This window comes from Musca domestica, unplaced genomic scaffold (genome assembly GCF_030504385.1).
Source record: "Musca domestica strain aabys unplaced genomic scaffold, Musca_domestica.polishedcontigs.V.1.1 11, whole genome shotgun sequence".
Lineage (NCBI taxonomy): Eukaryota > Metazoa > Arthropoda > Insecta > Diptera > Muscidae > Musca > Musca domestica.
In genome coordinates, this window is record NW_026712133.1 from 7,858,825 (window position 1) to 7,930,913 (window position 72,089).

Genomic DNA, 72,089 nt, shown 5'->3' on the forward strand with positions numbered 1-72,089 from the left:
GGACCTTTCTCTCTAGATCGTGCAGGTCCTTCCTGACACGCCTGGGTGGAGGAGTTCTATCCACCATATGGTGGTTAGGGTGACTCCCGCGATAACACCCAAGCAGGTACTGCAACGAAAGCATATGATTATGCTGACGTAAGGGAAGAACCTTCGTCTCCTCATGTAAGTGGTCCACAGGCGTCATGAGGAGGCACCCTGTTGCAGTTCTCAGGGCGGCATTCTGGCAGGTCTGAATACATTTCCACTGCGTTGCACTTGTATTCACCGACCACACTGGAGCCGCATAGCTAACCACAGACCGACCTATCGCTTTATAAGAGGTCAACAAGGTTTCCTTATCCGCACCCCAAGTGCTGCCGGCTAACGCCTTGAGGACCTTGTTCCTACTTTTCATTTTATCGCAAATAGCTGTGGCTTGCGCGGAAGACTTGAACATGCTATCGAATGTGACCCCAAGAATTTTGGGGTAGTTGGTGGTCGGAATTATATGCCCCTCGACCTGCACATTCAGCTGTGTTCTCATCTCCGCAGTCCATGTGGTAAATAGTGTGGCCGTCGATTTAGTGGCGGATATTTTCATATTCCTCGCGTGGAAGAAGGCGGCAAGCTCCGCAAGATAGTTATTCACCCTGACACATATGTCATCAACTACAGGACCCGACGCCACGATCGTACAATCATCCGCATAAGTTACGATCTCGATGCCGTCTGGAGGGCGCGGAATTCCGGAAAGGTAGAGGTTAAACAGTTCCGGAGATATGACCCCACCTTGGGGAACTCCCTGTTTCACTCTACGAGGAACTTCTTATTCCGGAATTCCACGTAGGATTGGCGTCCACACATATAGTTGACTATCCAACGTTTCAAACTTGGCCGGAGGGTAGTGTTCTCAACGTCCTCGAACAGCGTGGCATGGTTGACCGTATCAAAGGCCTTTGATAGGTCGAGAGCCACCGCTACTGTTCTGTAGCACGGCCTGTTCTGGTTGAGTCCTCGACTGATATGTGTGGATATGGCGAGCAATGCTGTTGTAGTGCTATGTAGTGGACGGAAACCGTGTTGATGGTTAGCAACTGAATAGCTTCCTCTGATACTGGGGAGGAGTAAGGCCTCGAGAGTCTTTGCTACTGGCGACAAAAGCGAAATTGGCCTGTATGATTCGCCTTTGCTGGCATCCTTGACAGGCTTCAGTAGCGGGACCACCCTGCCCATTTTCCAGGCTTCGGGAACTATGTGGGTGGCTAACGACTTTGGTTAAATACTCAACTCTCGGCGTATCCAGTTGCTTCAACATTACCATTGATATTCCGTCCGGGCCCAACGCTTTAGATGACTTTGCGTTTCGGATGACATTCGCAACATCACCCATCGTAAACTGTGGAGGTACATCCTCGGCGGGAAGAGCTCTTATACGACGTAGTACTCTTCGCCTCGTCCTATCACTCTCGGGGTGCTCGACAAATTGGCGGTTAAAACAGCCAGCGCACCTCTTCGGATCAGTCACAGTTACGTCGTTAAATGTGACTGCTGTCCTATCATCCTTTTTTCGAGAGTGACTTTACCGTTACCCACAGTTTACTCAAATCGGTTCCGATGTTGCAACACTTCAGATAGTCTAGCCACTTTTTCCGCTTATGCTCCTGTACCAACCGGTTGACTTCCACTGTCAGTTCACTGACTCTGGGATCAGTAGGGTCGGAGCTCATCACGCTCATTCGCTAATCCCGCTGCCTCTGCTGGGAAATTTGGTCTTACTTCGGGTATTCGACCAGCAGGTATATAGCGAGCGGCTGCAGCTTTGATGATGTCCCGGAAAATACTTTCAGCTACCCGAACATCAGAAGGATTGGGCAGTCAAGAGAAATGACGGGTTGCCAAGTCACGTCATTTATCAGACCGGGTGACACGATGGATAAATCTGGCGAACTGTGACACTCTCCTCTTATTCGGGTGGGGGCATCCTCGTTTACCGTGCAAAATGTGGAGCAGTCAATCTGCTCTGCCAACGCTGATCCCCTCTGGTCATTACCTAGGACGGAATGCCACAACTCATGGTGGGCATTGAAGTCCCCTAGTACCAGGCGGTTATTGCCTTCCAAAAGTGGGCTTATATTAGGCAAGTAACGCGGTTCACAACTATTAACCGGCGGGATATACACATTAAGCACCTCTACCTCGGCAGTACCACACTTGACTGCTACCCCCATACACTCTATGTACGGGTCACTAGAGACTAGCTCAAGCGAGATAGGTCTGTATTGAACAGAATGGTGTATCAGGAACGCTAATCCCCCACCTCCACTTCTGGTGCGATCTTTCCTCAATACGTTGTAACCATTGCAACGTTGTAAGCTACAATTTTCATTGAGCTTGGTTTCCTGCACCGCTGCGATCTTAATATTCCTCCGATTCATAAAATCCACTATCTCATCAATTTTACCTCGAAGTCCGTTGCAATTGAACTGCAAGAACGATGCATTGTCCGGAATTGGAACAGCAACATGTGGCGTTAAGTGCTGCGGTAAAGGTTGCTGTTCTGGAGACTGCGGGGGAGTTCCATACTCCGACGACGACTCGGAAGTTGACGACGAGGTCGTGGACTCACTGGGGACTACGTTGGTGCAGCACGAAGCAACATAGTCCCTATCGCTATACTCTCGCAACCGGGTTAAACCGGAACAATTTCTAAAATGCACCCATCCTCTGCATCCATACATCGCACCGAGACTGATCTATGGTGGATGGTGTTTTGGCAAACCGTACAGAACCATGGTCCGGGGTTTTCCTCAAGCCCGGCACGGACCAAAAGAATCCGGAGCAAGCATTCCGGGATGTGCTGCTCCCAAAACAGAAAAATAAACAAACACGAACATGTATACACTGGGTTGGCAGCCGCTGGCCGAAACTGGAGTGTTGTTGTTTCGGGTCAATCCGGTGTCGTAGAACCCGCTGCCGTGGGATTGAACGCCTTCTTTTATTTTAATTGGTACCACAACAGTAATGTTCAAACGTTATCAGACATTAGGGGAGTGAGTAACACACTTTCAAATGCTTGCGGGGCTGCTACTGCGTAGCCCTGTCGACGGTCGCTGAACCTAACACTCCACGCACCACAGTGTCTTATATTCCTCAGATAGAATAAAGTCTAAACCAAGGTAGACCACAAAAGTTGCTTTGTTGTAGCAATTTGCCGATGCGGTTACCTGTTAGATCTACCTTGGTCTAAACTATCGCTGTTTATCCGATGAAGGTCACGAAAAGGGATCTGCACACGCGACGCCTTCTTTTATTTTCCTTGGTGCCACAAGTGAAGTTTTGTCATGGTAATGTTCAAACTATCAGACATTTATCACACAAGAAGCGTCGAATAAGAAACTTATATGCATTTCTTATATAAAAGGAATTCATACAAGAAAAACACGCATACGAAAAAAATCGATTTTAAATGAATGTCTTACATGCGTGGTCTATTGTACAATATAGTACTGTATTGCAGGTTTTGAAACAAAATTGTTCCAAACAAGAAATAGATCATCTACGTAAAATATTAGGTTTATTATACCCCTGGTAATATTGCTTACTTTGACGTACAGACAATTATCACATTTCGACTCCAAAACTTAGGAGCTTGCTAAGACAACATAGGGATTTCAATAATTTACAGCACATAGCATCATTCTTTTTACACCTTCAAGAATTTCCATAAATGCATCTTGATCTAGATTGCCATAAAACATAGTTTTTACATTTAGTTATTCAAACATATTTAACATAGTTATTCAAACATTATTTAATAGTTTTATTTAATAGTTTATCAGTGCGTAGACAGAGTACAAACTCTTCTTTCCCCTCGCAATCAGTTGTTTCTTACTCAGCACATTGAATTTAAGAAGGGCTGAAAATGTCATCTAACTGATCTAATAATTGAGCCATTAATTCATATACGGATTTTTATATATAATCAGGAAAGTGATGTTTCAACGTGTAAAAGCCTTTTCGATGTATAATGTGTGTACAATAGTTTATTCTGTTGGTCTTTACTCTCACATAGCAGCTTTGGCTGAACTTATCCTAGCATGTTTCTTTGTTAATTTCTTGTATTTTTTTTAAAGAAATAATGTATATAAGACATTTTTCTTTCCTTCTTTGTTGCAGGAGCAAACAGAAATATGTATGTAGTTGTTGAGTAGTCGCTTTGGCGTAATGTTATGTTATATTTCTTATAAATTGCTAACTACACTAAGTTGGTAAATAATGTTTTGTTTATTTAAATAATCTTCTATAAGAGTTTATTTTAAGTGTAGTCGCTCATCATAGTGCCCTGAATGCATGTTTTTTAAAGCAAAGTTTATTCTTAATGTTATTCAGACAATAATATATTGGAATAGCTTCCTGCCCATTGAGCTTTTTATTGCAAAACAAACACACATATAAATATATACAAATGTTTCAATTTAAATGTTGTATATGTTCGAGCTTTTTGTTCAGAAAAATACTTGAATAGTAAGTAAGCACCCCATATTTATGTGTGTCCTCTTTATTTTATCTTATAGTTTTGCTTGTTGTATCACTTTGCCACCCGTGGATTGTTCTATGTTTACTTAGGTCTTCAGCTAGAACTTGAAATTGATGTACTTCTTTATGTTTTGATCCTTTTCAGCAGTATTTCCTTATACAAAAAAAAAACTTGGATTAAATAATGAAAATTGTGATTTTATTTTTTTAACTATGAATACGACAAACTCTTATTTGATATATTAAATAAATATGTATTTTATTACTTATATACAATGAAATAAATAATGGGATGTATATTAAGAGAGCTTAAACAATATCAATCAAAGTGAACGTTGCTGAGTTTAAAGATTTTAAATTATTTTCTTACAATCAACGAATTTAAGTTATAGGTTAAATGATATTTCCCGTATGTTTGCTTATATTTTATAATATATTGTATGCATCGATAATTTTTTAAGTGCCTGCAGTTGGTTCTTGTCGAATTTCCGATTTAAGCTTTACAAACTCTTTAGCGACTTCATCGTTATTGCGCTGTGAGAGTATGCGTAAAATGGTCCAACCAGTCTCATCCATATGGATTCTTCTCTGTAACGGCAGCCAACTGGAAAGAGAACCCTTCTCCAGAATATCTTTAAGCGGTATAACTGCCACACCAACTAAGCGATCATCTCTGGCAAAGCAATAATCTTTGACGCAAATATGCAATTCGAAAAAATCAAGTTGTTCCTCAGTACCAATAGTAAAATTAAATGATTCGTTGTATTTTGGCGACCAGTTATTGGACTTAGATTTTGTTGCGAATTTGCGTTTTTTATCCTGTAAATTTGGACCGATTAAATTTATTTCAACAAAAGGTCGAAACATTCCGGATGGTATATTCCATTTGAGATCATTAGCGGCCACAACTTTTACGTTCACTTTGAATTCACCGGTACCTGGATGGGAATACAAATCAATTTGTACTGATATTTCTCCAACGCTCTCTTCTTCCGGGTCAGGATCTAGAATTTGACATGATATAAACGTTTTAATTAAAGTGTCTGTCATTTGTGTATAAAGGCTCAATGCATAGCGCAGACTTTGTAATTCAGGAGACTTTTCGAGGAATGTTTTCTTTAGACCGTTTCCACCTGCATGGAAATACTGTTTAATTGTGTCTAAGGCCACGTCAAGTACTGCGCATTGTTTCGGTGAGAGATTTTTTTCAACTTCTTTTGAAATATCCATGACTCCGCTCAAAGCACTTTTTACGTCTTGTTTCCCAGCCATATGCGATTTGAACAGGCGGCCCATATCTTCAATTTTGGCATTAGAAGCGAGGTTTTTGGCATTATCTGTCAGATGTTTAAACATCATTGTTTTGTCCGTCATTGGCGGCAAAACAATTGTTTTTTCCAAAGTTCGCATCACAATTTTCCATAATTCCTTTAAGAGTCGTTTCAAAACTGTTTTTTCGCAAGACTGGGCATAAAGTGTTAATGATCCATCTAAAAGATCCATTAGTGGGCGAAGAACTTCATCGGCCTCCACAGCAACTACATTGCTATTGATTTTATCGCCTGTAGAATTTCCTTTTACAGCGAGTAACAAATCTCCAAGTTCTCGTAATGACTGCGTAATGCGAGGCTCCAAACTAATAGCGAACTGTGACGCCAATTCATCGAGAGCGGAGTTAAGGTTTTGTTGCAACTCCTTAAGAATGTTGGCAGCATCTTCTTCTAACTTATCACCACCCATAGATTCAAACATTTTTTCCAATTGTACACGAAGCTGCTGAATATTATTCATGAGAATACATGCAACTCTTTCATCCTTTGTGTGTTCGGGAAATTCTTTTTTAACAATATCAGCATAAGCAATTAACACCTTCACGATAGTTTTAGCGAAGCGTCTCATGTAACGTTTCCATATTTCAGGATCAGGACACTCGAGCTTGCTAACAACATCGAAGCATTGTGTTAGTTGTGTGAAAACGTCTACTACCGAATTTGAAAAAAGAGAATGCTCGCTACTTCTTTGGAATCCGTCTTTTTTATCGCGATTGAAGGCACCGTGAAGATATTCAAGCGACACATCGTCATTTTCATTAAGCCATTGCATAACAAATGGTTCAAACCAAGCTGGGTATTCTGGTACTGCACCTTTATGTGGAGGAACTTCTTTAACGTAGTTGCTATACAACCACTTTACGCGAAAATGCAAATTCATATAGGCAGAAGATTTGCATAGTCTATGCTGTTCATGTTCCTCCAGTGCATATTTCATATCAACGGCAAACAAACTCCACATGGTGGCAGCAGACAGTTGTCCTATATTAAGTTCTTGCGGAAATTGATTCAGAACGGCGCCGTAGCTATTCTTATCTTCATCAATCACAGAGACTATCAAGGCGATTAGTTTGTGCCAAAAATCAACACTATCCAATTTTGGTCCATGGTCGTCAGATTCACGCTTCGCCTCGTTTGGATCCACCTGAAATTCCCTGTTGTATAATACGTAGCAGTTTTCGAAAAGAAATTGATAAGTGGATCTAAGACAAGCTTTAACGCAATCTTTAACGACTGTGCTAGCTCGTGGTGGACTTGAAAGTTCCTGCACCTTCATTCGGAAAAATGTAATACTTGTTAACAAGTCGACAGTAGATTTCAGATCCATTAGTTTTTCAGGGCTGGAAGCTGGGAAGTTATTACGATACATGGACAAGTCAATTCGTAAAGAGTTATGCAACTGATCGAGAAGTTTGACGAATTTCTCTTTTCCAAAATTGCTTGCTGCAAAGCGGTCACTAGCAGATACGGCGGATGAAGCAGTCGTATGAGCGTAATATGCATTTATATTCGCCAAAAGCGTACTCATAACTGCTGGCACACCAGGACATAAATATTTGGCTGACAGGCAATGAAAGTGCGTCATAGCTTGGTATATATTTTCTATGCCGTAACGCATAGCAAACTCGTCTACAATTTCCTCAGGTATCTCATCAAAATACAATTTCCAAGCATCGTCACCCTTTTGCTGTGGCAATTTTACCATGCCATTATTTTGCTCACAGAGATAGTGGAACAGATTTTCATGTAGGCATGTGTATTGCACGTGGTAAGGGGCAACTTTTTCTTCGCCTTTTATTTCAACTGATATGTGCAGACGAATAGCTCCGGAAACTGCGGATTTGTCAGTGCGCTTTTCTAAATTATACCACACGTCCATCTCACCTGATAATGTACGGACTTCAATAATTGTTTGACCTAAGAAATCATCGGACTCCCTGGTAAGTTTTTGTCTTAATTTTGATTTAAGATCATTGTCTTCATCCCAAACACGGACTTTTATTCGATCAGATGAATTGTGACACTCAAAGTGGAATTTTTCATTCCAAACTGGGTTTAGTTCTTGTGGCATTGTACGTGTGCGTTTTTTAACCTTACTGACTTGAACGGTCACGTAGGGATCACTGGTACCGCTTTTATCCTTCGCTATTAAGCCTTGAGCACATATCACTGTAATGGCTATTTTGGCGGACCATTTACTGGTACCATCTAATACGCTTTGTTTCATTGCTTTCATATGACCTGTATGACTCTTTTCCTCTATATTGAAGACAGCACGTATTAGTTCAAATATCTCGGGTTTCTCTTCTTCGCGTTGTTTCATTCGCTCTTTCATGGCAGTTATTATAGAATGTGCCTTGTCTTCTGCTCCGTGTTTCGAACTTTTCTCTGCGGCTCTTTGTAGACAATCGGCATTTAAGAGATCTTTACATTTCTCATGACACTTAACCCCACATTCAGTGCAACGAACGCCCTGTCGAGCTATTCCCCATAACAACCCTTCACATTCATAACAGTATGTAGGAGAAGTTGCTGTCCAAAGAACAAAATTATGAGGAGTTGTTGAAGAAATGGGGTAGATTAACGCCTGTAAAGCCTTCTTGTATACATGCATTTTCAATTCTTCATCGTTTAAAGTGGCTCTTGGAACAGCTGAGGTAAGGCCAGCATTACGTTTTATAGCGGCCATTGTTATTTCAGACACGAGTGGTATAGATTTTCGGCGTGGTCTTATATCTGGCATACTATCAATATTACTGTAGAAGGGATTATCTCCGGGGTGCCCATTGATTCTCATTCCCACCGAACCAGGACCACTTCCGTTGTTAAGCTGCATTATAATTTTGTTATAAGCCCAGTGCCAACGTTTAATAGCCGTTATTTCAGGCTTTCTCTTCGATATTTGCATATGACCACTTACTACTTCTTCTGTCTCACCGCGCATTAATTTCTTTTTTCCTGACATATTCTTTGTGGTAATTTGCATGTCGTTCATTGGGAACTCATCATCTTCGTCATTCATAACGACATTACTAGATTTTCGACTTAGTGACTTCGAAGGGGAACCAACTGTATCATGCAACCCTAGTGAAGATAACTCATCTTCTTCATCCTCCTCCAATATTATACTATCTTGTTTCTTCATATGTTGATGTGCATACTGCTGATTAGACATAGTTGTTTTTGGTTCCAATGTATCACTTATGTGTGGCGGAAGTGGATTTGTTGTCAGTTGTTGATTATTGACAGAACTTTTAGCACTATCGTTTGAGCTTTCTTCATAATTGCCACTGCCATCACTAGGACATAAATCGTCAATGTAGTTCTCAGTATTTTCGTTTGGCTGATGATATTCAGGTTCCTCTGGCACATGTGGTAAAGATTTTCTTTTAGTTGGAGCTATTTTATGTGATTCTTGGTTTTCCGAAATTTCCATTGATTTATATTCATCATCTGCCTCAAAATAATCATCTTGGTAATCATAACCTCCATTTGCGTGTTCATAATAAGCATTTGTAGACACATGTATTGTCGACGATTGTGCTGAGTGCTGGACATCCATATAGTAATCATCCTGTCCATTATCGATGTCGTAACTCGGCGTACGCTTTAACTGAAGAGATTTGCTGGTAATAACTTCTTCGCTGTCATCGTAAATCTCTGCAGGTTGTTTTATTAAAACTCCCGATTTACCATTGATGATGGGCAGTTTTTTGCCAGTGGATCCAGCTGTTGGCACAGTCGGCAATAGTTTAACTTGCTGATTAATTGGTTTCGGGGGCTGATTACCGTTTGCATATTGAATATTGTCGCCATCGCAAATATTCATTTCTTGTTGCGATGTAATTTCTTGTTGGGTGGTATAACCATTAACATAATTATTTTCATTGAGATTTGTTGCTGATGAAGATGAATATGTTGTTGTAGAAGATGAATATATTTGGCTTGGTTGTGATTGTTGCTTAATATCTCTCGAGTTTGATGATGTTACATTTACTTCTTGTGCAGTTGGAGCACCTGTTGACTGTAAATTCTTTTGGACCTTTGTACTAGCTATAGTTGCACCCTGGTTGAGCACTTGAGTTGCTGTCTGCATTGCTACTGCAGCTTTTCCAAAAAGAGAACCAAACATTCCGCCGCCTCCACCACTTGATTTGGTAGTTGTAGTAGTTGGAGCGGGTTTTGATACATGTGAAGTAATGCTTGTCAGAGATGGGAGAATTGAACTACTCGAACTTTTAACGCTGGCACTGGATGTCATACTGCTGGCTATATTCTCCGATTTAAGCGTCGATGAACTAGTAACGAATTTAGATTCGTTACCAAAACTTCCCGGTGCAGTAACATAATCGTACTCATTATATCCATTTCCTCCAGTACAATGAGTACTGTCCGCAAATGTTGAATATTCACTACTGTATGCATTGTCAACTGAATTCGTCATGTTTATCTCATCGTGAACGTAATCATAACTATTTGTCACCTGACAATATTCATTATCTTGACTGGTTATATGTGGTTCGTCATATGATGAAACTATATCCCTAGTAACAGGCGTATTCATAGTCGAAATGACATTAAATGCATTTGCTTCTTCCGTATAATTATTGTTTAAGATGAAGCCATTGGTAACGTTATTATTGTAGATTTCCTCATTACATGTGGTCTCGGTTATAAAGGATGCTGTATTGTAATTCTCTTTTGTAATAAGATGATCGTAAGAATCAACCTGTAAAGATTTGGAAGATATATCACTTTGCATAGTGATAGATGATGATACGGTATTGCTATTAGTAGATTGGGTTGATGTTGTAGGGGAGGCGGTCGATTTTGTTGCTGCTGCTAGTAAACTGCCAACATTAGGCACCAGTTTGGAAGCTAATCCAAAACCGAAGCCCTTCTTTGAAGAAGTAGGCTGCTGCGAATCGTTGTTACTGCCGGCATCTGCCGCCAGTACGTTATCTAAACCCCCCTTCAAGCTTTGTGATAGACCACCAAGCATACTGGAAGCTTTACTAACTGCCGAAGCAGTAGTAGCATTCGATGTTACAGAATTCAAAGTCGGCGGTTTATAATAGCCACTAAGAGCTGATTCACTGTTACCAATAGAACTCGTACTGTAAAGAGATTTTTTGGTATCTTCTGCGTCATTTGTTGATGTTAGACCAGCATTAGATGAAAATGAAGCCACTTGGGAGCTCTCTACATTAAAACAACTAGTGGTAGCCGTGGTGGAAACGATGATATTACTGTTGGTATTTGTGGTGGTTAGTCCCGCTTTGGATTCACTGATTGAGCTAGCAGTAGATGATGTATCCACTATCAATGATGTAAGATCGACATTAAAACTATTATAGAAACTGTCGTCAAAATCGACCTTTGGTAGCAACGTATCTGTAGAGTATGAAAAGGTAGATGATGTAGAATAGGCATCGTTGTGTTCCGATATTGTTACTGATGTTGCAGTTGTTAATGTTTCAGTTGCCGGAGGAACATCGTTCTCAATTTTTGTATATTCTGGAGACATTGCGGTCTCTATAAACATCGTCTTTTTATCCTCTGAATTTGCCAAGGTAAATGTGCTAAAATAATCCTCAACGTCGTTTTTATTAACTAAATCTTTCTCAGCAATATTTACATCGACAGTCGCAATGGTTTCGGTATCAGTTATTTTATATGTGTTGAAGTAATCATTTGTATCACTTAAGGACGACGTAAACAGAAAATCTGTTATATAAGCGGGTAATTCTTTTGTGTCCGTTATTGTTGAATCAAATGATATAGCTGGAGAGATTGTAGAAATTTTCAAGCTCTCCGTTTCCGCTTTAGTGGATATGGTTCCCGTATTGGGCAATGTGGTGATGGAGTGGGAGGATGTCGGAGGGAAAGTTGGTACATCGGCAGGTGTTTTAACTAAATCATCTTGATTCGACGAAGAGGTTTTCGTCTCTTCGTCATTGCTATCGGATTTCGCCAAAAAATTGGAACTTTTGAGTGGCGAATAAGTTATTGACAATGGCGAGTCCAAATATAGTGGCTTTGTATAGTCAGCTGTTGCGGTGACTGCAGTTGTGGTCAAACTATACTCCTTCGTCGAATTTAAATACTCTTCAAAATTGTCGCTGTAAAGCTTTAAATATGAAGGTGGCTCCCAAGGGCGTGCTTCTAATATGCTAGCAATATTGGTTTTTGTAGAATTAAAATAATCTGAAGATGGCAACGCATTACATTTAATGGATGATGATACAGTTGTCGTTGTAAGGCTTGACAATGTGGTGGACGAACACGTGTAAGAGGCATGGTCTACGACGCTACAACTAGGACTATCACCTTGAAATGCTTTGAAACTACTAGACCTAGCTGAACTGAATTTTGTTTGATCATCAACGTTTTTGCTACCATATCCATTTTTCACATGTTCTGTATCATTTACTACTGGAGTTGATGTTATATCCGGAAACATAATGGTTGATGATGGCAATGTGGAATATTCTACATGATCTTCTTTATGATATGAGCTAGGAACAGAATGAGAAATTTCTGCTGATTTACTGTTACCAGCGCTGCTAGTGTATATGAAATCGATCGGATCCACGTATTTGGGAGTGGATATTGTCAACGATTCAGTGAAAACCTCATCAAAAGTGGAATTCGATTTGTTTATATATTCCAACCCGTCTTCTGTTGATGAATATTTAGTGCGTGATGGCAAATCTATGGCTGATATTGTACTGACTGATGTATTTGATGTTAATGGCAATAAATTATCTGAATCAAATTTATATGATGTTTCGGGAAAGATGGAAGTCTCTGGCAACATTGCTGACGTTCTTTCAGGTAGATCCTTGCGAAGGTGATCCATGGACGGTGATGTGGGCACTAAAACTGAATCCTCTACAAAATCGTCAGATAGTCCCTCATCCACATGTTCGCTGTCATATGTTGGTCTTAATTCGTCTGCGAATTTATCGTAGTAGGTGCTGCCCATATCATTGTCATAAAAATTGTTATTTTGATTAAAGTTATTATCGTAATTACCCCTATAGTTGGTGTTAAACACAAGGCGCTTACTATTACTTTCAATATTATCGACTGAAGTGTTGTTTGTTGACAGCGCTATTTGGTCTGACGTTGAAATTTTGTTTAAGTATGAGGGTGATGAAACATCACTCTGGGTGAAAGGCAAATATGATGCTGATTTTGATCCATTTGAGCTACTAATCAATGAATTGTCTTTCTTTGAATCAAATATAGTTGGGGTGTTTGACAGTAGACTAATTGCTGGCGATTTCTGCATTATTGTGGGGGACTGAGGCAATTGTTTAATTTTACTCTTGCTTGATGATTGCGGTGTACTGGGCAATTTCTTTGGCAATTTTCCATAAGATGAGAAAGTTGGTTCAAATACTGATGTTCCTGTTGTCGATATGTCGCTTATATACTTTATATTGTCGGACGACACGATCGGGGATGATGAGGACAATAAAAGCGTTGTAGGAGCAGCTATGGGTAAAGAAGATAAGCCGTCTGCTATACTGGATTTTACGGTTGTATAGGAACGAGTTTTTATATCATTAATAGTATCAGGGTTACTATTGACGGTGTATCCACTATCGGAATACGAATACGAGACATCGAATGAGTTAGGATGCTCTGATGTTGGCAATACGTAATCTGCGGTACCTGCGTATGTTGCAGGCGCGGTTGATTTCGTTGAATGTTCAGATTTTTTCAAAAGATGTTGTGGAATACGTGTCTCGCCGCTAGCTATAACCGATGCAGTAGTCATCGCTAATATAATTGATTGCCGACGTTTTTGTAAATCCTGTAGTTTCTGTTCATATGCTAGTGTTGTCGCAGTTGATATTGAATCACTGTATGATGGTAATTTATTACTATCGGTATTGAACCCATAATCCCCATAGCTCATTGTCGACTGCATTTGCATCGCAGTATGTGGACGTGGTTCCATCATGTAGTGATCGTAGTACGTACTCGAATCGCAGTAATCCGTTGCTCTACTACTCGAACGACTTCGTGCAACATCACTTGTATAATACTTGTTATATGGCATGTTGAGTGTTGTTGTTGATAGCGTACCCATAGCGTCTTGAAGACTAGAGTGATTTTTATATAAAGACGTTGCTGCTGTCGCTGAGGTAGTCATAGGCGTCATGCAGGAATTTTCTTCAAAGTAGGGATGTATACTGGCATTGCTTTCCCTTGAGTGGCTATAGTTCATGTCGTACCACATTCTAAAGCTTGGTAAATATCCTTAGCTATGCAACAATCTTAGATGTTGATTTTTCCTACAATCTGTTGTATCTTCAACTTCTGATGCATTAAAAGCTGCTGCAGATACTAATAATTCGCTAAAATGTATGAAAATACACAATTAAAAAATAAATATAAATTTTAACTATAAAAAACTTAAATCACAATTTTGGTTAATTTTAATTTTTAAAAAGCATTCATATAATTGGTTTATGTTGTCCGACCTAGATTTCAAACTTACCAATTTATTACTTTATTTTCTGGCATATTCTTTCCAAAGGAATAAAATGGATAAGCATTTAATTTTCTAGTTCTTAAGGTTGAATGAAATTGAAAAAGAGAGTGTCTATAACATAAGAAATTTTGTTATGCGACTAAAACCAATTGGTAATAAATTAATTTGTGATGGTATATATAATGTTTGCAGAATATGAAAATGAGTATGTAATAATTAAGAACAATGAAAATAGTTTAAATTTCCAAAATCAAATATTTTAACCTGTGATGCATCATTTTTAAGCAGGGCAAAGCAAAGCTTACTCCCATGGGATATATGTGTGTTCACCAACACAATTGTTAAAAAATAGTTTTGAATTTTTATTCAAAATAGCTTTTTTTGGTGTTTTTAGTTTTTTTCGCGGAGTCGAAGATAAGCGTGTTATCGGATATTATTATGAATACAACAAGGTAAGTAATATTGAAGACATAAATATAAGTATCTAAATTTAAAAATTATTTTCGTAATTGTGAAAATTGGTACAGTCATTTATATTTTTTGATTATATTTTCCATCTAACAGAATTCATATACTAATATACTAATTTACATGATCAGAATGAGAATTAATTTCCATTAGAGTTTTAATATATTTATGGACCTAGATGACTAGAAATTTTATCATGCAACATGCGCATGTATGACTTTTGTTGAAATTAACGACATTTTGAATTTTTTACTGAAATTTTTGAAAATATCACCTTATATGTATATAATCTAATCTCTTCCTAAAAGAATTATCGTTGAATTATTTGTGCAAAGATATATAGAAGCAATTTTCCTCCAAAATATAATTTTAAGAGACGAATTCTGATTAAAAACTGACGTAAAATTAAACAACAACAACAACATCCCAGTTTCGGCCAGAGGCTGCCAATCCAGTATGTACATGTTTGTGTTTGTTTATTTTTCTGCATTGGGAGCAGCATATCCCGGAAAGCTTGCTCCGACCAATAAAAGGTCCGTGCCGGGATTGAGGAAAACACGGACTTCGGTTCTGCTCGGTTTGTCAGAACGTCATCCATCATAGATCTGTTTCGGTGCGATGTAATGGACGAAGAGAATGGGTGCACTTCAAGAACTGTTCCGGACTAAGGCGTTTGCGAGACTACAGCGAAAGGGATTATGTTGCAACGTGCTGCAGTAGCGTAGTCCCCAGCGAGTCCACTTCTTCGTCGTCCTCATCAGATTCGTCGTCGGAGTATGGAACTCCACCGCAGTCTCCAGAACAGCAACCAACACCGTATCGTATCTTTCTTGCAATTCAATTGCAACGGACTCCGAGGCAAAATTGATGAGATAGTGGATTTATGAATCGGAATGAAAATTGAAATGTTATAACGTACTAAGGAACGATCGCACCAGAAGTGGAGGTGGGGGATTAGCGTTCTTGTTCACCATTCTGTTCAGTACAGACCTATATCTGTTGAGCTAGTCTCTAGTGACCTTTACATGAAATGTATAGGGGTAGCAGTCAAGTGTGGAACTGCCGAGGTAGAGGCGCTTAATGCGTATACTCCGCCGATTAATAGTTGTGAACCGCGTAATTTGCCAGATATTAGCCCATTGTTAGTAGACAATAACCGTCTGGTACTAGGATATTTTAATGCCCACCATGAGTTGTGGCATTCCGTCCTAGGTAAAGACCAGAGGGGATCAGCGCTTGCAGAGCAGATTGACTGCTCCACATTCTGCACGGTTAACGAGGATACCCCACCCGAATAAGAGGAGAGTGTCACAGTACGCCAGACTTAACCATAGTTTCACCCGGTCTGATAAATTACGTGACTTGACAACCCGTTATTTCTCTTGGCTCAGACCATCTCCCGATAATCGTCTCCATAAGAAGGTCGCCCGATTTCATAACATCTGAACGCCGCACCTTCCCTAACCATGGGAAAGCTCACTGGACAGAGTTCAGAGAATTCACCAACCGCCGCTTCAGAGAACTGTCCAACCCTTCTGTTGTTCGGGTAGAAGAAAGGATTTTCAGAAACATCATCAAAGCTGCAGCCGCTTGCTATATACCTGCTAGTCGAATACCCGAGATAAGACCAAACTTCTCAGCAGAGGCACGGGATTAGCAAATGAGCGTGATGATCTCCGTCGTACCAACCCTACTGATATTAGAATCAATGATTTGACAGTGGAAGTCAACCGGTTGGTACAGGAGCATAAGAGGAAAAAGTGGAACCGATATGAGTAAGCTGTGAGTAAAATTTAAGTCGCTCTCGAACCCTGGAAAAAGGATGATAGGACCTTAGTCACTTTTAACCACGTAAGGGTGACTGATCCGAAGTGCTCTGAGTATTATAACCGACAAAGTGTCGAGCATGCCGAGAGCGACAGGGCGAAGCGGAGAGTACTACGTCGTATTAGATGTCTTTCCGCCGATTAGGAACCACCACAGTTTAAGATGGATGATGTTGCAAATGTCATCCAGAACGCTAAGCCATCCAAAGTATTGGGCCCAGACGAAATCTCAATGGTAATGCCGAAACAGCTGGATACGCCCGGAGTCGAGTACCTAACGAAAATTCTCACATAGTGCCCGAAGCCTGGAAAATGGGTAGGGTGGTCCCGCTACAGAATCCAGGCAAGGATGCCAGTAATGGCGAATCGTACAGGCCGATTTTGCTTTTGTCGCCTGTAGCTAAGACTCTTGAGGCTTTGCTTCTCCCCAGCATTAGAGGAAGCTATCCAGTTGCCAAATATCAGCACGGATTCCGTCCACACGCCATTTTCACACATCTGGCTGAACCAGAACAAGTCGTGTGACAGAACAGTGTTGGTAGACATATCAAAGGCATTTGGTCAATCATGCCATACTGTTTGAGGACGTGCAGAGAACCACCCTCCGGCCAAGTTTGAAACGTTGGATAATCAACTATACGTGTTGACGACAGTTGTACGTGGAATTCCGGAAAAAGAAGTACAAGGCCCGTAGAGTGAAACAAGGAGTTCCCCAAGGTGGGGGATATCTCCGGAACTGTTTAACCTATATCTTTCCGGAGTTCCTCGCCCTCCAGACGGCATAGAGATCGTAACGTATGCGGATGTTTGTACGATCATGGCGTCGGTCCCAGTGGTCATATGTGACCACATGCCGCATGCCACGAAATCAACGGCACACTCTTTACCATATGGTCTGCGGAGATGAGCTGAATGTGCAGGTTGAGGGGAATTTAATACCGTACCTGCTTGGGTGTTACCGTGAGAGTCATCCCAACCATCATATGATGGATACAACTCCCCCACCCAGGCGTGTCAGGAAGGACATACACGATCTAGAAAGGGAGGTCCAACGCTATAAGAGAGAACAAGAATTGACCAAGATGTTCGTGACGAATCTATGAATGTTACCCAACTTCAACATTGACAATTGAACAATTTCTTTTTTTGTGTATTAAAAATATAAATAAATAATACTAAAAATGTGTGTGTTTTAAATGGAAAATACAAAAGTTGGCGAATTGTAAAAATGATCAATTTTTACAACGCTAATATAATTGTTGGTAGATTTTAAGATATGGACCTGGCGTATTTGGCAATAGGGACGTACAAAACATTTTTCCATAGTGGGCAAGTTGAATGTTTGTGTATGCCACGTCGAATTTTGGTTAACGCTGTTCAAGCCCATGCAACCACAAAATAATTTTGAAATGTTCCGCCTGGCCTTGATTTAATACGATTTTTTATTATCACAACTTTTATACAGAATACCTGATCTTAATGTCCTGTTTATTTTGTGTAATTAATTTAATTTAACTTCATTTTTGATATTTTGAGTTTTGCTGTATTTGAATTGTTTCAGTTTTTGTCACACATATCAATGACAGAAATTCCCAAAGGCGTAACCCACAAAATTCGTTTCTGATAGAATCTAATACATGATGCTTACATACACATTCTTGCAAAATTTCAAGCTTTTATGACTTAAAATTGCGATCCTATTATAGAAATGCCACAAGACGTAACAGCATTCTGTAACAGGAAACACAAAAGACGTAACTTACAAAACTTGAAAGTTAAGCAAAATTACCCCATTAATCGCATGCATAAAGTCCAGACAATCTCTTCATAGCTATTTATTTTGTAATTGTAAATTAATTGCGACGGTATTGAAGTCGGATTATTTCATTTAATTTGTCGAAAACAGTCATGCTCAAAAGTACAGTTCGTCGACAGTTTATCGATCAAAAAGTTGATAAAATTTCTTTTATTGTTGAAGCTACTGTGAGTCAAGATGCGCTGCAGGTCTATTTCGTAAAATTTATCGATTAAAAAGTTGTTAAAATTTCTTTTGTTATTGAAGCAACTATGAGTCAAGTTGATAAAAAAGTTACAGAATTGGCCTGCAGGACAATAAAAGAAGATACATGTGATCTTAATGAGGAGTACAGACCTGAAATTACAACTCAAATATTGAAGGGGTCAGCGGAACCTAACCTGTGTCAACTAACTCCACTAGATATATATGTATTTGGATCGCTCCAGGGGTGGAGGTGGAGGATTAGCATTCCTATTGCACCGCTCTGTCCAGTACAGACCTATCTCGCCTGAGCTTGACTTTAGCGACCCATACATGGAATGTATGGGGTAGCGGTAAAGTGTGGAACCGCCGAGGTAGAGGTGCTCAACGTGTACATTCCGCCGTTAAATACCCGTCTGGTGCTAGGGGATTTCAATGTCCATCATGAATTATGGCATTCCGTCCTAGGTAATGACCAGAGAGGCATGGCGTTGGTTGAGCAAATTGATAGCTCCACGTTTTGTACAGTGAATGGGGACGCGCCCACCAGAGTAAGGGGAGACTGCCACAGTTCTCCGGACATATCCATCGGACTGCCACAGTTCTCCGGACATATGGCAATCAGTCATTTTTTTCAAATAAGCGAGATGAGCTTCGCCGTACTAACCCTAATGACCCCAGAGTCAGGGAACTTACTCTGGAGGTAAACAGGTTAGTAGGTGAGCATAAGCGGAAAAAGTGGTTAGAACATCTGAAGCATTGCAACATCAGTATCAGAACGAGTAAATTGTGGGCAACGGTTAAGTCGCTCTCGAACCCTGGGAAAAAGGACATCTGTCTCATTTAACGGCGTAGAAGTGACAGATCCGAAGACTGTCATGGACTTCCAACAAGAACGAGAAAAAAAAACTCGAAGTCCCGACTCCTAAAGCCGACTGTCAAGAGTATGAATCTGATTAAAATATTTCGGAAAATCAATAAAATCGTTAATTCAGTAGTAACATAATGACATCTGTTCTATTAAATGATGTTAAAATTGTAAAAACAATTGGTAGAGTATGCCTATAGGGGAAGCCAGATGAAAAATATGTATAGTGTCACACTTAGAAAACGATATCTTAGGAAAGGAAACCCTTGGGAAGAAAATTACTGTAACAATTTTGGTTGCAATTTTAGGATCTACCACTTTTTTGGAACATTTTCATAAAACTTACCGTTTTGAGAAAAACCCGAAAAACTGAAAATTGAGACTTAGTATAAGTGTCTTGTAGACATGGCATTTATCGGGGACTTTTGACATGTTGTTTATAGTGGTATATCCCTTGTAATTTCATGCACACATGAAATTCGACCATTTCTTAATTTTTAATAAAGAAAAGTGAGTGAAGATGATGTCTGAAGACCTAAATCATGATTTAAATAAACCAACCAAGAGCAACAAAAGATATGAAATCAAAATAAAACGCATTTATGGAAACTATATGATAAACGAACAAAAACATTTATTCGGAGGCGATGGCAGACAAATGAAGTCTTGACTTAAATATAACATTCGACATAAGACGTTTGAAATATCGTACAAAACAAAAAAAATAATAATATGTAACGGTTTTTGCATGGTAGAACTAAGAAGGTAAAGTCAAGTAATCATATGTTTACAATTTTTTCAAATTTATACATTTGACAACAGCTCATTGTCAAAATTTATATTCATAAATCCATTGTATACACACAAAATCAGAGATGGAAACTGTTTTTTATGCATTGATATTTGACAAGGTAAATTACAGAAAATGCAGAGCTGGGAATGCTAATTTGAAATGAGGTTACCTTTAATTCATTGTACCATGGGTTTTTGCTTCCCTTGTAAAGAAATGGTTCTGTGGGTTACGTTTTTTGGGATTTCTAAAGTGTGAGAATGTGTAATCTATATATTTATAAGTCTAGGCTGCTACTGGCCTCTCTTAATATTAATTTAAATTACATAATGAAAAATTGTTTGTCGGTCTCCATCATCCCGTATTTACACATTCATGCCGCATATGTAAAATTGATAGCCAGTTCATCTGGATATAAAATGTAAATATGATAGCGTCAAAATGGACAGACAAATAGTATTCAAATTGCAAAACGCAATTTAGTAGAAAACTGGATTTTTTATGTATTTATTTCATTTTATGCAACGAGGACCGATAATAAAAATATAAATCGCATATAATAGTCTGGACATAAAAGTTTTTACTACGATAACCGAGTTTCCCTTTATGATATCGAAGAAAACTGCAAAAGTAGTAGATTATTGCAGATACTGGAACAGAGCATAAGACGGCTTAAGGTGAGTTTGGGGCTATGCTCGGATTGACCTGAATTTTTTAACGCGTGTAGATTTTTTATCCTGATTACGGCAAAGTAATTTTTCTGTGGGGGAAATATCCGGTTATTCGACCCGGAAGTTCGGATACAAAATCCTTGTACAAAATGAGTATCATTTGAATGCTTGAAACAAGTGGTCATTGAGAGGATGGTTTTAATCGGTTGGAAGTAATACAGTTTTGTAGAAGCGTATTGTATTCGAACTTTCGGGTCAAATAACCGCCACGAAAAAATTACTTTTACTTAATCAGCATTTGGCATTTCAAAAAATGCTAAACTTAAAAGCTCATATATATATATATATATATATATATATATATATATATATATATATATATATATATATATATATATATATATATATATATATATATATATATATATATATATATATATATATATATATATATATATATATATATATATATATATATATATATATATATATATATATATATATATAAATCTAAAATAGGAAATTACGAATTCATGAAATATTACTTCTAATATTACAACATTGAGATTAAGAATTTCTTCTCAACAAAAATGTAATTATATGAAAATATACTTCATTATTTTAAGTGCGGATTCTCCAAAAATTGCACAATATGTGATGTAATTTATACCTTGTAATTGGTTCAAACACGATCAATTATTATCATCTAGCCCATATCTGCATTGTTTTTTCGATCTTTGTTAATACTAAAAGATCCAACAAAGGAAGGAAAATAAGAATCAGACCTGAAATTACAACTCAAATATTGAAGGGGTCAGCGGAACCTAACCTGTGTCAACTAACTCCACTAGATATATATGTATTTGGATCGCTCCAGGGGTGGAGGTGGAGGATTAGCATTCCTATTGCACCACTCTGTCCAGTGCAGACCTATCTCTGAGCTTGATTCTAGCGACCCATACATGGAATGTATGGGGTAGCGGTAAAGTGTGGAACCGCCGAGGTAGAGGTGCTCAACGTGTACATTCCGCCGTTAAATACCCGTCTGGTGCTAGGGGATTTCAATGTCCATCATGAATTATGGCATTCCGTCCTAGGTAATGACCAGAGAGGCATGGCGCTGGTTGAGCAAATTGATAGCTCCACGTTTTGTACAGTGAATGGGGACGCGCCCACCAGAGTAAGGGGAGACTGCCACAGTTCTCCGGACATATCCATCGGACTGCCACAGTTCTCCGGACATATCCATCGGACTGCCACAGTTCTCCGGACATATGGCAATCAGTCATTTTTTTCAAATGAGCGAGATGAGCTTCGGCGTACTAACCCTAATGACCCCAGAGTCAGGGAACTTACTCTGGAGGTAAACAGGTTAGTAGGTGAGCATAAGCGGAAAAAGTGGTTAGAACATCTGAAGCATTGCAACATCAGTATCAGAACGAGTAAATTGTGGGCAACGGTTAAGTCGCTCTCGAACCCTGGGAAAAAGGACATCTGTCTCATTTAACGGCGTAGAAGTGACAGATCCGAAGAGGTGCGCGTGTTATTTTAACCGGCAGTTTGTAGAGCACGCCGAGAGTGACACGGCGAAGAGAAGGATCCTACGCCGTGTACGATCCCTTCCAGCCGAGGAGGTACCACCACAATTCACGTTGCACATGTCATCAGAAGTGCAAAGTCATCCAAAGCGCTTGGTCCTGACGAAATCTCAATGGTGGTCTTGAAGCAACTGGATGAACCAGGAGTTGAGTATCTTACAAAGCTCCTCAATCTGTCGTTAGTCACCCTGGTAGTTTCCGATGCCTGGAAAATGGGCAGGGTGGTCCCGCTACTGAAGCCAGGCAAGGATGCCCGCAAAAGTGATTCATACAGGCCGATATCACTTTTATCACCAGTAGCAAAGACGCTTGAGGCTTTACTCCTCCCCAGCATAAGAGAGTGTTTCCCAGTAGCCGATCACCAACACGGATTCCGAAAATTGCACAGCACAACAACAGCTTTACACGTCATTTCCACACATGTCAGCAGAGGTCTCAACCAGAACAGGCCGTGCGATAGAACAGTTATGGTGGCACTTAATTTATCAAAAGCCTTTGATACAGTCAATCATGCCACACTGCTCGAGGACATTGAGCGCACCTCAGAAACAGATTTAAACAGCATCTCGAGCATCCGTAGAGTTAAACAGGGAGTTCCTCAAGGTGGGGTGATATCTCCGGAATTCTTTAACCTCTACCTTTCTGACATTCCATGCCCTCCAGACGAAATAGAGATTATAACGTACGCAGATGATTGTACGCTCGTGGCGCCCGGACCCATTATTGATGACATTTGCGATCGGTAAAACGCTTACCTTGTTGATCTTACTGCATTTTTCACTACGAGGAATATGAAGATATCCGCCACTAAGTCGACGGAGATGGCTATCCTTGAATGTGCAGGCCGATGGTGCTATAATTCCGACCACCAACTACCCCAAGGTATTAGGAGTCAAATTCGATAGCCTCTTTAAGTCGTCCGCCCATACCACAGCTATCTGCGACAAGATTAGAAGTAGGAACAATGTCCTCAAGTCTCTGGCCGGCAGTACTTGGGGAGCTGATAAGGGAACCTTGTTGACCTCTTACAACGCAATAGGCCGGTCTCTGGTAAACTATGCGGCTCCGGTGTGGTCCGTAAACGTCAGTGCTACGCAGTGGAAAAATGTTCAGTCCTGCGAGAATACCGCCCTTAGAACCGCAACAGGGTGCCTTCTTATGACACCTGTCGAAAAATGCTGTCAATGGAATACCTGCTTGGGTGTTATAGACAAAGCCATCCGAATCACCATCTTGTGGATAGGCAACCTTCGCCCATGCACGTTAGGAAAGACCTTCATGAACTAGAGAGAGAAGTACAGAGGTATAAGAAAGAGCCTCTAGATCAACAGGCCTATCAAGCGGGACTGAATAGTATTCACTCTAATGCGGTCTTAGAGTACAGGTTGCATCCTTTTTGAGACTGGACTTAGACGCAGAACGTGATTGAATGGAGTCAGAAAAATGGAAACCGAACGAACACAGATGTATGAGCTGCTACAAAAACAACAACATATATATGTTTAAAGAGAAACGTGTAAAACGTTAAATTAGTAAGTTTCAATTGAAAACAATAACTGTTTGACTGTGGATGGAAGGCCATTAAAAGAAGAAGAATAAGCAGTTCGTAAGACATGCATGAGTGACCAATAAGGGGTGTTGCACCCTAATAATGCTGATCAAAGAACATATTTATTCACACATACATGTTTTTACTTGCGATTGGTTTCATACTTTCATACAATAATTGCTAGTTTTAATGATAATCAAAATGTGCCAAAAATACAAATTCTTGGTAGATTACAAGAATTGTAAGCATACAAAAATTACACATTAGAGTACATATATCATTCCTTTAATAGTTATTAAACGTTTTTGGTGACACGACGTCATCCTGACAAGGATTTGATGCAAGGTAGTGAGTATCTACCCCATCAGGTGTCAAGAAATTGGAACTCTGATCTGATAAAATAAGGAACTTAGATCTTTTACAAAGGCGTGGAGGAAAGAAGTATTGGAAAGTTCATGTCAACGCAATTTCAAGACGTAGCGTAACGAGGGCTCAAACGAACCAAACAAAAAACTATGTACCTTACGTCAAGAAGGACGCGGCAACCTACAAAGCAAACCGAGACATCGGATGACAGTAAATAATCAGAAGCACAAGGTGGAACTTACGGCAATAACCGTGAAAAAGGCTCCGCTGAATAGTAAGACGGTGGTACTCGAATATTGACCGCTACATACCACATAAATGGCATTCCAACCAACCAGCAGTATGTCTGTTTTAGTGAGACGTCATAGGACCCCAACGCAATCGATTCAAACGTTAATAGGGGCAGTTCAAGCCAAGCTACGTCCTGTCACTAACTTCAACATGTTCGAGGAATTGAATTCAACGATCTTCTGAAGGGTCGAATTAGAATCGTTCAAGGTTTTCAGAAGAGTAACACAACCACGACGATTCAAAGATGATTACTCTCTATATTATTGCAAGCAACTATTGGCAATGTGTGCCTGAATGTTTTATAGCATGACCTTCAGTGACGTAGAATGCGAAAGCATACAAAGACATAGTAAACAGCTGTCCGCCGTTCTCGAGAAGACCACAACCCTAAGACTTAGCCAGGAGAGTGTACCATCTGGTTTTGGGAATGATTCACTTCTCTCTGATGAGGAGCTCGACTTCACCTCATCTGAGAGAGACGAGGAATATGAAAATATCCGCCACTAAATCGACGGCCACACTATTTACCACATGGACTGTGGAGATGAGAACACAGCTGAATGTGCAGGTCGAGGGGCATATAATTCCGACCACCAACTACCCCAAAATTCTTGGGGTCACATTCGATAGCATGTTCAAGTCTTCCGCGCAAGCCACAGCTATTTGCGATAAAATGAAAAGTAGGAACAAGGTCCTCAAGGCGTTAGCCGGCAGCACTTGGGGTGCGGATAAGGAAACCTTGTTGACCTCTTATAAAGCGATAGGTCGGTCTGTGGTTAGCTATGCGGCTCCAGTGTGGTCGGCGAATACAAGTGCAACGCAGTGGAAATGTATTCAGACCTGCCAGAATGCCGCCCTGAGAACTGCAACAGGGTGCCTCCTCATGACGCCTGTGGACCACTTACATGAGGAGACGAAGGTTCTTCCCTTACGTCAGCATAATCATATGCTTTCGTTGCAGTACCTGCTTGGGTGTTATCGCGGGAGTCACCCTAACCACCATATGGTGGATAGAACTCCCCCACCCAGGCGTGTCAGGAAGGACCTGCACGATCTAGAGAGAGAGGTCCAGCGATATAAGAGAGAGCCTCTAGATCATGAAGCCTATCAAGCAGGTCTGAATAGCATTCATACTGATGCAGTCGCAGAGGTAGTCAATAATTACAGTATGAATGCCATACTCGGAGTCCACCCCCCATCCATTGCAGCTGAAGAACGTCGGCTGCCTAGGCAAACCAGGGTAGTTTTGGCCCAACTACGTTCAGGATGGTGCAGCCGTCTCAATTCGTATTGGGCACGAATTGATGACGATGTGCGGAACGCCTGCCCAGCGTGCGATACAGGCCCGCACAACACGCTGCATTTGTTTAATTGTCCTGCCAAGCCTACCCAACTCCGTCCAGAGGATCTATGGCTACAGCCCATAAAGGTAGCAGAATTCCTAAACCTGGACATTGAGGAAGAACCAGATTAGTCGAAAAAAAAACAACAGAACGCGTAAAACTGCTACAACAACAACAAAGGAGTGAAGGTCATCTGCTGCGAAAACGAGGAGTTCAAAAAACTTCCTCGTGGCCGCAGTAGCTGGCTTTCAAGGGCTTTGGGACGGAAGTGCACTTTCCGCTGTATCCCTTAAGGAAATTCGCTGTAGGAAAATATTGACAGCATGGGTTCCACCACCTTCAGTGGATCTGACACGCGTGCTGACAATATTGGGCAAACAAAATCCCAACCTTAGTACGGACAGCTGGCGTTTAGTCGGCTCAAGCACGGAAGGAGGAGGCCTGGTCGTCAAGGTATCCATCGATATAGCTGACCGGGATTACCTTCAGGCACGTGGGAGAAGCTGCACTTTGGTACAGGATGATTTTGGTTCCGTCTAACGCCGTCGTCGCAGTAGGAGGAGGGAAGCCGCAGTTGCTCAACGTTGTGCAGATTAATCTGCACCGCTGCAAGGCAGACGCGGCTGAGCTTCTCTTGTCCCTCACCAGGTTTGAAGCAGACAAAACATGTATTGTCGCTAAAAATAACTTAAAGTTAGAACTGCATGGAAGCTTAGATCTACTGTTAATCTCCCAATTTGATAACAAAAATCCTGATTGGGAGTTATGAAAGAGCTTGTCCGCTTACCTTACCCGGCAAAAGGTGCCAACCTGTCTGGTGGTCAAAAGGCCTAGCCCAGCTCAGGAAGACGAGCAGACGCTTTTATAATGGGACCAGACCAAACTGGGTACGGACTGGGAGGCTTATAAATCAGCCATCAACAGATACAACAGTGAGATCAAAAAGACCAAACGAAGGTCTTGGGTTTGCTTTACTGAGTCCATAGAAGATGTCAACGCAGCCTCCAGATTCCGTAGAGTACTTTCAAAGGATCCCAAATCCATTGAATACATAAAACCGAATGACGGAAGCTGGACTGACTCTGGTCTTCCGATGCGGCAAATGACCAATTGTTAGATCGGTCTCGTCAGCATAGTGGGGCGGAGAATGTAAATCTGTCTGAGAGGATTGTAATCGCTCCCAAGATTTTGTGGGCTATAAACTCATTCAAACCTTTCAAGTCACCGGGACCGGATGGCATCATTCCCGCCATGATACAGCATGCATCGACGGTAATATTATCATTCCTGCAAGTGATTTTTTAGGCTTGTCTGCGTCACTATCACATTCCATCACTGTGGAGGGAAGTTACAGTCACTTATATACCATCAAGCATCGGGGAGTGTTCTGTTAGGAAAACGGTCACTAGAGACACCCCGCAAGGAGGGGTTCTGTCACCACTACTCTGGCTTTTGGTAATAAATGAAATTCTAATCGAACTGGAAAACGGCGGGACAAAGGTCGTGGCTTATTGCTGATTGCTGAGAAATTCCCGCAATCTGTTTCAGATCTTGTGCAGGGAGCTCTAGTTAAACTCTCCAGATGGGCACGCTGCAATGGACTTGGCGTGAACCCATTAAAAACTGAGCTCGTACTCTTCACTAGGAAGCGAAAAAACCCCAGACTTTTCGCTACCAATACTTGATGGTGTTATGCTAAGCCTTTCTTCGGAAGCCAAATACCTCGGTACCATCCTAGACCAGAAACTAAGCTGGAAGAGGAACATCGAGGAGCGAGCGAGGAAGGGATTAATTGCACTTTATTCCTGCAAAAATCTCATAGGAAAATCTAGGGTCTCAAGCCTCACATAATGAAATGGTTATATGAGTCTGTCGTCCGACCAATTCTAACCTAAAGTAAAAGCATTGATAAAGTCCAAAGAGTTGTATCGCTACCAATTACAGGCGTTTTAGGAGCACACCCCAATCCGCACTAGACATCTTTGCTGTCAGGAAGGACATAGAGCTACTAGAAAATAGAATCAATGAACTGCACGGACTATAAATGTCGATAGTCAAGCGGCCCTGAAGGCTCGAAATTTTAAAATCAAATCTATGGCAGTTCTGGAATACAGGAATGCTCTGGAAAAGGTTAAATCGTTTGCCAAATTCTGTTGAACTCCCTGGACACTACAACATGTCTGGCAATGAAATGGCCAGACGCAGATCTGAGTCAGTAGATCTAGAGATTGAGAGTTCAGTGAAGCCAACCTTATGTCACTCCTTCCAAGTACTGCATAAGCATTATCCTGGGAAATTTCAATAGAACTGGCTAATTGGAAGGAGATTTAATGTCTCCAAAAAGATTTGGCCGGTGAACTCCGAAAGGAGATCAAGGTCACTTATATCCATGACGAAGTTCTCATTATTATTATTATAATAATTTTTGTTATTTATTTAGTTTTTTTTTTAGATTAACGTTGTTATAGGCTGTTTTTATACTGTTGTATGTTAATATAAAATTTTGGCCATGTTGGCTTATTTATATTGAATTGTATGAAAACAAATGAAATGAAGCTAAACTTGAAACTTGTGGTGGACCGAATTACAGGACACTGCAACATAAAGACCATGACATCCAAATGGGGGGTGACGACACTGAATACTGCAGGCTTTGTCAGAACGAGGAAGAAACTGAGACGGTGGAGCACTTACTCTGTCACTGCCCAACTATTATTGGAGTGAGACAGAGGCTACTGGGTAAGCAAATTCTGCCAGACTTGTCCTCTCTATCCGACATCGAGCCAGTAGTCATTCTTCAGTAAGCCAGAAGACTATAATGGCTAAGGACGACACGTTGATATACCGTGGGTACAAACCTACTAACTTCTCTACTCTTTATTCAGATTCGCACTTCTTCACTATTCGCTATTCATTTCCTTTTCTTCTCTCTATTCTATTCTCCTATCTTCTTATTTAGAATGAACACAATGGACCAAAAGGTCTCCGAGTGGAATGGTTCTTTATACAACCGCGCATCCTTTAACCTAACCTAACCTATGACCTTCGGTGTACAAACAAACACTATACACTTTTGTATTTTTCCAAGCAATTCTGAATTCGGGGTCACAGATTAATCTAGTATCGAACCAGCAGGATCGACGCACTAATGGGAGAAGTTTTACTTCAATCTGATTCTATCACAATAAATTCGGATGTTCAAAGAGCTTCATATATTGAAGAACTCGAAACTCCGTGCAGAATCAGAACTGTAAAAAATGCAATTTTTGGGAAGATGAACGTGCTCTGGAAGAGTTCTTAAAGAAGACGAAGCTAGTGAAGACCAGAGGTTGACACTAGCAGAGGAAAGGTGTGAAACTCACTTAAGCCAAAGTGCAACCGATTTTGTTTTAAAGATCTTTATTCAGTAGCTATGGAAGGATAAAATTGGCTGCTACGAAGAAGAAGCTTCAGAATAGGTATATGGAGCAGTGTCTGCGGGCTATGTTGTTGGTAAGATACATAGACTACATTGTACTGCATTATTTCGGAACCATCAACACTGATATAAAACATATCTAAGGCAGGCCGCTTAACACTCAATGGCGTCATGTGAAGACAAAAAATAATCTTGCCGTTTATATATCCAGAAGCATAAAATCAGATCTGCTGTCAGGTGTATGTTGTGGTTTAATGGGGCCTCATTTCTGCATGAAAAGGAATCTCTCTGGCCAGAACATTTCTGAAAGATGGAGAAAATCAAACCGATCGCGGATTTAACAGGTTGCAGGATATCATCTATGGAATCAACCACAATATTTTATGTGATTACAACGAATTGTCGCCTATATCCTGAAATTTGCCGATAGCATAAAAGGACCAATCATGAAGGCTCGATAGAAGTTAACCCCCATACGTCACAGAACATAATATGTTGTTACCATACAACGGCTTGTTTTTTTTTTTTTTTTTTTTTTTTTGAAAACCTGCTACAGAATCTAATTTATCAGCTAGTTTGTCAAGTAATAAAACGTGTATGTTAATTGTTTAAAAATAAAATTATTTTAGATTTAATAACTTCTAAACTCATACCAAAATCTATCATAGTAAAATCTAACATAGTGTACTGTACCGGTACAGTATCACTAAAAAAAATTTTTAGCGGTAGTGTTCCGCTACCACCAAAAAATATTTTAGTGATACTGTACCGGAACACAACGATGATCGTAGTGTACCGCAGTCGGAGCACTAAAAATCGTAGTGTACCGCAGTCGGAACACTAAAAAATCGTAGTGTACCGGAGTCGGAGCACTAAAAAAACGTAGTGTTTCGCAATCGGAGCATTAAAAAATCGTAGTGTAGCACATGACCACATTAAAAAATCGAAATCATAAAACTGATTTTAAACACTCAGCCATACACTGTAAAATATTTAGTTTTTTACACCAACACTCATTCATTTTTCAGTACCACAAAATAGCAGGTAAATTATTTGCATAATAACCCATTGCAATGCAACCACTAAAATACCCTTTTTCGTGGAAAATTTCAATTTTGTATGGTTAAATACAAATTATTATGACTTCAGATTTGGTCCTTTTTTATTCTTTCTACCTATTCCCATATTTTTCTACTTTCTTCAATCTTGCAACCAATCTAAACATACATGACAAATAAAATAAATCCAGCTTTTATTTGCATAATATTGAATTATGCTAGAATTTTTGCATTATCAAAAACATAAAACATCTAATTTTTCTCACAAATCGTAAACAACACATATGTGGTACACTACCGATACATTATTTTTTTAATGTTCCGCCATGCGGTACACTACGATTTTGTAGTGCTCCGACTGCGGAACACTACGATTTCGTAGTGCTCCGACTGCGGAACACTACGTTTTTTAGTGCTCCGACTGCGGTACAGTACGATTCTTGTTGTGCTCCGGTACAGTATCACTAAAATATTTTTTAATGGTTGTGCTCCGGTACGGTACATTATCTTAGTGTACCACTCCACCTCGGAACGTTACAGTACCATACTGTTTATTTTCGAACGCTGATTACAATACACAGAATTAAAGTCAACACACATTTTACTAAGAGGTTCGCCAATTGAATAATTCGCGGTGAAAATCAGCATATAATCAATCAGTCCAGCAACATCTTTCTGAGAGAGTAAGGTAGTTTTATTCTCTTTTGCAAGGAAATTGCGAAAAGTAAACAGACGGTATTCCTGCAGAAGCTTGCAACTTATCAGCTGATTTGTCAAAACAAACCAATTTGTCTCCCATTAAAAGAATTAAACGAAAGGAACCACCACCAATTTCACAAGTTTTATAAATAAAAAGGAAATTGACAATAAAATAAAAATATGAGCAATAAAAGGACGATAGATTTGATGTGTTCCGCGGAATTATTTAAACCTGTTGCTAATGGCATTTGTCTAAAAATGCTGGAAGTAGTCTTTTATTTTCTTATTACATATTAATATTTACTTTTTTCACATTTTGTAAAGTTGTTCTCCAAAAACAATTAGTCTTGCTAATTCCAAAACAATATTAGGTGTGTCTGGTTACCCTAAAATTTGTAACAATCGTTACAAATTGTTACTGGAAGTCGTCTGTTAACCCAAAAGTTCTGCAAAAGAGAGCGGTTGGAGAGAGAAATTTTGACAGTTGTTTCAGTGAGAGTTTACAAATTCTTGCTGGACAAATTTCTTCTTGCAATCACTTGCAACTCTTCTTCTTCTCATTCATCGACATTCAATCAGATGTTTTCTAATGTTTGTTTATTTCTTTTTGTGATTTCAATTTGAAAATATCTTTTTGGAATTGGCAAGACTAATTGCTTTACAAAATGTGGAAAACGCAAATATTAATAAGTAATAAGAAAATAAAAGACTATTTCCAACATTTTTATACAAACGCCATTAGGAACACGTTTAATGGATTCCAGGGAACACATCAAACCTATCTCTATTTTATTGCTTATATTTTTATTTAATTGCTAATTTCCTTTTTATTTATAAAACTTGTAAAATTGGTGATCTTCTTTTCTTTTAATTGGTTGGACATATTGGTTTATTTTGACAAATCAGCTGATTAGTTGCAAACTTCTGCAGGAATACCGTCTGTTTACTTTTCGCATTTTCCTTGCAAAAGAGAATAAAACTACCTTACTCTCTCAGAAAGATATTGCTGGACAATTCCTGCAGGAAAAGTAACCAGACACACCTATTTTCAAATTAAAATCACAAAAAGAAATAAACAATAGAAAACATCTGATTGAATGTCGATGAATGAGAAGAAGAAGAAGAGTTGCAAGAGATTGCAAGAAGAAATTTGTCCAGCAAGAATTTGCAAACTCTCACTGAAAGAACTGTCAAAATTTCTCCCTCCAACCGCTCTCTTTTGCAGAAGTTTCGGGTTAACAGACGACTTCCAGTAACAATTTGTAACAATTGTTACAAATTTTAGGGTAACCAGACACACCTAATAATTGGTAGTATCTACCAGATCTAAACGGAACATTAATTCTAATAGATGAGATTAGGAAATCTGAAGGTATATTACCATTTAATATTTTTAGTACAAACATGGAGTTCAACATAATACGTCTGCTTTTAAGTGTAGGCAATCTAATTAATTTTAGCCTGCTAGCATAAGAAGGCAAAACAAAATCACTATTCTAATGTAAACCTCGCAAGGCAAATAGCAGAAATTGTTTTTGAACGGATTCTATTTTATCTGAGTATATTGCATATTGAGGATCCCATACAATAGAACCATATTATCTTATATCAGAAAATTCTTTGGCCCACCGTTTAACAAAACCTAAAACACCATTTGCTTTATTTACCATTGTTATTACATGGCTATTAAAATTTAATTTTGGATCCATCAAGAGGCCTAGATCGACAAATGAATCTACAGTTGATAATGAATGACCGTCAATATTATATTGTAATATCAGAGAAGAAGATCTGGAGAAGCACATATGCTTAAATTTAAATCCATACAATTTAACCTGCACCATTTTAAAAGGCTATCTAAATCGTTTTGAAGTAAACTAGCTCGTTTATCACAATTATGGGAAATGAGTAATTTAACATCATCTGCGTACATTAACAATTTCGAGTAATTCATGGAATTAGGTAAATCGTTGATAAATACAAGAAAGAGGACCGGTCCAAGGTGACTTCCTTGCGGAACAACCGATGGAACGTTAATCGTTTTGGATAGATATCCTTCAAACAAAACTAGTTGTGATCTATTTTGTAAGTAAGATGATATCCATTTGACTAAGTTTGTGTTGAAACCCATATAATTTAATTTATATATTTGGAGTTCATGGTTAACCCTATCAAAAGCTTTACTAAAATCAGTATAAATTGTATCAGTTTGTTTACGCTGAACAAATCCTTTTATTACTGTTGACGTAAATTGTATAAGATTTGTTGTAGTTTAAAGACCACTACGAAAACCATGCTGATATGGACTCAATATAGATTGAATTTTCTGTGAAATTACTGCAGTAATTAATTTTTCGAACAATTTTGGTATGGCACTTAATTTTGCAATTCCTCTATAATTTGACACATTAGTAAGACTACCGGACTTATGTAAAGGTATAATATAAGATTTTTTCCAGAAAGCAGGAAAGTGACCAAATTTAAGTGAATAATTAAACAATATAGTTAACGGAAGTGCTAATGTTTCTGAACAATATTTAAGAATTTCATTAGGTATGCCATCCTGTCCTGGACATTTAATGGATTTTAAACTACGCAGACTATTGGACACATCCTGACGTTGTAGAAAAGGCATACAAATTTGATCAGTCTGTGATAACTTATAAGGATACGAATCTTTAATTTGGCTAGATGTACTGGAATAGGTTGTGACAAAAAAATCTGCGAAATATTCAGCAATATCTGTGCCTGTGACAAATTCTTTATTTTTATATTTCAATACTGAGGGCTTTGAGGAAACTTTTCGTTTTAGATTAAAAAAATCATAAAAAGATTGAGGATTGAATTTAAAATTGTTTTTAATCTTGTCTAGGTAAAGATTATACAATCTACGAGACTAAAGTATATTTAGATCTAGCAACAGAGTAATTAGTGTAGTCTATTATTAAGCCTGATTTTTTATATTTACGAAAAAGCTTATTTTTAGAATTCTTTAAACTTGATAACTCAGGGGTTATCCATGGATATTTATTTGAATTTTTGACTCTAGTGGTTGGAACACATTCCAGTTTAAATCTATTTAAAATATCATAAAATTTATCAATTACATATTCTAAATCTTTATGGCTTTTACACAGGCACACAGAAGCCCAATTTACGGAGGAAATGAGGGTATTAAGTTTTCGAAAATTAGTTTTTTTGTAATTAAGGACAGTTTTAAATGAATCGGACTGACTTTCTTCAATTACATAACTGTGAGTCATGGAGATATATAAAGTTGGATGGTATACATCTTCAGGAGTGCATATTGGAGGAATTCTGAATATATCAAAATGCTGTGTTATATTTACAAACGCCAAATCAAGAATTTTGCCGTAGGAATTTTTCACACTATTTATTTGATAAAGATTTAAGTCACACAAACTATTTATAACATCAAATGTATACTGGGTACTGTTCATCTCGGATGGCAAAGGAATCAAAGCTTCAGAATCTGGCATTGGAAGCCACCTAATGGAGGGCATATTTAAATCACCAAGGATCAGAATGCGATCGGAATCTTTCATTTTTTCAGTGATTAAATTTATTTCTGATAAATGCTGATTATAAATGTCAAGTGAAGATGAAGGGGGAATATAAGAGCAAGTTACAAACAATTTAGATTTGCCCAATTCAATGGAAACACCAACAAATTCTGTATCAAGAAAATCATTTAGATCAATTAAATTAGTGGTATATTTGGTATCAACTGCAATAAGGACGCCACCACCTTTTTTACAAACACGATCTTTTCTAAATATTTGATATTTTGAACATAAAATTTCACTATTTAGTTTCGGAGAAAACCAATACATTATAATTGAAACCAATGCTATCAGTATATAAACTGGTTAATTTTGTATTAAGCCCCCTTTCATTCTGATAGCAAATAGTTTTTGGCACCGAATCTGGTCTAAGAGGCAAATGAGCTAAATTATCGGATCTCTCCACAAATTCTTTAATAAATGCCCTAGCAGGCCACAATTCTTTTAAAATCAATTGTACAAAAATATTTTGTGAGGTTTTCTTAGAAACCTTACTATCAATACTCATAACATCAGGATTATTTACCCCGTTACCTATACCGCTGTTATCTACCGGAACTGGGAGTCCTTAACTTGTCGTTAGCCACCCACATAGTTCCTGAAGCCTGGAAAATGGGCAGGGTGGTCCCGCTACTGAAGCCTGGCAAGGATGCCAGCAAAGGCGAATCATACAGGCCAATTTCGCTTTTGTCGCCAGTAGCAAAGACTCTCGAGGCCTTACTCCTCCCCAGTATCAGAGGAAGCTATTCAGTTGCTAACCATCAACACGGTTTCCGTCCACTACATAGCACTACAACAGCATTGCACGCCATATCCACCGGAACTGGGTGTGTAACAACACTGGCATACGACTGTTCACGTCCAGTCTCAGTTGTATCAGTGATATTAACTGAAACCGGTTGTGGAACAGTGTTCTCCACAGAAACTATTGCTTTGCGACTAGGCATTCCCTTAGTTGGTGCCTCTTTTGCACCCCTTTTGCGTTTTTGGCCAGAAACTGACGGTGACGACACAAACTCATCTAATTCTTGTAAAAACTTATCATTGAATAATCACTGCGGCTTCCAACTACTACTTGCAATGCCGATACAGTGATATTGGATTTTCAAGGATAAAGCTATGGCAGCGACATTGTTCCGGCGTCGACTATTACGGGCCTTCATGGGTTGCCGAGCTGTATTGTTTACAAAAGAAACAAGAGGAAACGTTTCCAAACATTGATGAAATGATGACTGGTACATTTAGTGTTGTCTTTCTAAATATTGTGTTTTTGTACCTTTTTCCATTATATGTAAACAAATAATTGAATTAAAATGCATGAATATATCTCAATATTAGTTTGTATATTATTTGCAATAAGTTAATAGAATGAGTTAATTGCAATGAGTATTGTACTATGTCGTTTTCAATATTGCGTCATCCTGCAGAGTAAATTTCAGTTTTGTTTTAGTCTCCACTCATCTACACAAACAGTAGAAAATAATAAACAAGTCCCGTTGTCCTAATATTGGTTTTGTTTCTTTAGTACGTCGAGCAAATACAGGACAAATCGATTGTAAACGTTTCATACAGTTTATTTCGTACGCTGCTCATATCTCTAACGAGCCGAATGATATAGTAGCGTTAACACCATTTTCTAGTGAAAAAAACCTTTAATGGCACAGGTTGATCTAACGGCGAACCATTAATGGAAAGTAGTGTCGCAGATTAAGCATTAATTCTGAAGACGTTGGTTTGCGGATTACCAAGGTATTCCGAAAGAATATAAGGAAATAGGTTCGCAGATTAATCATGAGTCCTGGAGACGTTTGTCTACATACCTAAGTACTCTGCATTAAAAAAGAAATTGGAGTTAAAATGTTGAGTATGTTCAACTGGTCAACATAACGGAATGAAAGGCCATCGTCAAAACGATTTAAGTTGCCAAGGTGCATGCTGAAATCGACAAAGTTTATGAATGGAAGACTTGGACATGGATGATTTCTCTGCTGGGATAAGAACCATTCTATTATTGTTTAAACATTCAACATAAGTGGAAAGGATGAAGGTTTGAGTCTAAGAATTTTCAGCAACAAGCTACAGCTCATGCTACTGTCATCCAAGTTAAAACATATAGAAGACAACATCATCGATGTTTTCACAGACGCTCATCATTATCGTAGAAAACCCATTACTACTTGTCCCACATCAATTACTGATCGAGCTCTAAACCACCAAGGGTCATATTCGGCCTTCTCGTGTTCTACCCATTCGTGAAGATAACATGACGGGTTTCTTTAAATTAATGAAGAGGAAGGGAAGGAAGTGTTTTTAAAACAGCATCATAATCAAGATTTGCCTTCTATCGTGACCTTCAGCAGTTGGGCCAATTGTACATGATTCCCCTACACATACTTCGATCTGGCCAGCTTTTAACATCACTGAAATCAACTATATTGACAGTCAGCGCCCATAGGGATGAATTCATGCCGCCAATGCAGAAGAAATGCATTCATACGAGAAATGACGTTTTTATTTATGAAAAACATGCGAGATGAACTTTTTCTCAAATAAGTCATTGTGTATAGGCTTGTGTCCCATCACCAAACTTAAAAAGAAATGACACAAAAGAATCAATGGATTTTTACTCTAGCCACTTTAAAAGTTATCGTTTGTTTGTGGAAAAAAGACACACTTGCGATTCAAGGATCTCGAACTATAGAGGTTGTGCCGGATTCCCTCTTCAAAGACAAAACCGCTACAACACACGGTCATTACGAAAACAAAACAACCATACTCACATCATATCCGAGACTTAAGGCTTTAGATTATATAAGGGTAACATTAAACCTGCTTAAATAACATTATGAAACGCATACTACTGAGTTCGTCAATTTACACCAGCAGGTGATAACCATTAAAATCTGACGCCTCCCACAAGTAACGAAATTAAATTCAAATTGGAGTAAACATATATGTCAGAGTTACGTTTCGCCACTACACAACTTCCAACAATGGCTTCAGTCAGTATCATCATCACATGTCATTGACCAGACTGTTTTTAAAGGTAGATTGCAAGAAATAGTAAACATTCCAAGATTACACAATTCAAGTGTTGCATCTTTCCGTTAACAGATATTAAACAACCTCAATACAGTATTGAAGCGGTAGATTTAAATCAGTGTTATATTCCTAACCGTTATAAGTCAAAATTATTAGAACATGAATGATCTGCATGACTATTACAGTGGTATATGGGTCCAAATTAAGGAAATTATTTAAAAGAGTTTAAAAACTCGATTGTATATATTTGCATTCCTATTATAGTACCTTTAAATTCGACAAGGCCAGTTACATTGTTCACTCATGCGAAGCGTAAATTTGCGAAGATAACTAAAAAATCGCTTCAGTTCAAAAGAATTTTGTACGTTTTATTATCAATGAAACCACCCACTGCGTACGTATTTGGTTTAACCATATAACCTGTAAAAATATATGCAATAGTTCATGATTTCCTTTTTCATTGATACTATTAAAGCATTGAAATAATTACCAGTTTGAACAAATTAAATAGGAAAATTAATTTCCTATACAACCTGTTAAGCTTGTTAAAAAGGAGATAAAACGAAAAAAAAATAATATTATTTGACCCGTAACACAAGAAATTTTACAGTAGCAATTTTCAGAAGGAAGGGAGTAGACAAAGCTCTTGCAGACAAGTGTCTGCAATTAAAATTCTTAAAACTTATTTGGTTTGTAAAAACTTAAAAAATATAAGAAGTAATGAAGACAATTGTCACGGAGCTACCCCCTGCTAATCAAGAATAATATCAATGACAATACTGGCATAATGCAAGCCATAAACGGAGCAACTGGTTGTACAACTTGGAGAGGTTGTATTCAAGATTGTATCGTTTGTAGCCCGGTTGGACGAAGTTGTGTCTCGGTTAGACAAAAAATCAAATTTTTTTGATATTTGGCAAGTTGTACCAACCGATTGTACTGTTTGTGGGCATGTCGCATACAATTTCATTTTGTGTTTATTTTCAAATAGGCAACACCATTGTTTCGCACATCAAAACAAGACGAAATCCAATCAAATGTGTGATTTCAATGAAAATATAAAAAAAATAAAAATATATATGAAACGGAATTTCAAAAAATTAGTGCTTCTTTATACCTAAATATCATACATTTGGTCTGTTCCAGGACCTGCAACTATCTACTAGTTTTGCATATTTTCAACAAATGTATGAAGAAATTTAGATATATAGAAGCAAACAAAGATTGGTTATTCAAAAATTAAGAGTACTAGTTCTTACTTAAACAATTTAAATTTTGGATATATCAGGGTCATGTTTACAATTTGACCAAATATGAATCGCTGCTCGCATTTCTTCTGATTTTTGATTTTTGCACGAAAGTAGAAGCGAATAAAAACATTTAAAGTATTCTAGTGTACTTTACATTTTACAACTAATAGTTGGTCATGGCACTGTGATTGGAACACAACATCCAAATTGGCTTTCAAATGGCTGTCTTTAAATTACTTTTCTAAAATATAGATATGAATACACCATAGAAGTGCAAACAAATATCTTTCACTTAATGCTTGAAAATCAATCTCTGTGCCAGACATTTTGTTAATGCATCTAGACTACAGAACGCCACGATATCACCAATTTTCATGTCACGGTTAAGTACCTGATATATATATATATATATATATATATATATATTCTTTTTTTTTTTTTTTAAATAGGTCAGTTAAGATTTATGAGCAAAAGCAAAATAATTTCATATTTAAATTAAAATCACTAAAACTAATTTCCATTGTGCTACAGCGATCCCATAATGTCAGAATAATAATGCTGATTTTTTTTTTTAAATTATGAATACATCCCATAAGTAGGCAATTAAAAATGAATCCGTTGGGTTAATACATATGTATGTATATGTTCAAATACCAATTCACACAATTATATGTAGATATCAGTAATAAAAGCAATACATTTTCAAAAATTAAAACTTCAGCAAAATTGACTTGAGGAATAAAAAAACTCCTACCACCCTATCTTACATTCCTATTTGTTGAATACATACATTTGAGATTATGCTGCCAGTTTTCCAAAGTATCCTTAGAGCAAATTTAAAATTGGTCGAATTTTTCATACATACGTGTTGAGTGGCCTCTCTTAATTGTATAGATAGACACTTTTCCACACGAGATTTATTATGGACAATTTTTTTACAGATCTGACGAGAATAATTATATCGTCTACGACGTCGTCTCATTGCGTTGACTGTTACCATCTTTTTTCTATTTTTCTCACACCACCTGCAAATTCCTATGGATATACACTTTTTAAGTACATATATATCTATATTTATAAATTATCTACTCTTACTCGCAACAATTTAAAACAGCGACACATTACACAAAGCTAAGGCTTTTCCCCGATTATTTTTGCACATTGCTGTTAAACGGCTCACTTTAATTTTAATATTTGCGTTTCTTCCTCGTACGTTCTTGTTCGTTCTCAACGATGTAAAAATTGTGTGTCGTACAACGGACTTGGATTTACCCACAAAACCCTAAAGTATTGCCAACCTGATATAAGAACAAAAATTGGTAACAATATTGTATTGACGATCCCTAAAAATCAACGTACTTATTGACGTTTACTACCATTTTGTGGATGTGTCTATTATTAGGTATCTTATAGTACGTTTATATATATGAGGGTTAACCCACTGGATTTGGATTTAAATTGTCATATGCATTACTTTTTCTTCAAATAAATCCTCTCAAAGTAGGTTAACCCTACAAAAAGTTCTAACGTAAACATGGCATTAGGTCTTCTTACTTTATATCATGGAAGAAGAATATAGGTAGACGCGTCGACACAGCTGCTGGGACAATGAACTGTCAAACCAATTTTGGAATTGAAAATGTTGAATGAAAAATTATTTAAATTTTGTAAAAATTGTTGAAAAAACGCGAATTATAATAGCCTCCGTATGACGTAGTATAAGAAAGCATATAAAATCCACTTATATTTGAAAAAACACCTACATTTTTTTGACATATCAATGCTCCCAAGCGTTGATGCATCTACCTGTATTCTTCTGCCATCCTTTATATATTAAGAATTGACACGCACAGAGTTAGAACAGGGCACGAACATGGCACAATTACAGAAGGTAAGACAGAGTTACTTTCATGGTAGAAGAATACAGGGAGTCGCATCGATACAGCTGCTGGGACAATGAACCCTAACCAATTTTGAAATTGAAAATTTTGAAAGAAAAATTCATAAAATTCGTTAAAATTGTTGAAAAATGCATATCATAAGAACCTCCGGTTGGTGTCGTATAAGAAAACAATGTAAAAATCAACTTATATTTTAAAAACATTTTCGAAAAATTGACATATCAACTCTAGAACACCTGCATTCTTCTACCATTGCTACCTCGTACACCTGGCAAAACTACAGAAGGTATAACAAACCACCGCTTAAATACATATGTTTTCTCTTTGTGCCCATATTCTGCCAAAACATATGCACATGTTATATACGTCTGCGATGTTTTCAACAATAAAGAAAAAAATGGAAATTATTTCAAATTTAGTTTCAACAGAAATTCATATTTTCTGAATTAATGGGAATAAGCTGTACAATTTTGGGTTAAAACAATATTGTCCTCCTATTTTGGACTCAATTTTGTGGAATAACCCCAACATTCCATTCATGTTTTGTGGGGTTTCCCTCAATATAAAAATTTTACGAAAATATGTAAAATAAACCAAACCAATTGTTAAATGTTTAAAGGACTATTTGACGCAATAAGACTCCAATAGGGACTTACATATTCCTAGATGATTTAAAATTCAACAGCTTCTCTTATTGATTTTTGGTGCACCTATTCTGTCAAAACATACACACAGTCTTTATATATGTGTGTGTGTATTTTTTTTGAATAATGATGCAACAGAAATGCATATTTTTTTCAAGTTAATTTCATGGTACAATGAAATAAAGGTAACCTCATTTCAAATTAGCATTTCCAGCTCTGCATTTTCTGTAATTTACCTTGTCAAATTTCAATGCATAAAAACAGTTTCCATCTCTGATTTTGTGTGTATAAGTTAGATCCTTACGTGATAAGGTATCAAAAAAAATTTCGATCAACGTGATCCTTACGCGACACTTTGTCAAAAAGGGCTCGCGATTTAATATTATCCTGTAAGTTGCAATTATCGAAATTGCACTTACCGCTGTCTTTTATTACGCGTCACTTTATCAAAAAGGATCGCGGACTACTTTTGATCCTGTAAGTTGTAATTATCGAAATTGAACTTACTGCCGCTTTTATTATTAAAACCACGATTTTTCTATTTATTAAAATCAACTTTATTGGTTGGCTGCTGATCAAAGAGTGTCTTGAAAACTACATTACAATATTCGAGTAAGAATTAAATTTTAAAATTAATTTGCCTATTTAACAAAATTATTTTCCATGAAATCATGCCACTTTGTTGTTTAAAATTTAGTTGCTGTTACCAAAAACAATTCTTATTAATTTCGTCTACACGCGTAAAGCATTGCATGGGTTGACGAAGTCAACTACCGGAAATGCATTTTTTGGGTTCATTAAAATTAATCGGAATTTGATGTTGGGAAAATATTTGGAGCAGACTAACGTCTGCAATGCAGATTCATGAGAATTGATTGCTTTGGAATAATTATTAATAAAAGAAACTATACTTTATTGGATTAACAACTTATTGTGTGTTAACTCCTCCCCCTTTAAAAACGATTGAAATAAGGTAAGTCATCGACCTTTTGTGGTCCTGGTACCTGCACTGTGTTTCGAGGGACTGGGACCTGTATTAATTCTTGGCTAGGGGTAACTGTATGAACGAATATTTTCTGTTTTTTCTTTGTTAAAAACCCAATTATCAATAAAAATATAGCAAAAATCGAAAATAAAGAAAAAAAGGTAAATTTAGTAACAACTGATTCCGACTTGAGTTCATGGATGGATTTAGTATTATTAATATGCAAATAGTTTAACATTTCCAAAGATAAAAGATTTATGAATTCATCTTCGTCGGGTGTTTGCTGTATTGCTGGTGGACTAATTATTGAAAATGGAGCTTCTAAATTTTCGTAAAATTTGTCATTAATACGCAGCGTGGCATTTTGGAATTCTATTAAAAATGTTCCATTTAAAGATTTATTATTTACTGTCCCACTAAAATCATTAAGAAATATAATACCCGGCGAAATAGTTTCTATCTGAGGAATATGATACCCGTGAGTAATTTGACAAGATGAATTCATTCCGTTTAGTAACGGTGGGATACAAGTATCGTTGGAAATATCTACTAATTGGTCCCTTTGAAAAAATTTTACATTTTTTGTCATTATGCATTTATTTTTTACGCCATATATGCTATTATTACTTTTAATAATTTCATTAAATTTAATATTTATGATTTTATTATTTCTTTTTACAGGTTTTATCAAAAAATTTTGATAGTTTTTTTTACTAGTTAATGGTATTTTAATAATATATAAAAGTTTTTTCTTGATTATACATTACTTTTAGTTTTGCAAATTCTAGGGCTTCTTCTATTGATGTTACAATAATATTATCGTTTTTAATTTTTTCTAATGCAATTGTCATTTCTTTTTTATTTAACAAAATTGTGTTTACAATATTTAACTTAGCCCATTGTATTCCAAATTTAATATTTGTTAGTTCTTCTTTTGTAAAACTTAGTTTTGTTTGCATGCTGAGTGCAGCTTCATTTACATAGTTGTTATCTTTTTTAATGGCTTTTTCTATTTGATTTGTAATTTGGGTTAGGTTTTGTATCCTTTCTGTAAAAATATCATTTATTATTACTTGTTGATTATTGTTTTGAACTGATTATTGTTTTTGTAATTAACTCAAAATCGTCATGATCCGGAGATCCCGCGATGTATTAGCAGGTTTAAAGATGTCATGTTGGTAGGTCCTTCTATTGTAACGATGTTATTGGTCATCTATTGTGGGGCTCAAAACTTTGTTGATCCTTTTCGTAGCTGCAAGATTTCTTCTTAGATTGGGATGTTTGTGTTGTGGGGTCACAGATAGCACTTTTTAAGTTCTTAGTTTTATAGAACAGTTTTTAATGTATTTTGGAAAATTATTTTTTTTTTTAATTTTTTTTCAACCAATTTTTGTAATTTTGTTTTGATGTTTTCACCAATTTGCAAATTTATTTATTTTTTTTTTTAATATAAAAAATGTTTTTTTTTTTTCAACACTCTTCGTATATTTATTTTGGAAATATTTTCATTTTTTTCAAACACTTTGTATTTTGGTTTTTGGTCATTCACAGATTGTGATTTTTTGAGTTCACAAATAAGTTAATTTAGATTTTTTTTGTAAATGATTTTTATGGGATTCGTATCCAACTAAATGTTAATAACTTCACTCATTTTTTTTTTACCTTTTAGTATACGTTTTTCCTTTAACAACTTAATAATTACACTTGGTGTTTTGACACTTTATTTGAGTTTTCCTTAAAATAAAAACGTATTTTGTTTTGAATCGGTTTTTTTTTAGCTTTAGTAAAACTTTTTTTTTTTTTTTTTTAAACACGTTTTGTCTGTCTTCAACAGAATTTAAAAAATTTCACTTGTTGTTTTTTTTTACATATCAATGTATGTTGTCCTTTTAAAAAATGTTCTTATTTATTTGTTTATTATTTATCGCGGGTGAAGTGGCTAGCGTGCAACGCGTCCTTTTCCCAATTTGTACTAAGGGGCCGTTTCTTCACTCTTTACACGACACTGATTCGCTCGGGCGCCAGTTAGATCCTTACGTGATAAGGTATCAAAAAAAATTTGGATCAACGTGATCCTTACGCGACACTTTGTCAAAAAGGGCTCGCGATTTAATGTTATCCTGTAGGTTGCAATTATCGAAATTGCACTTACCGCTGTCTTTTATTACGCGTCACTTTATCAAAAAGGATCGCGGACTACTTTTGATCCTGTAAGTTGCAATTATCGAAATTGAACTTACTGCCGCTTTTATTATTAAAACCACGATTTTTCTATTTATTAAAATCAACTTTATTGGTTGGCTGCTGATCAAAGAGTGTCTTGAAAACTACATTACAATATTCGAGTAAGAATTAAATTTTAAAATTAATTTGCCTATTTAACAAAATTATTTTCCATGAAATCATGCCACTCTGTTGTTTAAAATTTAGTTGCTGTTACCAAAAACAATTCTTATTAATTTCGTCTACACGCGTAAAGCATTGCATGGGTTGACGAAGTCAACTACCGGAAATGCATTTTTTGGGTTCATTAAAATTAATCGGAAGTTGATGTTGGGAAAATATTTGGAGCAGACTAATGTCTGCAATGCAGATTCATGAGAATTGATTGCTTTGGAATAATTATTAATAAAAGAAACTATACTTTATTGGATTAACAACTTATTGTGTGTTAACTTATACAATGGATTTATGAATATAAATTTTGACAATGAAATGTTGTCAAATGTAAAAATTTGAATAAATTGTAAACATATGATTGCATGACTTTACCTTCTTAGTTCTACCAGGGTTAATTTCCTTAATTCATATTTTCGGAACTAATGGGCAACAAAATGTACAATTTTGGGATAAAGCAATATTGTCCATCTATGTTGGATTCAATTTCTTGAAAAAACAATATTCCATTAATGTTTTCTTAAGTTTTCCCTAATATATTAATTTTGTAAAAAAAAACATGTAAAATAAACAAAACCAATTGTTGCATTTTTAAAAGTCTATTTGACACAATAAGTCACCAATACACAGTTGAATTTTTCCTAGTTTCTTTGAAGTTGAACAACTTTTTTATATAACAACCATGGTACAATGAAGAGAAGGTAGGTCAAAAATTGCAAGTATAGAGGTCTACCTGTTTGGCTTGTAATGTCAGAATTAGTATCAAAACAATAAAAAAATCAAACAACTTGTTGCATTTATTTCGAATAAATAATTGAAAAGCGCGATAACTGAATGAAAAGTCAACACTTCTTTTCAAAATCATGTACTATATATCTCTAAACGATTATGTCGTTACAGAAACTCTAGATTTTGTCGATGCATACGTTGAAATAAACATTTTGAAAACACCCGAATTTGAATATTTTCTGAACAAACTTTTTGTTATTGAAAAGAAAACACATACATAAACAAATAAAGAAGACATATTAAGCCAAGAAAATAAAAAAATTAAAATCATATGGTATCACAGTCCTACCTTGATATCATTGTACCATGATAACAACCTTATGTTATTGGGAACAACCAAAGAAAACAGAATTCGGACTGAAATGATTCATATTTTTATAACCTCCACCTTGGAAAGAAGGGTATATTAACTTTGTCATTCCGTTTGTAACATCCCTAAATATTCGTCGTAGACCCCATATATATATTCATAATCAGCAAAAAATTCTAAGTCGATTTAACGAGGTCCGTCTGTCTGTCTGTTTAAATCACGATACAGCCCACATTATTTTACGTAGAGCGCCAAAATTTAGCAGAGTAATTTGTATTGTGTCTAGGATGGTTCGTATTGAAAATGAGATATATCGGTCCACGTTTTGGTATAGTCCCCATACAACGGTACCTCCCGATATTTGGTATTTTGATGATTTATGCCACATTTTTTCACGGATTTGTCTGAAAATTGGTATTCGTAGGTCATAACGGGTTCCAGCTCCAGTGGCGAAACATTGCATGTATGGGTCCACGATTTGGTATAGCCCCCGTATAAAGGTACATCCACATTTTCTCACTGATTTGTCTAAAATTGGTATTTGTAGATCATAATGAGTCCAAGTTCGTGTGGCGAATCATTGTAATTATAGGTTCATTTCATGATTTTTGCCACATTTTTTCACGGATTTGTCTGAAAATCGGTATTTGTAGGTCATAATGGATTCTAGCTCCTTTGGCGAAACATTGCAAGTATAGGTCCACGATTTGGTATAGTCCCCGTATAAAGGTACCTCCCGATATTCGGCATTTTGATTATTTTTGCCACATTTCGTCGCGGATTTCTTTTGGCGAAACATTGTATGTATAGGTTCACGTTTTTGTATAGCCCCATATAGCCGTATTTCCCGATATTCGGTATTTTGATGATTTTTGGCACATTTTCCCATGAATATGTCTAAAAATTGGTATATGAGGGTCATAATGGGCTCTAATGTTTCCTTTACGCTAAGGTGGAGGTTATTAAAAGTTTGGCCCGGCCGAACGTAATGTTTTTTTTACTTGTTTATACATTCGTTTTTACATTGCTATTAACATGCATTAAAGTGAACTAATGTAGTTGCTTTAACATGCACTCATTATTTTTGTTGTTTGCCTTTTAACACACTATTTTTTGACCCGTTGCCTGTCAAGCAACAAAATAGTAGGTGATGCATCAAAAAAATCATGTGATTCGTTTACTGTTCGTTAACTTTCTAATGTAGTACAAACCATGGTATAAGAATACAGGTAGATGCATCAAAACTTGGGAACATTGATATGTCAAAAATGTTGCAAAAATAAGTAGATTTTATAAGTTTTCTTATACGACACCAATCTGAAGTTGCTATTATAAGCATTTTTTAACGATTTTGAATTATTTTTCATTTAAAATTTTCAATTTCAAAATTGGTTTGACCGTACATTCTTCTAGCAGCCATGGCTCAATAAGAAAGGTTGCTCAACTTCAAAGAAACTAGAAAAATGCAACTCTGTGCTGGAGTCTTATAGTGTCAAATAGACTTTTAAATTTGCAAACAGTTTATTTTTAATTTTTTTTTTAACAAAATTCTTATATCTTATTAATTTTAAATGTTTGCGTTTTTATTCAAATCAATACACACATATACACAAAGTGTGTATATGTTTTGCCAGAATAAGGGCAAAAAGAGAAAAAAATTGTATTTAGGAGTAGCTTTGTTCTACCTTCTGCAATTATGCCATGATACAAACAATGGAGGTCGAAATATAATAAAAAAGTGATAAGTCTTGCAACTATTTTTGCTTAATTTAAGTCCGACTTTGTCATAATTTTATAACGAACATTTATATTTTGTTGGAAAAAATAAATTAGAAATATGAAAAAAAAAAATGTTTCACAAGAAAATAATTTATGCTTGAATTAAGCAACAGTACCATCATCATGACATTAAGATATGACAAGCTATAGAGTACATTCATTTCGTTGTACTCTTCTGATGAAGGATACTGTGTGCTGTTGTTTTGAAACGATTTGAGATGACAATATGCAATATTTTTGTGAATTCATTCATAGACAATGAAAAGAACTAGGAAAATTCACTTTTGTACTGGAGTCTTGTTGGATCAAATAGACTCTTAAGGTAAGAATACATAAAAAGCTTTTTTTTTGTATTTCTCCCTTTATACTAATTTTTTTACATTTTTAATTAAAAAAAAAAAAACTTTAATGGAATGTTGCAGTTTTTTTAATAAAATTGTTGATTTTACAGGTCATTCTCAGGTAATTTCTGATTATAGGCGGATTTTTTTCCTGTCGGAAGACCCAGTTACAGGATACTGCAACTGAATTTAAATTGGCACCTAGAAGGTTTTTTTTAAATATTTATTAAAATTGGATTAACTGTATTGAAATCACTGTACTGAAGATAAACAAAGAATAGGTAAAAAGTAAAAAAAATTACACGATATCTTATTATTGCGCCATGGTGTCACACAGTGTAACGACTGCGGCAAAAACCAAGTGCCTCGCAAAAAATTATTGATGGAAATTTACAAAAAATAACATATCAATTTGAAGGAATCATGGCTCAACAAGAGAGCTCAACTTCACGAAACCAGAGTTTTATAGTGTCAAATAGACTTTTAAATATGCAACAATAGGTTTTGTTTAGTTTACATTTCGAATTAAGTCGACCTAAAACTCCTTTGTTCAAAGAATGGTAAAGACTAGACAAAATGCATTTTGAGGAAATGGTCTGAGTCTACAATACATAAACAGCTCATGACAGAGGCATGTTAATATGAAAACCACAATTACAGAAACAGAAGAAAATGACGAATAAAAGATTGGAAAATCCAACAATGTGGTTTCAAAATTCTCTTCCATAAACCTTTCCAAAAAATTGCATATTGCCTTAGGGGTTTAAATCAGTTAATATTGGTAACTATGTTGTTGCTGGCTACGGCTAGTTCTTTTGTTTGTGCCACTAATTGGCATTGACTCCGGCTGAGTCTGATCAGGATGATCATCTGCTACAGCATCTGCACTTATTTCACCTTGCAGACGAGAACTCCGGCGTGGTGAAGTATGCTGTAAAATTTTCCAAAAAGTTGCTTATTTTGTGTCCACCAACAATTACCACGGCAACAAACTCAGTATTTTGTATGAAAATAATGTGGTGTCCGTTGGAATTGCAATTTTCGAATTTCGAAAAAAGGAAAGTTGTGCTGAATTGTGCTAGGTTTGTGCCCAATTGTGCCGAAATTTTTTTTCGAAATTCAAAAAATTTCTGAGGTATTCGAAAAAAGATTTTTTTTCGAAAAAATCTGAGAGAATTGCAATTTTCGAATTTCGAAAAAATTAAAGTTGTGCTGAGTCGTACTCGGTTTGTGCCCATAAAAACGATAATTTCGAAAGTATGTCAGAATTGCAATTTTCGAATTTCGAAAAAAATAAAGTTGTGCTGGGTCGCGCTTGATTTGTGCTAACTTGTGCCGTTTATTTTTTTCTCAATATTTTCAACCGTTTTCAAGATATGGCAATTTCGAAAAAAACAGTATTTTTCAGAAAAATTGCTGTAATTTTTGTAAAAATTCAAATATCGAGATGCGGTAAATTGTGCTGAGTTGTGCTCACTTAGCACAATTTTTCGTCCATACATATTGAATTTCCACCTTTACTCGTTACTCGCTAAAAATTAAAAAAATGAATAACTTTTGTAATATGTGGAATTTTTGAAATCTGCAAGTTGTGCTGAATTGTGCTCACCTAGCACAATTTTTCGTCCATACATTGGAAATTTGTATCTCTACTCGTTACTCGTTAAAATCGTAAAAATCAAAATCGCATATTTAGAAACAAAATATCGAAAAACTAAAAGTTGTGCTGATTTGTGCTAACCTAGCACAATTTTTCGTCCATACATTGAGAATTTGTATTTCCACTCGTTACTAGTTAAAATTGGAAAAAATACATATATAACGAAAAATTGCTGTAATGTAATGAAAAATTGTGCTAAGTGAGCACAACTCAGCGCAATTTACCGCATCTCGATATTTGAATTTTTACAAAAATTACAGCAATTTTTCGTTATATATGTATTTTTTCCAATTTTAACTAGTAACGAGTGGAAATACAAATTTTCAATGTATGGACGAAAAATTGTGCTAGGTTAGCACAAATCAGCACAACTTTTAGTTTTTTGATATCTTGTTTCTAAATATGCGATTTTGATTTTTACGATTTTAACGAGTAACGAGTAGAGATACAAATTTCCAATGTATGGACGAAAAATTGTGCTAGGTGAGCACAATTCAGCACAACTTGCAGATTTCAAAAATTCCCCATATTACAAAAGTTATTCATTTTTTTAATTTTTAGCGAGTAACGAGTAAAGGTGGAAATTCGTTATGTATGGACGAAAAATTATGCTAAGTGAGCACAACTCAGCACAATTTACCTCATCTCGATATTTCGTTATATATGTATTTTTTCCAATTTTAACTAGTAACGAGTGGAAATACAAATTTTCAATATATGGACGAAAAATTGTGCTAGGTTAGCACAAACATAGACAAATGAAGATATAGACAACGAAAAGTTAGTTTTGCTTTTTTTTCCAGGTGGCTCTCATCATGTTTTGCATAGTCAACATGCTGATTTACGCGTTCAAGCCACTCGACTTCGAAAACACATTTTATCGTTTTTCAAGAATTTCACTGGAATTTTCCCACATTTTTCGATGTCACTACATAGTTTTCACTTGTCTTTTATTATGGAACAATTTTCAACTGGCAAATATCCTACAGTTTCTGTTATTTTTAACGTTTTAGAATTGAGTGACTTCAATATTCCAACTCAAACCCCTGAAACGATATAGACGACATCTGCTGATTCGATTTTTTTCGAAGATAAACGGTGAGAGCATTTCGTTGTCTATATTTTCATTTGTCTATGGCAAAAATCAGCACAACTATTAGTTTTTCGATATCTTGTTTCTAAATATGCGATTTTGATTTTTACGATTTTAACGAGTAACGAGTAGAGATACAAATTTCCAATGTATGGACGAAAAATTGTGCTAGGTGAGCACAATTCAGCACAACTTGCAGATTTCAAAAATTCCACATATTACAAAAGTTATTCATTTTTTTTAATTTTTAGCGAGTAACGAGTAAAGGTGAAAATTGTGCTAAGTGAGCACAACTCAGGACAATTTACCGCATCTCGATATTTGAATTTTTACAAAAATTACAGCAATTTTTCTGAAAAACACTGGTCTTTTCGAAATTGTCATGTCTTGAAAACGTTTGAAAATATTGAGAAAAAATAAACGGCACAAGTTAGCACAAATCAAGCGCGACCCAGCACAACTTTAATTTTTTCGAAATTCGAAAATTGCAATTCTGACATACTTTCGAAATTATCGTTTTTTTTTCGAAATTGGTAAGAGATATCGAAAAAATTTTAACGGCACAAATGGGCACAAACCGAGTACGACTCAGCACAACTTTAATTTTTTCGAAATTCGAAAATTGCAATTCCAACGGACACCACATACAGCATACTCCACCACGCCGGAGTCCTCGTCTGCAAGGTGAAATAAGTGCAGATGCTGTAGCAGATGATCATCCTGATCAGACTCAGCCGGAGTCAATGCCAATTAGTGTCACAAACAAAAGAACCACACAAACTGCCGGAGTTAATATTATAAGTGGGGAACAGCCTATAAACTCACGGGTTGTGCAGCCAGAACCTATTTCCTCCATGGAATTAAATGGAAAACCAGTCACTACAGTAAGTGGCCATCAACAGCAAACTATTGGACAGCAGATGTCAGTGCCGATGTCGAGTGGAAGTCCGCCCAGTCAATCAGAGACGCAAAAACAAGTCAACCTAGTGAAAAACCAGCTATCGGAGGCACAAATGAAGCTGACCAACAGCAACCGCCAATGCCATGAACTCCAAAATGCACTCCGAAGCGTATCATCCCAGGTAAGTTACCATAACCTCACATCAGTTTCAACCTCGCAAACGCCATTTGCAATCGCCATTGACACCAGAGCCGCCATGCCGTCCCGCTATACCAATTTTCCAACCACACACATATACAACCGCTGCCATGTATTAACCTGTAGCAAGCACCAGAGCCGCCATGTCGTCGACGTACGCTGCCTAGGCAATTGAAAACTTAAATGCAGCGACAGTGACGAACGCATCCTCTGCCGCGATGCCACTACTACAAGCAGCACCGACTGCAGCCAGCAGTTATGCCAGCGCTGCTACGACCTGTTCAATGCCATCGTGGGAGCCATTGCAAAATTTACAACAATTTTATACTTTTCCAAATCCAAGCATATCAACGATCACAACGCCGAGAAAAATTCAAGATTTGTCAGAATTCAGTGGTGATCCAGAGGACAGGCCTTTATTTTATACAGCTTTCAACCAGTCAATTGCAGCACAAGTCGCTCAAAGGTGAAGCCAGATAAGTCGTCAAATCACTGCTTATTCATCCTGACAACGTCGACGACATAATTAAGCAACTCTGTTTTAGATTTGGTAGACCGGAGCAGCTCATACATAGTCAGTTACGCCAAGCCAGAGAAAGGCCCCAGATTTCGGAAAATAACTTAGTGAAGTTAGTACCATTCTCAACAAAAGTTAAAAATTTAGCTGTTTTCCTGCAATCCGTGAATGGTCAAAATCACATTGCTAACCCTACACTTCTGGAGGAGTTGGTGTTATTGTACATTCTCTTAATCAGTGTTGCCGTTTGAAATTTTTATTTCAGCCCAAATTTTTTCTAAAAACCGCCCAAAATCGACCATATCCGCCCAAACTGTAAAAAGTTGAATAATTTACATGTAGTTTGTATTCAAGTAAATTTTATTGAAAATTTTACACTATACATAAAAAAGGAACTCAATTTTATGTTATTTTACTTCTAGTTTTTTTATATATATATATATATATATCTAATATATAAAAAAACTAGAAGTAAAATAACATATATTCCTTTATATATATATATATATATATATATATATATATATATATATATATATATATATATATATATATATATATATATATATATATATATATATATATATATATATATATATATATATATATATATATTTGAAAAAGTAACATAATACAAGAATTCAATGTATTAAATATATTAAAGTCATTATTATTATTCACGTGTTGGGGGTATTATAACTGGGCCAAAAATTATGTAACACCACGAAATATTGGTTTCCCACATAGGTAAGTATATATGAATCTTCCTATCTCGCCGAGCTGAGTCGATCTAGCTATGTATGTCCGTCCGTCCATCTGTCAGTCTGTCCATGTTAATTTGTAATCACTCTACAGGTCGCAATTATGGCCCGAAATTTAGAATGTAGCTGGGGTTAAGGTCAGAATAGAACCCTTTTGGAGATGATCGCATAGGGGTTGAAATGGACCAAAAACTGAAAAATTTCCTGATTTTGCAGTTGCTAGTGGTTTAGTAGACCATAGCATTTGCGATAAATAAAAGTCAATTTTTCCATTAATTCACGAATATTTTTACTGCCGGCGAAATCACAAATAGACGAACAGGTCAATTCTGACCGTTACGTAGATGCCGATAGTAAAATTATCGGATATATATAGAGAAATATATACAATGTATATATACAAAGGAAGGGGATGTCAGCTAGAATGCTTATATCTTCAGAATGGCTGGAGCGATTTTGACAAATTTTGTCAATTTAGAATGCCCTTGTGGCATTAATGTATAAATACTAAAAAGTCGCATAAAAAAGATACCAATAATGATGTTCATATAGAATTTTTTATCGCATGCGATTTTTTCAAATTGACTTATAATATTGAAGTATTTGTTTTGTAATATTTTTTCACTTTACAACACAGGTTAGGGTTATTATTTATATACAGATTGCAATTATCGTTCGATCCTCACGAAATTTTTCACAAAGGTAAGGTTAGGCTCAGAAGGGCTTAGCCTATTGTTTCAAAGATTTCCGCAATATATTTAGGGGTTGAAATGGACCTGCAACTCAAAATATTCCTGATTTTGCAGCCGTTATAAAGGTCACAAATAGAAACCAAAGGACACGAAATCTCGCATGAAGTTAGAGTTTAGGACAGCGATGGACCACTACTTTCCAACATTCTTACACGCCATATCCGAAATACACAAAAGGCGAACTTCTGCCTTTTTAATGCTGATTTCGTTGACGAATATAGCCAAGTATCGTAGACAAGCACATCATATAGATGTGTCTAAATTTGAAAATACAGGAAGCCTCTTGCATTGGATATAATCGCAAAATATTTAGGTGTTCAAGTGAATCAAAAACAGAAAATCTCCAATCGACACGTCTGAGAAGAGAGTTAAGAACAGGGAAGAATTCTAGCATTTTAGATGACCATTGAATTTTATTAAGCTGTCAAATGGACCACAACAACTTACAGCGTAAATATTGGGCAAATGTCCCTGGTCAAAATGCTAAGGGTAATATCTGGGCAGTACTCCGTGACATAATTTCAAAAGCGAAATCTCCCAAAATGGATTTGGACATAAAAGGGCTTCTAACATATTGTAGTGTTGTATCACATGGTCGGCGCCGCACGACGACAGCCTTTGCTTACTTTCATTGACGAATATAGGCAAATATCGTAGACAAGCAAATCATATAGATGAGTCTAAATTTGGAGACACAGAGGGGCCTCTTGCTCTTGGAGATGATCGCAAAATATTTAGGGGTTTAAATGAACCAAAAACAGAAAAAAAATCTTGATCACACAATTGAAGCCAATCGACACGCCTGAGAACATAGGTAAGCACAGGGAAGAATTCTGGCATTTTGGATGACCATTGGAATATATTTAGCCGTAAAATGGACCACAAAAACTAACAGCACGACGGAGTGCACAAATATTGGGAAAATATCCCTGGTCAAAATGCTAAGGGTAATATCTGGGCAGGGCTTCGTGACATAATTTCAAAAGCAAAATCTTCCAAAATGGATTTGGACATGAGGGGGCTTCTAACATAATGTGGTGTTGTAGGGTATCACATGGTCGGCCCCGCACGACTATAGCCTAATGTATTATATATATTATTAAAAAAACTTAACAAAAATCTATAAAATAAGTAACGATTCATTTCAATAAAAAAATATAAAATTCAGTTAGTAATAAAAAATTAAATTACGTAAAAATAAACAATGAAAAATAAATTTGTACCCAATATGAAAAAAATCCGCCCAAACCACAAAATTTATCTTTTTTTCCGCCCAAATTTGGACGGAAACGCCCAAAACGGCAACACTGCTCTTAATGGAACAACTTATAACATCAACTCTTATCTACTAATCTCAATCAACATTGATGAGTTTATGTATTTGGAATTTATTTAAGTATATTTGTTAAGAAGATACAAATGCTACATTATTTGATCAAATTTTGCTGTTAATAATTACAGTACCCTTAATTTTAAAATTTATTCGTTTTAAGTATTTTTGATTCCTAATAGATATAAAAGGCTATCGTTTACAGTACGATTCCCTTAAATTATCTTTTCTAAATAATTTGTTTAAATTTATTGAAACTTTTAAGTGAAATTATATTATAGATTAATTAGGAATTTAATGGAGTTTGTTATTAATAAAAGAATCATGTTTTGGATTATTTAAATTCTATAATGTCTGATTTCTTTGCTTAGAAGGGTAAGTCAGTTATGTGAAAGTCGGGGATCATATATAACGTTTTTGATTTAATGAAAATTCGGATTATGATCAGGTTGGGAGGGTATTTTGGACGCAAACCATCTAGACATCCTAGTAAGACCATCGACTTCTATTGTCTACACTAGTAAAACTTTTCTTTTCATATTCTGTGAGCACGAAATTCAAAATAATTTTATGCAGCCAAGAGGGCGGCACGGAAGCTATGAACCCACACCCATTGCCGCGAGCAATAAGGCCGGTACCAAACGTGCTCTAGCTATCTTAAATGCCTTTAAATCCATCACCCCTCAATTCACTTGGTTATATGCTACATAAGCAAGCCGATGACTTATGCCAGTCAAAAAGCGTTTTATGTCCTCTCACTTTTAATTTTACAAATGAATTCGAAATAAGTTTAACACAACAATACACACATACACAAAATATGTATATGTTTTGACAGAATAAGAGCAGAATAAACAAGTAAATAAGCAGTAAGTTCGGCCGGCCCAAACTTTGAATACCCTCCACCATTTGGAACAAATTAGAAAATTTTCAAAAAAATAAAATCCATTGAAAATTCTTTTAAAATCTTTAAAATACCTAATATCGGAAGGTGCCGTTATATGGGGGGGATAGACGATTTTGTGGACCTATATAGACAAATCTCTGTCTGGGGTAAAGTACTTACAAGGAACTCCTTGTGTGGATTTTCAGATAATTCCATTGGGAAATGTGGCTAAAATCATCAAAATCCCGAATATCGGGGGTATCGTTATATGGGGGATATACGATATTGTGGAACTATATAGACAAATACCTTTCAGGGGTTAAAGTACTCACAAAGAAATCCTTGTGTGGATTTTCAGAAAATACCATTGGAATATATAGCTAAAATCATCAAAATACCGAATAATGGGGGGCCTATACGACCGTTATATGGGGCCTATACGATATCGTTATATATAGAGAACTCTATGTCAGGGGGTAAAGTGCTCACAAAGAACCCCTTGTGTGGAATATCAAAATGTGGCTGAAATCATCAAAATACCGAATATCAGAGGGTATCGTTATATGGGGGATATATGATATCGTGGACCTATACAGACAACTCTCTTTCAGGGAGTAAAGTAATCACAAAGAACTCCTTGTGTGGATTATCAGACAATTCCGTTGAAAAATGTGGGTAAAATCATCAAAATACCGAATATCGGGGGGTACCGTTATATGGGGGATATACGATATCGTGGACCTATATTGACAATTCTCTTTCAGGGGATGAAATACTCATAAGAGACTCCTTGTGAAGAATTTCAGACAATTCAATTGAAAAATGTGATAAATTCATCAAAATACCGAATATCGGGGGGTACCGTTGTATGGGGGCTATTCGATATCGTGGACCTATATAGATAATTCTCTTTCAAGGGATGAAGTAATCACAAGTAACTCCTTGTGTGAATTTTCAGACCATTATGACCAACAAATACCAATTTTTAGACAAATCCGTGAAAAAAAATGTGGCAAAAATAATCAAAATACCGAATATCGGGAGGTACCTTTTATGGGGGCTATACCAAAGCGTGGACCTATACATTCAATGTCTCGCCACACGAACTGGGACCCGTTATGGCCTACAAATACCAATTTTCAGACAAATCCGTGAAAAAATGTGGCATAAATCATCAAAATACCAAATATCATGGGGTACCGTTGTATGGGGACTATACAAAAACGTGGACAGTTTTTCATTTTCAATACTAACCATCCTAGACACAATACAAATTACTCTGCTAAATTTTGGCGCTCTACGTCAAATAATGTGGGCTGTATCGTGATTTCAACAGACAGACGGACATAAGATAAAAGGACAATACAATTTTATCCCAAAAATTGTTCAATTTGTTGCCCACTAAAGTCGAATATATGGATTAAGTTGAGAATTCATAAAACACTTATTTGACTGGCTTAAGGCATCGACTGTATTCTTAGCAAAAGAACCAAGGAGCGTAGGGCGAAAATAGAATTAAGTCGACCTAAAACTCCTTTGTTCAAAGAATGGTAAAGACTAGACAAAATGCATTTTGAGGAAATGGTTAAGTCTACAATACATAAAGTAACAGCTCATGACAGAGGCTTGTTAATATGAAAACCACCGAAGAAAATGACAAATAAAAGATTGGAAAATCCAACAATGTGGTTTCAAAATTCTATTCTATCATATTCCATAGACCTTTCAAAAAAATTGCATATTGCTTTAGAGGTTTAAATCAGTTAATATTGGTAACTATGTTGTTATGATATCAAACAATAGAGGTATTTTCACAGGGTTGCCAATTTTGACTCTGTCTTGTCCCATCTTTTCACTTCTATGTCTTTGCTTTGTTCCTCTAAGAAGAATCCAGCCGATGACTTATGCCAGTCAAAAAGCGTTTTATGTCCTCTCACTTTTAATTTTACAAATGAATTCGAAATAAGTTTAACACAACAATACACACATACACAAAGTATGTATATGTTTTGACAGAATAAGAGCAGAATAAACAAGTAAAAACAAGAAAAAAAGCAGTAAGTTCGGCCGGGCCGAACTTTGAACATTGAAAAAATAAAATCCATTGAAAAATCTTTTAAAATCTTTAAAATACCTAATATCGAAAGGTGCCGTTATATGGTGGGATATACGATATTGTGGACCTATATAGACAAATCTATGTCTGGGGTAAAGTACTCACAAGGAACTCCTTGTGTGGATTTTCAGATAATTCCATTGCAAATGTGGCTAAAATCATCAAAATCCCGAATATCTGGGGTACCGTTATATGGGGGATATACGTTATTGTGGACCTATATAGACAAATACCTTTCAGGGGTTAAAGTACTCACAAAGAAATCCTTGTGTGGATTTTCAGAAAATACCATTGGAATATATAGCTAAAATCATCAAAATACCGAATAACGGGGGTACCGTTATATGGGGGTGTGATAACTACTGATATTGCCTATATTCATGTTTTTTTTTTTTTTAATTTGTTCTTCATAAAAAAAATTCTCAAATCTCACACCAAATAAAAAGGCGCTCCTGTTCTGATATACGACGGTCGGTCAAAGAACTCAAGCGTATAATTAACGATACGCCATAAGATTTTAACATGTTTTAATAGAGCATCTCATTTAAATTTTCTAATTTATGTTATAGTAATTTTAATATAAATTTAACAATGATGGCACCTCTCAATGTGTTCTGTTTTGGTTGACAAGTTTAGTTATTCTTTTGGTATCTCATAAATATTTGATATAAATTAGATAAAAAAAATGACAACTTGATAAATCGATTGTAATTCTACAAAAGCGTAAACAAAAATCTAGACAGTTTGATGCAATTCCAATCAAAATAATCATGCTGTTGTAGCTTTTGACTCTCCTTATTAATTGCATCGTTGTCTAAACAAAGTCTTGATGGAACTTTCACTCTAAAAATTTCATATAAAATTAATATTAACTTATACGACTTCTCTGAATTTATTCTTGGTGTTTATTTCTACTTACAGAATATTGCATAAACACTTTCTTTATCCACCTATAAAAAAACAGCTAACAAAATTGGAAACATTTGTAATAATTATTACAAATTACCAAAAATTGATATACAAACGTATTGTATGCCATTTTAACTTACAGAGTACATTTAAATACAAAGTCGAATATCGACTTCATTAACTTTGAGGTCCCTGGTTTTGAATAGGTTCCACCATGGTTACATTTCAATAAGTGATCATATGTGTCATAGGAAATGTAACTTAAATGTCACATTGAACTTAAAACCACGTTTCATCTTTCTTTTTTCTATATCAAACAGCGGTCAAATAAAGTAACAATTGTAATTGTGGTTAAGTTTAGAAGCCAAAGAAGCTTTATTCATAGTGATTTTTTTTAATTTTATTAAAAAAAATTTGTGTGTGCTAAAAGCAAGATAGTGATCCATACGAAAAACTCAACACATTTTTTTATTAAATACTTTAACTAAATTATCACCTTGGGTAAGAATAACTCGTATTTAATATACTTTTTGTGTTGAATTGGTCATTTAGATGTGAATCTATTCTTTCTTAAAAAGAATATTGTGGTCTAAATCCAGTAAAACCTATATGGGTCTGGCCACAATATTCCTTAGGGTAAACTCTAGATTTCTTTAAGAAGTTCCGTCCAAAAACGCTAGATAGATGGTAACATCAAAATCCGATATGGAGACATCTATCTTATAACAAAATCAACACACCAAATACGAAAAGAAAATCACATGTCAGAACCAGCGATAATGACCAAAGAAACTATAGATAGATGGAGACATGATTGTACAATATCTAGAGACATCTAGTTCCAAAAAATTTCAACACGCCAATTAAGAAGGAAGAACCATGTGTTAGAACCATCATACTCAAAGAAAAAAATTCCCATTATTCCCATTCCCAAGATAGAACATTGTGAATTGTTACCATAAAAATAAAAACTGTGAAAGAAAGACGAAAAATTAACAAAGAAAAATTCAAATCTTAACCTATAAAAGCGGGTTTATAATCAAAAATATGTTTTAAAGAAAACGCACATTTGTACATCTAATAATACATTATATATTTCAAAAGTAAAAAAAAACAAGAAATATCATTGATGTAAATGTGTTAAGTATAGGAAATTTAATTATACCCTAACTAAGAGCATACATAGGGCAACACAAAAGCACAGTATTTCGAAACCTAAATAAAAAAATCAATAAAAAATTATTTTAAAGGTCATAATTCATTCTGGTTACCATAATAAAAGCTAAAAAATCTATTCAAATGGAAATAATATAATATTTAATAGGCATGCTTTAAATTTCGTAACACAAAATCCCGGTACAAACAAATTTTATGTGTACAGTCGATGCGCAGAAAGAACCAACACATCAGGCGAGCTAAGCCGCAGCCAAAAGCATCTTGTACCACTGCCGCTAGTAAAAAACTTTTACAGGGGCTATACGATATCGTTATACATATATAAAGAACTCTATGTCAGGGGGTAAAGTGCTCACAAAGAACCCCTTGTGTGGAATTTCAGACAATTCCGTTGAAAAATATGGCTGAAATCATCAAATACCAAATATCAGAGGGTACCGTTATATGGGGGATATATGATATCGTGGACCTATATAGATAATTCTCTTTCAAGGGATGAAGTAACCACAAGTAACTCCTTGTGTGGATTTTCAGACCATTCCATTAGAAAATGTGGCTATAATCATCAAAGTACCGAATATCGGGGGGTACCGTTATATGGGGGTTTTACGATATCGTGGACCGATATAGCCCATCTTCGAACTTAAGCTGCCTGCAGACAAAAGAGAGATATGTGCAAAATTTTAGCTTCCTATCTTAATTCGTTTAGACTGTAGCGTGATTACAACAGACGGACAGGGCTAAATCGTCTTAGAATTTTACGCTGATCAAGAATATATATACTTTGTTGGGTCTAAAATGATTATTTCGATGAGTTACAAACGGAAAGTCGAACTTAATATACCCTGCATGTTATGTATGGTGGAGGGTATAAAAAACATTAAGTTCGGCCGGGTTAAACTTTTAATACCCTTCACCTTAGCGTAAAGGAAACATAAGAGCCCATTATGACCCGCATATACCAATTTTTAGACATATTCATGGGAAAATGTGCCAAAAATCATGAAAATGCCGAATATCGGGAAATACGGCTATATAGGGCTATACAAAAACGTGGTGGGCTATACATGCAGTGTTTCGCCAAAAGAAATTCGCGAAGAAATGTGGGAGGTTTCGTTATATGGGGGCTATACCAAATCGTGGACCTATACATGCAATGATTCGCCACACGAACTGGGACTCATTATGACCTACAACTACCAATTTTCAGAGAAATCCGTGAAAAATGTGTCAAAAATCATCAAAATGCCGAATATCGGGAGGTACCGTTATATGGGGAGTATACTAAAACGTGGACCTATACATACAATGTTTCGCCACATGAAGTAGGACACATTATGATCTACAAATACCAATTTTCAGACAAATCAGTGAAAAAATGTGGCAAAAACCATCAAAATACCGAATATCGGTTGGTACCGTTATATGGAGACCGATATATCTCATTTTCAATACCAACCATCCTAGACACAATACAAATTACTCCGCTCTACTTCAAATAATGTGGGCTCTATCGTGATTTCAACAGACAGACGGACATAGTTAAATTGACTTAGAATTTTATGCTGATTGTAAATATATATATGGGGTCTACGACGAACATTTTAGGATGTTACAAACGGAATGACAAAGTTAATATACCCTCCTTTCCAAGGTGGAGGGTATAAATGTTAAGGAAGTAGAACAACCTTCTGTAATTGTGTAATGGAAGGAATATGCATTTTTGGTGTTGATACGCCAAGTACTTTTTACCATTGTCGTGAATTCCCTTAGTGTTTAATCAGTGTTGTATAAATAGTACTGTAATTATGTGTCCGAAACATTACCAACACTGTAGTTTTGCCCTTTCGTCTTCCTTGTTTCGTATGTGCGCATCAAGTAATAATTTGGCGCTTGAAAAGAGAGGAGCAAAACTGTGGTAAATGATAATCTAAAAAGTGTTTGCCTATTACTTATGTACTTTCTTTACAGAAATAAACGCATTGTCAATTTGTTAGCCTTTTGTCGTTTTATTTGACATTGTCATTTTATTTGACATTGTCATCCTCTAGCGCCAACAATTTTTATTTCGCATTTGCGAACCACCATCATTGCACCTAGCGCCGCCATTACAGTCACATGTAAGTATAAGCCAATTAACAAATGCACCATGCACTGTCATGACCACGGCCGCGACAACGCCTGTGCCACTGCTACCGCCTCTTGATTCTGTCGCAGCATTAACGTCGACGTCGCCACATATGTATACTTCTACACAATTAATGCCATCACAGAATGTCGCCACCATAACAACGCCAGCGTACGTAGCTACTGCCTTTAGCTCTACCGCTCACGCAACGAACACTTTGCAGCCGCCCCGTATATTTACTGCTGCGCAATTAGCATCTACCTCAATATTTTCAACGCCGTTAACCAGTACCTATTCAGCGAAATCCATAGCAGGAGCAGCGGGTACAACAATGCCGCAAACCCCTGACTCCGTTTACGCACAAATAGCTGCCGCGGGGAGTTGCTTGGGAAATATAGCCAACCTAAGAAAACTCCAAGATTTGCCTGAATTTAGTGGACAGCCAGAAGATTGGCCTATATTTTTTACATCGTTTGTTCAATCCACTGCAGCGTATAACTACACAAACTAATCAGCGTTTGTTGAAATGCTTAAAGGGTGATGCTCGTGAAACTGTAAAGTGTTTATTAATACATCCAGACAACGTCAACGCAGCAGTGGAGCAGCTGCGGCACAGATACGGAAGACCCGAGCAGCTAATTCAAAGCCAATTGCGAAGTATACGTGAATTTCCCCAAATTTCAGAACAAAATGTTGGGAAAGTAGTTTCGTTTGCCACCAAAGTAAAAAATTTAGCAGTATTTCTGCAGAGTGCCAACGGGCAGCAACATTTAGCCAATCCAACGCTCCTGGAAGAGCTTATCTATAAATTGCCAATGAGCAAGAAGCTGGAATGGGCCAAAGTGGCCATGCAGATTCATCCTTACCCAACAATCATCCACTTTAGCGACTGGATAAGTGAAGAAGCAAGCCTTATCAATAGTATTTATTACGTTGATCGAGAAGTCAAACGCAGAGTTCTGCTTAATACCACGGAGCAAATTTATCATCGTGCCCAAACTTCTCATTGGCCTAGACCACGCTCATCTAGGCATGCCTATTACAACGAGATACTCTGAAGCCTCATGCCCTATTGCCTGCAGTACAAAACTCGGCTGGACAATATACGGTCCATGTTCAAATGTTGCTCCAAAACCGTCAAACTTATGCCTCCTTACTAACTGGCACAGTATTGGCGTGAGGCCAGCTCCTCCTGTTGAGAGTTGTGATGACATCAGGGCTAAGAAGACTCTTGAAAATACAACAGTCAGAATTGGTAATCGTTTTCAAACTGGACTTTTATGGAAAACTGATGACGTCATCTTGCCCGACAGCTACGGTACAGCTTTAAAGCGCCTGGAGGGGATAGAGAAATCGTGACTGGATACATTGGAAAAGGATATGTACGGAAGCTATCGGACAAAGAGCTAAATATTTTTAGTACAAGAAAATGGTATCTGCCGCACTTCGGAGTGACCAATCCGAACAAGCCTATAAAGATTCGGTTAGTTTTTGATGCAGCCGCCCAAACTGATGGAGTATCCTTAAACTCACATTTGCTAAAGGGACCACAGGACATCGAACTATTGCCAAATATACTTTACAACTTTCGTCGTGGAAAAGTAGCCGTTTGTGCCGATATACGTGAAATGTTTCATCAAATTTCTATTCAGCCTGAAGATCGTATAAGCCAACGTTTTCTCTGGAGAGATGGTGATCAAACAAAGGGATGAGTATGAAATGCAGGTCATGACATTCGGAGCCACATGTTCGCCGTGCTCAGCTCGTTTTGTTTTAAAAATGAATGCCCTTCAGAATGACCAATGCAATCCCAGATCAATCAAAGCCATCATTAAACACCATTACATAGATGACTATGTAGATAGCTTCGATAGTATTGAACAAGCCATTCAAATATCACTCGATATACGCCGCATCCACGCAAATGTGCTTGCCAAGGAAGGGTCTGAAAAAGTCTTAGGCGTATACTGGGATTTTGTTTCAGATGACTTTCATTTTCACCTAAAATTTCACCGGGTCGACAACTCCGTAATTACTGGTCAAAAAACTCCGACCAAACGTGAACTTTTAAGCATAATCATGTCTACCTTTGATCCCCTGGGCTTTCTGAGCTGCTTTATAGTCGGTGGAAAGTTAATTTTACGTGAAGTATGGCGCAGTGAATGCAAATGGGACGAAGAGATTCCAGTTGATCTGGCCCAATCCTGGGAGATGTGGCGAAAACAACTGTATAACGCAGCAGACGTTCGTATTCCTCGTTGCTACTTTGCCTTTGGGATTCCAACAGAAGTCCAACTTCACATATTCGTTGATGCGAGCGAGTTTGCATTTGCCGCAGTTGCCTACTGGCGATATGAGGTTGGCAACGAAATACACGTCAGTTTTGTTACTTCCAAAACAAAATGCGCGCCCTTAAAAACTGTCTCAGCACCTCGTTTAGAACTTCAAGCCGCAGTACTCGGCACTCGTTTGCTGCAACATATTTTGGAAGGCCATGACTTTTCTCCAAAATCGTTTACGCTATGGAGTGACTCCAAAACGGTCTTAAAATGGATCGGCAGCAAACACAGACGATACAAACCGTATGTTGCACACCGAGTAGCAGAAATCCTATCGACAACGGATGTTTGTAACTGGAAGTGGGTCTCGACGGATGACAATATTGCCGATGAAGCTACACGCTTCTCAAATAAAATAGATTTTTCCCCGAGATCTCGATGGCTCATGGGACCAGGTTTTTTGAGAACTAAGGAAAGTGAATGGCCAAGTTTTTGTGGAATAGAGGAACATCTGGGAGAAGAAGAAGAAATAAGCTCAAAAAGGTGCCTGCTGGTACAACAAACGTCGTTGATTGAATTTGCCCAATTTTCATCCCTATCACGAATAATTCGAAGTTTTGCCTGGTTAATTCGTTTTATCGCCCGTTGCGTGGTAAAAGGGACGAGATGTGGAGGTATGGCCTGTCTGCTGGCGAGCTAGCCAAGGCAGAAAAATACCTCATTATGCAGACGCAAAAGGCTTCATACTTAGCAAATAGCATGCATTAAGCAGTTCAAACCACTGCCAAAAAACAACTGCTTAAAAATGCTTACGCCTTACATTGATGACGAAGGTTTGCTGCGCGTGCATGGCCGTATTGATGCAGCCAGCTCTTTGCCATACAACACTAGGCGACCAATTATACAGGTGTTGATTACTTCGGTCCTCTTACTGTGAGCATTGGGCGAAGAACTGAAAAGCGTTGGGTAGCATTATTCACTTGCCTATCTGTACGAGCTATTCACTCGATAAATCGACTGATAGCTTTATAATGTGCCTTAGAAATTTCATCAACCGGCGAGGTGTGCCACATCGTATACGATCCGATAACGGAAAGAATTTCATCGGCGTCAGCGAGGAAGCCAAACGATTCTCTGATGTATTTGACATTGGTCGTATTCAAGATGAGCTCTCAGCGAATGGCGTGGAGTGGCTTTTTAATTGCCCCGCAAACCCCTCGGAGGGTGGCGTGTGGGAACGAATGGTGCAGTGTGTTAAAAAGGTGTTGCGCCAAACGCTGAAAGACATTTCTCCTAAGGAGCATGTTTTGCTTTTGCTGCTGATAGAAGCGGAAAATATTGTTAATTCACGCATCTGCCAGTGATGTGGAGCCTCTTACTCCAAATCACTTCCTGATTGGGGTACGGCAATGTCTCACAAACTCCTGCGGTTAATGAGCCAGATCAGAGACTTCCTGCTCTTCGAAAGCAATGGCGTGTGCTAAAGTGTCTCCGCGATCGACTTTGGAAACGATGGGTGATAGAATTCCTTCCCACAATGACGAGAAGGGTAAAGTGGCGCGAGCAGGTTAGTCCTATCAAGGAGCGAGATGTCGTCTTTATATGTGACCCGAATATGCCTAGGAATCAATGGTGCCGTGGAATAGTGGTCAAAGTCCATCAGGGGTCCGATGGTGTGGCGAGACGAGCGGATGTAAAAACAAAGAGTGGTGTGCTCCAGAGACCTATGTCTAAGCTGGCCATTCTCGACCTGGTTGATGGTGAAGCTGATCGCTACACGGGGGTGGGGGTGTCGTGGATCCCCTTAGTGTTTAATCAGTGTTGTATAAATAGTAGTGTAATTATGTGTCCGAAACATTACCAACACTGTAGTTTTGCCCTTTCGTCTTCCTTGTTTCGTATGTGCGCATCAAGTAATAATTTGGCGCTTGAAAAGAGAGGAGCAAAACTGCGGTAAGTGATAATGTAAAAAGTGTTTGCCTATTACTTATGTACTTTCTTTACAGAAATAAACGCATTGTCAATTTGTTAGCCTTTTGTCGTTTTATTTGACATTGTTAAATTCGTCATCCTCTAGCGCCAACAACCATATAAGGATTTAAATCCGCCAATTGTAGATAATCGATAATTTCGACTTCCTTGTTTGTCTAAAATTAATAATAACAATGATAATAATATATAATAAAGTAATATTAATATATTATACTATATAATATTCAGCTAATTTTATAAACCTGGCTCCACTTTTATTTGCGTGTAAATACTGATCATATGATGTTTACACTTACCTCAACATGTAGTACTTATTTCATAATTTTAATGGACATTTTAAAATGGTGGAGTTTTTTATAAAGTGTATATTGATATTTTTGTTGTTGGAGTTGAGACGACGAACATGTTATTTGTCATCTTCAGTGACTTCCCCAATAAAAAAGGTGATATCTTGCGGAAATAGGTAGAGATGACTGATCGGACTGTTATGTCTGCACTTAAAAAATTTTTATTTGTTGAGGACAGAATGGAAATGCGAATTATCGATTAAGGGAAAACAACCGGCAAAGTGTAGAAACAGGTTTAAAAGATTTTCTTGACCAGCTTAAGTCATCGGCTGGTTTCTTCGGAAAAGAAAAAAGGAGCGTAAGACCAAAATCGAACCAACTCAACTTCGTCGTCGTTTCCCTTTATAATTTGACATTAATATGCCTAGCCATGATGCCAAGCTACGTATGTACCCTCACCTTAAGACTACTTTGTTTCTCTACGAAGAAGCCACTCGATTACCTAAGGACAGTCAAAAAAGCGTTTCATGTACTCTCACCTTAAATGTTATAATTATTCTGCAAAGTATTTAAAAAATGACTCTTATTATCTATCTATCATCGACTTTGGCGGAAGTCATGACAACATTTTTTTCTATATTGTAGATAATGTGAACAAGTAAAACACGTTAAGTTCGGCCGGGTCTACCATTTAATTCCCATTCAAAGAGGTAAAGAAAACATTTGAAAATAAAAGAATCCGGAGTCAGTATTCAAACGAATTTTCTCTTAAGGTGAAATTTTGGCCCTACGCTCCTATGTTCTTTTCCGAAAAAAAAAGCCGATGATTTAACCAAGTAAAGAAAAAAAAAAGTATTCTCACCTTTGAAACAAATAACAGCGAACTGGGTTGGGGAATTTGTTAAAACCTTTAAATATTATAATGGGGCGGCAATGTTAAATGAGGATATACCAAACATTGAAACTACATAGGCCGGCTATTACATCTATTAAAATGATGTTGTCGGACAAATACACGTTTCATTTAAATATGAACTATCTATAACGTAAAGTTTACTGAATTCATTTTGGTATATTTTATATTGATAATATGACAATAACGAAAAAGGTGTTCAATTAAAAAATGATAACGTAAATCGTTTATTTTATTTTGAAGAAGGGAATTAAACATTTAAGTTGTGTTCCAGAACCTACAAATTGGTACTAATTAGTGCTGATTCTGCTACAAAGCTTTCCTGTACTCCAAAAACTAGCAAAACTTGCAGCTCTCTCTCGAAAAAATGGCGCTGAGTGGTGCACATTTCTGCTTGTTTTAGCTACATGAATTTGGCCGAGCAGAAATGTGCAAATTGTAAATTTGACATTTAATTGGCAGGGCTAACAAGGTTGAAAAATGTATTGATACATGTCAAAGTTCGCGCGTGACAACAAATGTAAAGAAAAAAGATAAACTTAAAAACTAAAGAAAAACTAATATAGATATAGAAACGTGCAAAAAAAAGAGACAAAATATGGAGAAAGTGATGTATTCACTTTTGGATGATTCCAGGAGTGAAGAGGACTGGCTGAATGAGGAAACAGACGAAGAAAACGTATTGGAAAACAAAATTAGTGAAAGGTAAATTGAAAAATTAAGTTTAAAGTAAAAGATGTTCGCTTATTACTGCGAATATTTTCTTTTTATTTTTTAGGTTGGCTGTCTTCCCAGCTTGTGGCATTAAGTCTTCTAGCAGACTTAACATTAATTTAACCGGCGCCTCCAACCATGTCAGCTTCTCCGGGGCTGGGATTTGAGAAAACTCCACCTCTAAATACTCTTCAACGCATTCTGAAAACAAAACTTTCTAAATAAACAGCATTCAAAAATAATTATTAATTTTAACTTATTTTCAATATTCATTTTTTTAATTTTTGGCGTCCATTTCAGTAAGGTTTCACCAGTCCGATTTAGACTATTTTCTTTTGGAACTTTGAATGTTGACATTTTATGGCATTTCTGCTAGTTTTACTACTAAAAATACTGTAACACAATTTTACTTTACGAAATTAATTGCAAATTCGATGTACTTATTTTTTAAGCTAAAATGAAGATTCCGCTGTGAAAAAATGCAGTGAGTACCAGTCACATTTACAAATTAACTTGCCATGTCTCTTAGAAAAAACATTTATTTTAAAGGGAAGATGTACCAATGAAAACCGGACAATGTGGACTTTATACTTTACTTTTTCTAAAGCAAAATATAATAAACCGGACTATAAAGAAAAATTTATAAAAACGGGCCACAGCCAGAGCCTCTATTGCGAAAATCATCAATCAAATTTGAAACACTTCCTATGAAAAATGTGGCTTAAATCTTCAAAATACCAAAGGCATGCTTACGTTTTGAAAAATTATTTAAGATATATTAAATAAATCATTTGCAATGTAAACGTACAATTTACTCTTTAAGAAATAAGTTGCCAAACAATTTCTAAAATGAAGATGCCACTATGAAAAAATGCAGTTAGTACCACTTACATTTACAAAATAACTGGTCATATCTCTAAAAAAATATTTTTTTAAAGGGAGGATGTAATAATGAAAAGTGGATAATGTGGACTTTATCCTTTATTTTTTCTAAAGCAAAGGATAACAAAACCGTACTATAAAGAAAAGATATAAAAACGGGCCACGAAATGAACGGCCACAGCCAGTAATGCCATCAGTAATTATAGTATGAATTCTGTTCATTATCGCGAAAATCTACACTCAAATTTGAAACACTTCCTTTTAAAAAGGTGGCTTAAATCTTCAAAATACCAAAGGCATGTTTTTTTCCTGGTTACCCTTCTTTTTGAAGAAATATTTAAGATATCTTAAATATATCATTTGCAATGTACAGGTACAACTTACTCTTTAAGAAATAAGTTGCTGGACAATTTCTGCAGAAAAAGTAACCAGCCAGACCCGACGTATAGTTGGAATACTTTGAGGAATCGTTTAGAAATGGTAAAAAAATGTTTGGATAAAAATAGTGTAACACTGGAATTAAATAAGAAAACATCGTAGCTAAATTGACACAAGTATTGCTGTAAATGAAATCAGCTGGACTTTGCTCCTACCAACCATTGTTCCAGCTGATGTGACTCTACAGTAATACTATCATCAAATTCGGAATGAGAACTAATTCCAAAAGGAATACATTTTTTTGTGGAGAATTTGTATATATACTTTACTTAAGTATATAGGGAGGTGGCAAAAAACTCTAATCAAGGCAGTTGGAAGTTCGAAAAGATCACCCGCTACTGCCAAAGCGTGTTCTTGGGAAGGAGCTTAACTCCCTCCTCGTAAAGAAGGTAAACCCACGTGTGGACAAACCTTCTAACGAGGGTCCCGTGGAGCAATATCACAGTTGATGGAACAGCAGCTCTTACGGTTGTACCATCAACAAAATCAAATGCTTCCCCTACCGATTCTAAAACCCCTGCCAAAAAGCGCAGAAGGCGAAGGCGCGTGAGGGAAAACTGCACTTCGGCACAGGATAGATTCAATTCGGTCTAACGCCGCTGCAGTAGAAGGAAAGACGTAGCAGCTATTTAATATCATGCAGATTCATCTGCATCACTGCAAAATGTCTGCCGAACTTCTCCTAAACCTCACCAAGGGTGAAGTCGACATATCTCTTGTCCAGGTGCCTTATCACTACAACAATAAGGTCTATCTATCTACGCCACCTCCATTGGAGACGCCACGGCGGTTAAATTGGTAACGCATTCTGGGAGGGTTCTCGTTTTCATCTCTTGTACCTGCCTTACGAGAACCCCGACCTGCCGGGCCAAGTAGTAGAGAAGCTGTTCACGGAGCTGGGAAGCAAGGGTAATCTCATCGCTAGATGCGATGCCAACGCTTACCACCTTCAATGGGGCAGTAAGGATATCAATGCAAGAGGTGAGTCCATTTTGCGTTTTATTCTTAGTTTTTTTTTTTTTAATATATATCAGGGGAAATGAGGCTACGTTTCAGAATAAGGATAGGGTGGAGGTTATTGATTTTACCTTTACGAACGTGGCTGAATCACTTATACATACTCAAACACATACATTGAAACTAGTTCCAGCAGTCTCAGCTTCAAATGTAGACGACTCGGTAAATTTCATAATAACAGTCTTGTAATATTCTTGCAGAGATAAAACGCGGTGGTTATTTATTCTTTTATAAAAGATGTATTAATTAGAGAACAAACTTGAAAAATGGTATGTACACGAAGGAGAATCAAATTTGAAGTAAAAATATTTTCTACAAAAATAAGTATTCAAAAAATGCAAACGTATGTGATTGAAGCAATATTAAAATTACTTAAAAAAAATGAAATATCATGATTTGTATGGGCCAAAGTTTTGAAAAGGGCGAACCCGCCAATTCTCCTTTTGAATTTGATCAACTTGTTCTAGAAAGAAATACTCAAAAGCAAGAAATGTGTACCATACCCAATATGGCATTAGAACAATTATTATCTTCATTTTTTATCTTCAAATTTATTTTAATAATTTCTTTATGTCTCCTCTAGTGACAAATAACCATCTTTATGTCACCTCTAGTGACAAATAACCATCTCTAGTGAAACATTTCCACTTTTTTTAATGTTTTCTTTTTTTTTTTTTTTTGGGAGAGATCAATTTTGAAAATTGACCACCTTTGTAACCACCTCTAGTGGCTACGTAACATTATCATCATAATTTCTTTCATTCATATTACATCAGCAATATTATTTTGCTTTTTAGAAAGTCATTCTTTCTTCAG

At 36.8% G+C, this 72,089-nt stretch overlaps 2 protein-coding genes across 6 annotated transcripts; one reads left to right on the forward strand and one right to left on the reverse strand.

Moving 5' to 3' along the window:
- Positions 1-4,695: 4,695 nt before the first annotated feature.
- Positions 4,696-40,429, reverse strand: LOC101887559 (uncharacterized). Its single transcript, XM_005179199.4, has 3 exons — positions 40,274-40,429; positions 39,969-40,213; positions 4,696-14,221 (listed from the first exon to the last, which is right to left on the reverse strand). The coding sequence occupies exon 3, from the start codon at positions 14,101-14,103 to the stop codon at positions 4,975-4,977; it is 9,129 nt and encodes a 3,042-aa protein (XP_005179256.2). The 5' UTR covers positions 14,104-14,221; positions 39,969-40,213; positions 40,274-40,429; the 3' UTR covers positions 4,696-4,974.
- A 21,937-nt stretch (positions 40,430-62,366) lies between these two features.
- On the forward strand, positions 62,367-69,713 carry LOC101901826 (uncharacterized). 5 transcript variants are annotated; one of them, XR_009344029.1, is made up of 5 exons: positions 62,367-62,541; positions 62,595-62,743; positions 68,685-68,927; positions 69,001-69,420; positions 69,486-69,713. XR_009344029.1 is itself a non-coding variant. In XM_059130479.1 (2 exons), exon 2 carries the CDS (start codon positions 64,441-64,443, stop codon positions 65,728-65,730), a length of 1,290 nt encoding a protein of 429 aa, XP_058986462.1. In that variant the 5' UTR covers positions 62,418-62,541; positions 62,595-64,440; the 3' UTR covers positions 65,731-67,061. The 5 variants fall into 5 exon arrangements, 2 of the variants coding, with proteins under 2 accessions (XP_058986462.1, XP_058986470.1); XR_009344030.1 differs by having other exon boundaries at positions 69,491-69,713; XR_009344028.1 differs by lacking the exons at positions 68,685-68,927; positions 69,001-69,420; positions 69,486-69,713 and adding an exon at positions 67,037-67,063 and having other exon boundaries at positions 62,418-62,541; positions 62,595-66,983.
- Positions 69,714-72,089: the final 2,376 nt, after the last annotated feature.

Excerpts from the sequence above, each read along its gene's own strand:
- LOC101887559 (XM_005179199.4), bottom strand. The coding sequence starts at position 14,103 with ATGTGGTACGACATGAACTATAGCCACTCAAGGGAAAGCAATGCCAGT.
- LOC101901826 (XM_059130479.1), top strand. The coding sequence starts at position 64,441 with ATGGTGATCAAACAAAGGGATGAGTATGAAATGCAGGTCATGACATTC.